We start from the raw sequence: 60,948 nt of genomic DNA on the forward strand, positions 1-60,948 counted from the left end.
ACAACGCTATGCCTCCATTGGCTGCTTCCCGGGGTTAGCCCCGCCGTAGATGATTGTGATTGGTTTAAAGAAATAAAAACAGGCCAGCCCAGTTTCCCCCCCGAATAGACGGCTCTAAACGGAGTGCTTCCAGACCATACTACTTGCTGTAGTTTGGTCTGGCTTTGCGAGACTAGGTGTCCGGTGACCTTTGTATACTTATAAATGAAAGGAAAGGAAAAGCCAGAATGCCAATGTATTTGCTGATGACATTGTATTTACATGTGGTTACTAGTAAGCTCTGGCACACCTGCATTTCAGAAACATCTACCTGATCTATACTTTGTTTAAGCGCTGCTTTAGTTTCTGCCTTTAAAAATAGAGGAACTGATGTATGATTGTGACACATTTGAATTTTTCATTGTAGAACACATTCTACCGTGATTAAAAAACAACTTGTTTTCTTGCATTCCTGTCTATGTTATGCTGAGTTAGTTTGCTATTTTTTAAACCGCTCACTCTCATAGGCTATGTGTAATGTTGCTGGACTGTCATGGATATTGACATTTTCTGTAGAACCACATACCTTATTTTGTTACACATTATACAGTTTTCATATGTTGTATATGATTGTATTTGTCGGTCACTTTGTGTGAATAAACCTGTAAAAAAAAGTGCATTTTCTTGATCAGACTAAAACATAGAGGAAAAAACATATTGAGCCAATGTGATAATGAAACATTAGGACCAGACTGCAAAACAAATCTTTTTGGGTCTGCATATATCACCAGTACACTCTGACTGAATATATTAAGCTACTTAATATCAAGTCATTACTTTTTGCACTGACAAGTAGCCTAGTGGACATATAAACCAAATAGCATACTTGATATCTGATACTGATACTGTCTTTGTATGTTATGTCAACTGTGTGCAATCAACCATACCTCAACCTTTTCGATATTTTCTTGATAATCTAGATACTATCACATTGTGACTCATTATGTGGTTGTAGGTCTAGAATCAAACTACTGTATCTGCTTTACGGCGTTGAATAGGTTAGCTTTACATAGCCTATGCTTGTTTTTAATCACTCAACTTCTAGCTAGTTGGTTCTCCACTTTGGTCCACTCTCCAAAAATGATATTGACAACAATCCTCTCAATATTGCCATGACATTTGGAACAGGCAAGTGTGTCCTCAGATGATAAACTCCAGTAACTTTTGTGATCCCCAGACATTTAAGCTAGCACCACCATCTGGGCAAAATTAGTTTTTCTTTCATTTATTTTTACCATTTTAAAATCGGCATCAGCAATACTTTTTTTGTTGGTACAAATGAGCAAATGTTAGCATGATCACACGCTAAACTAAGATGGCGAGATTTGCAAGCGGTGTAGGCCTACCTGTTAAACATTAGCAAGTTAACATGGTCATTGAGAGCAGGCAGGAGTTAGCAATGTAGCTCAAAGTTCCATTGTGACTAAATACAGCCTCACAGAGCTGTGTGCGTGGCTGTAGACTCTTGTTCCCAGATGAACCAGGTGGGAACAGTTGCTGAGCCAGAGTTACATTGTTGGATGCTAAACTATAGGCTACTGACGGGAGCGTGTCTATGTTCCCACAGCCCCATGGTCCAACATTTACAAGTAATCTGTCTGTCTGTGTGTGTGTGTTACTCCTATTCTAACCTCTCCCTGTCCCTTCACCCTAACCCTAACCACCCAGCTGTGATGCCTGAACCTAATCGCCAATTTCAGGACCATCGGGCTGTGGGAACAGACCCCCTACTGACCAAAAAGAGATTTTTCTTAACAGTGTCTTTGTTCAGCTTGATAGTCCAACTCTTCCTTCCAATGTAGGCTATACTCTTAAGCAATCTGCAAATTCCTCCAGTCCTCAATTGGAAACACAACTGGCTCCCCTGCAAAGCCCCCTGCTTCTGAGACCACAAACTTGAGACGTTTTTCTGTTCTCTGGAACAGTGTTCTTTGTGGGGCATGACACAGTTTTTGGAAATGCATTGCCCTGTGCCCATGTGTTTCACGCTTGTTTCCTGTCTTAGGTCCGGGGTAGATGACACATGTCACCAGAGGGGTAAAAGCTTCAGGGATTTTTGTTAACAGACGCAGACAAATTGAAACAGTGGGGATTCCCTTACCTTATGAGGTACGGACAGATAGAATAGAAAAACCAACTAGATCCTAATACAGTGTTACAAAGTTAAAATCATCAATAGCATGAGAGTCATTAGTGGTGCCCATCTTTGCATCTAGTGTGATGCAAATAATGGTGTGTTTTCTGTTTATTTTTTAAGTTAAGGGATTTTTTTTTCCTCAAACATATTCCCTACAGAATCCAATGGTTGCTATTGTCCTTTAAGTGCATGAGATGATAGCATTGCACAAGCATGCAGCATCACACCTCGTGGTTACCTTAGAACATGTTCAGGAAGACTGTGGTCTACACAGCAAAAACCACAAGGGGAACCAATCGCGTCAGCGAAGATTTAAACCAATCAAACCATACACGGCCCTTAGCAGATTGACCACAACTCTGTGTTTTCTCATCAAGGGTCACTGTCCTGTGTTGGTTTAGAATTGTGATGCATCTCGGGTCTTTCCATGCTGCAGTGGAGAGGTAGTGAGTGGTGTGAAGTCGAGTGAGTGCGACTGAGAGAATGGTATACCAGCATTGCTCACAACTGTCCTGAAATAAAACAGTAACAAAAATGCAGTTAAAATAAAAAGGCATAGCATTCCTTTTTTCTCTAATGATCATCTTGCTTTTTCCACTCCCTCATTACTGGTGTCTGTGGCCCATTGCTGTGTGGAAAGAGAGCCAGGTATAGGCTGAATGCCAGCCAATCCAAACCATGCTGGTACAGCCCAGCTAGTTCCATCAAAAACCTTGCTTGTGAGCCCCCTGGCCTGGGGCTTTTGGCGGCAAAATACATGTCGTTTTGAGATTCTGGGCTACAAAAATGTAATTGGTATGAAAAAAATGTGTTAGAGGCATAGCAAATACTGACAAAAAAAAGCTGAAGACATTAGCATTTTTACAGGCCATCTGTGATTTATAGAAATGATGTCTGAGAGACATATTTTGTGAGGAGTCTTTCCATTTCTGTGACAAACCTTTTTGTTCAAGCATATAGTTTAAGACTGGACTCCATATAAACAAACAAACTCACTTTCCTCCCATTCTAGAAACAACTGCCTTTCTGTAATCCTTTGCATCAAGTTGAGCAGGCTGGCATCTCATGAAAAACAATGATGTGATCCCAAGGCACTGTGGCACAATACATCCCTGTGACATCATGAGTAGGTTATTGGTGATTTAATCCTTGGGAGAAGAAGTACACTATGATTATCCGCTGTTGCGTCATTTGAAGCAGTTGAACAGCAGCACCATTCCTCCACTTTCGTCCACTGGATGTCCTCAGTAAGCTAGGTTTAGTTTCAGCTTGATGGAGGCCCTTTCCATTCTCCGCTTGGTCCATATCATTTACTGTATGTAAAGTCAGTTGCTAGTTGCAACTGTGTTGTTCACATCTCTTAGCGTGACATGACACCACTCAGTTTGCCTTCTTGTTCTGCTGCGTACAAATTGCTCAAACCTGTAACATATGCGCTGGGGCTTCTCTGTCTTCCCCTACATGTGTCACACACTCACAGCTGTAGAGATACACAGCCGTATGTCTTGTACATATCACATGATTAGCTGGGGTTTGGTCGGGCCTAAGTTTCCTTGAGCCTTTTTTGAATCTTTGGCTTCGCTTTTGCATCAGGTGGTCACACGAGTTAACTGTACGGAATTCTAGAACAGACATTACGTGTTTCTAAGCCGCTCAATCAAGTTGATATTTCACTCGAGACCCATTTTTGGACACATTTGCCCGCCAGATGTGAACTGCAGTTCAATTCAGCTGGATCCAGGCACATAACAGTGTGGACACATCTGGACACAAGAAAACACGTGTGGACACGGCCAGAGGAGTGTGATTGGATGGGGAAGGATCCACCACATGTTGCAATCCAAAGGCTGACTTAATGGTCTGACTGCCCCATTGCGATTGTTAGAACTACTTTGACATTTTCTTAGAAACAGGATTTCCCTGTACTGTTTTAACAAGTCTGTTGATACCACACCTGGCCACAAGGGGGCGTGGCGAGTCTCTACACACCGACCGACATCTCTTATGAGCCACAACTTGCATGCACGGCTGTTTCTTATTTGTTTGTTGTTTCATTAGTGATTGATATAGACAAACGTACACAATCAGAACCATAGCACAAGCCTAACAGATGTGGTGAAAAAGTGCAGGACTTTCTCATTGGTTTTTCATAGGAGGAAGAGCACAGGTGTAATGCCTCGTTTCCACTGAGTAGAGCGGGTCGGGTCGGAGCGGGTCGGGTCGGAGCGGCTCGGTCCGAGTATTTTGGCTTTTCATTTGCCCAAAGTTGGGTAGGGTACGGATATAAGCGCACCTAACCGCTCTAAGCCGCAGCCAGCGCTGTTCGCTCACTGTCTCTATCAGTTGCACCGAGCGGTCTCTGTGCATTTAAGCTCACAACAACACAGGGGGAATAAATAAAGAAGCGGCTGGTTTGACCACAGTTGACCCATATTCTGGCGGCGGCTATCGCAGTCCAGCCTAAACCCCGCCCTACCAGTAAGGGTAAAAAAATAAAAAAAAATAAACACCACCGAAATTCTTAAAAGTGAGCTGTCCCGCTCTGAGCCGCTCCGACCCGACCCGCTCTACTCGGTGGAAAAGAGTAGTAAGTGATCAGATTAATGCTGGTCTGTTCCATTTAGGTGTGCAAGTGCTAAATGGCAATGATAGCCAGCATGCATAAGCAGAGCCCTGGCAAACATATGAAATGCATATTATTAGGCTAGTCAAGCTTTTAGTTATACTTGAGTTTGACAGAAACAAATGTATTATGAGGAAATTGTTCTGCAGTATTCTATTCTATTCTATTATTTAACCCAAAAAAAGGAATTTTTTAAGACCGACATTTTGACATGCTATAGCACATGGTGAATTTAATATTTTTAATGATGACCATTTCCATGTCCCTGGTATTGTGAAAGCTGGTTAACAAGAATCTTTTACTAGGCTAATAAAACTAAGCCATCTTTAATAATTACGCCGGTGCTTCTCTGCTATGTCAAATTCCATATGGTTGATATTTCTGTATGTTTAAATGATTTAATGTTATTGTGGAACTCATTTCATGTCATCTGACAGACCAATAGACTATCTTATTAGCTCTGCTTCGGTCATCATTCAAAACATGTGGCTCCTCAGCTGCTAAATGCTCCACTAAGTTCACTAGCTGTGACTGTCTAATGTTTGGTGCTGGGCAGGTAGATTGTAACAATTAGAGTTTTTTATAGAGGGTATGATTTACTGGCATAGTAGCGGCTGCTCTGTTGATTTGAACCATTAACCTTTAGTCCAGATGATGGCATCAGGTGATGAATGAGCATCCATTCATCTTCAGAGGAACGACTCCTTGTTAAAGGAGCCTGTGTTGATTTAAAGGTCCTTTGGCCTCAGGCTAATTCCAGCCAATACTTTGTCAGTTTCACTTCCTTAGGACATGCTTAACAAAGCAGCTAGTGGGGTTTCTGAAAGATGACATTTATATATAAATATAATGAATGAAATGTTTGTTTGTTCATCTCTCTATGTGCATCCATTGTGAGTGACTTTGTTTGTAGATAACAAGGCATTAATGTTAGGGAACAATGGCTTCTATATAGTCTAATGTGGCTCCCTACCTCCGTTCAGAGCAATGCTCATAATCATGCTAGACTTTAGGCCATTACTTATTTGGTCTTGGCCAGCCGACTTATGTCGGTTAAGTTTGTGTGGAAATGCTACAAGTACAAACTTTGTCAGATACAAGAGTGAGGAAGAGATTTGAGAACATTGTCATATGAGTAAGTCCTTTTGGTGATGTCTCCCTATTGACTGTTATGTGAACGCCAATAGAATAGGGACTACAGTAGTGTGGTCTGAGTGGCTGTGTTAAACTTAATAATGATTTTTAACAGTTTGATCTGAAATTTGACTAAACGAGCAATAACCCATGAAACCTAATTGGACTTCATTCATCCATTAAACATGTTGTATGGGTTTTCCTAGTTGACACAGTGTGACCATCCAAGCCTTGTAGAGTTTTGGATGGAAGAAAACCAAGTAAGGTATAACATGCTCTGTGAATTGACTCATACTGTATCTGTCCAGTGGTATGACACTCAGTCTGTACTTTAAGTCACAGCAAACTGCACGTATTTGTATTTTCCACAACATCTTCACAGCAGGAGCTGACTGCAATATTACGCCCATGGCTGCCTTTCAAACCACTAATTAAGAGGGATCATATTTTGTCTCTCCACACAGCCTAGCATCCTCATAAAAATGTGTTTATGGCCCTGAGGTTATGCAGGAGCAAAGTTCTTATCCACCAGTGCACAGACATGGGTTTCCATTTCCCACTAGCGCTAAACCAAGTTTGTGCAAATGTGGCTGAGCTTGGCAAGTGGGATATCTTGTTTTTGGTGTAGTTGCTGTTTGAGCCCCTGGGTTTAATGACATGCCTATGTGTTGACAGGATGGTGCTTACATGTATACATTTACAACAGAAGCACACAGCAATCATCAAATATTGTATGTTTCATGTTGAATATTAAAATAGAAAAGGAGTTCCCCTTTGTTTTGTGCCTGATATTAATTTGATACTGTTGACAGCTATCTCCTTCCAGCTGGAATTCTGGCTTGTCCCTCCTCAGATACTGTTTGTGACTTATTAGGTGAATTTCCCCAATATGAACCTTTGTGTCACATTAAGCTGTGTAACCAAACCATGGAATTCTCTCTTCATGGTTTTAATAGTTTAATGCACTTGACTAAAACCTCTGGGAAGAAAAACACCAGCCAAGTTCATTTATATTGTCAAGGATATCTTTTTTACTTTGGAAGACAGCAGTGTTTTGCAAACAGCAGTGTGTGTGTGTGTGTGTGTGTGTGTGTGTGTGTGCTTGTATGCGTGTGAACATACATTCCTTCAGTGTGAGGTTGGCTTCCCACTTAAACTAGACTGTTTGAGGTCTAGAAAAGAGCTGATTAGGGCTCCTGGCCGAGGGGATTATCACACTGGGTCAGACTGTACTCTGTAGGTGTCCACTGAGGAATGCAGGCTAATCAAAGCAGCCAGCCATCCATCCCCGTCTGCCACTCAGTCATCTCTCAGCTGCTCCTACCACCAGATCAGCTCCACTTTCTCTCAGTAACATTTACTCTGTAGCAGGCACATGCACAGATAGACCTCAGGGGGGGAGGGGGGGCATAGGGCCTATCCCCAGTCCAAAAGTGCCCTAAATAATTTTTTTTTTTATAAATAAAGATATATTATATTTTAAATATATTCAATATAACAACAGGAATGTATAGTAGTGTCCACAAAATTATGACAATGTAAGTGTCCTTTTTTCTTTGCTTGAGCTCCTGCCCCCTTACATGTCTGTTCACAGCCCTGCTTTGTAAGATGTGCATATTCTCCTCGACTCTCTCCCCACTTCTCCCACACATTAGTCATGATTAGATGGATGCTGTTTGACACTGCGGAGAGCTTACCTCCACTTATCTGTTGACTGGGTTTTGTCTATATTTCAGTGACAGGATTCGTTCTGTTTTGGCAATTACAGATAATAGACCTGGGAAGGGAGTCTGGTATTTTCATATGGGGGAGAGCGTCCCCCCAGGGGGAGAGGCGGTTGAATAGCACTGTATTTTGCGCTGAGTTACAGCCGTACATCGAATTAGCCAAACTTAAAAGTGGGGAGTTGGACACAACAAAAACTGAGAACCACGTTAGGGAATGAAGAGGAAAGAGGAAACGCAGGCGTGGAAGTCTAGCAAGTGCTGACTTACAGACTGATAAATTCAGACACAGTCACACAATAACTGCAGGCTACTATACATACACTTCTATACCCTTATTGGCATAGCCATGAGAAGATACTTTAGCTTTATGTTAATCTACGTCTATGAGAAAGGAACATCTGCCAGTCAAAGCAAGGTGCCAATGTTAGTAACTCCCTTATGAGGAAAGTCCATAACCTTGTTAACAACTCCTCAAGGTTCCATCCAATAATACGAAAGCATTGGTATAAAAACAACATGGGGCGACCGTGGCTCAGGTGGTAGAGCGGGTTGGCAATGATCCAAGGGTTGGCGGTTCGATCCCCGCTCTGCCACCTGTGTCATGGTTCTTGTGTCCTTGGGCAAGACACTTCACCCACCTTGCCTGGTGTGAAATTGTATGACTGCTGTGTGTTTGAGGTGGTGGTCGGAGGGGCCGTAGGCGCTGAATGGCAGCCACGCTTCCGTGAGTCTGCCACAGGGCAGCTGTGGCTACTATCGTAGTTTACCACCACCGGTATGAATGGAACCTGGAACCCTGTAAAGCGTCTTTGAGTGCCTTGAAAAGCGATATATGAATCCAATCCATCATCATTATCATTATGGACCCAATGTACAATGTTCACTCTAAGCACTAAACCCTCACAAGCTTTGACATCAATATCAATGAGTGACATCATCAATGACTGAGTGCAAAAGTCAATGGAGATTTTCAATCTCTATACAGAGTCTTGCAATAGAATTATTGAATTGCTTAAATCTAATATCCAGAACTGCTTTATGTTCCCCTCTATCATCTCCCCTGAGGCAGTAGGTACAGTACCACCACACATTGCATAGGCACCCTGTAACAAAGAAATCATAGCGTGATATTGTTGGTACCGTCAGACATTGATACTGTGCATTCATTTAAATGTGTCTCTATCGGAAATGAGTAAACGGATTAAATTAAATTATTGTTAAAAACGCCACTTTCATCAAAAAAAAACAGAAATGACCACCAGAGGCAAATGGTCGCTGCTCAGGACAGGCTAAAGCTCAAATGTGGAAAGGGTTTTGTAGATAAGTAAAGAGGGAATTTAAAGAGAGAATAGAGCAGACTGTTTTGGGGGTACAGAACACGAAGGCTATCTTGAATAGTCTGACTAAGTGACTGTACCATGAGAGAGAGGCCTCCTGAGGGGGTTCTCACGGTGAAATAAGCCAACAAGTGCTTTGCCAGGTTTGATGAGCACCACTTTCCACAACTCCTGTCTGTTGTATGGCACCAAAGATGCTGCCAAAAGTACTGTTGGAATAGTCAATAATAAATGGATAGAGAGGAAACCCTACTACAATACATGGTGCATAGACCATACGTGCATAACTTACCAGTCTGTTCTCATTTTTTCAATAGTTATATTCATATTTTTAATAGTAATAATAGCAGTATTCCTTATCAGTTCAGTAGCCTACAGGCAAACGGGTACAGATTGACTCAGCAGGTAAACAGGCAGGTATAAAGTCAAAGATATATGGACAAGGATATGAGCCCTGAACGGACAATGAATCATATATTTTATTTCCTCTGTTTTACCATGATAACAAGATAACTGGTTACAAGGTGCCGATAGAGATCACAAGTCAATCCACTAGTTACAATGAGAAAACAAGCTTTGTATTTACCAAATAATGAACTCCTTGTTGTGAAGGGAAATCAGACTTTGTTCGTGTTATAATATGATGATATGATAACTAACAAGATGAAAGAAGCATAGAAATCTCATGATCACGAGATAACTAAAATGAACTCCTATTCACAGGAAAAGAGAGAGGAAAGCAGAGGAAAGTAAATGTATAATTCCATGTCCAGCAGCCAAGATTTAATTTACCTATTCCAACATTTGTTCCCGTCCAGTGCAATGACATGTAGCCTAATGTGGCAACACTGGTACCCAGGGGCCAATGTTTAAAAGGTTGGATAAGGTAGTGGATCAAACCACTGTGAGGCATAAGTGGCAGCAAAATGTTATTTTGCATCTAGTTATGTTTACAATAATATATTGATGGGGACAACTTAGGTTTAAACGTTTACTTTAGGCCCCGCTATTTCTATAACATAAATACACATAGTAAAGACATACGGTAGACTAATTAAAAATGGATTGGCAGTGATTCAAAGCAGGTAAGACAGTCACCTTCTCAAGTGGCTTTACACAACCTGCAGCACAATCCCAGTGTGCTTTTGTATCAGAGCCAAAAAACACTAGCGGGAAGCCATCTCATGACATGTCCCACCTACTGTGGGTGTCAAGCCGTCGCTGCAGTCCTTTGTGCCCGGAGATGCTAAACCCATTTCCCCCCAGTGGGACTCCACTTCTCTCCCTTTCATCCGACTCAGTCTGGAAATGAGAGTGACGTTCCATTAGCGAGGGGAAAGAATTCCCCACCCTGGCCAGTGAGAGGTGCAACACGGAGAGCCAATTGCCTAAATGAAATTCCAGTATGTGATGAGTGGGAAGTGAGCGTCTTGCTTCTTGCTGGGTAAGCCAGGCTTGTGCAGCTGCAGGCTTGTATCCTCTCCAAAGCCTGGAAGCCACAGCCCCTATGCCTCTTCTCTGTCGTCTGCTTCACCATCTCAGAAGTATAGGATGGAGATTCTGATCTTGAAACAGTAAAGTGGCTGGTTTGCCAACATCTATCTCCTATCCGCCTACAGCCCGTCCTTACACTGCATTACATCACATGTCATTAAGCAGACACTTGTATCCAAAGTGACGCAGGCTACAACTGGATGGTGGCAGTTACATTAAGGGTCTTGCATAAGGACCTTCCCTGGACTTGACCCGGCCTGACCGTTAATTGAACCCTGTTTTTCCCTCCGTACCACGTCAGTTGTGTTACTTACTGAGATATCCAGCTGCTACTTACAAACTTACAAAATCAGATTGTTCGTCTCTCTCTGCAGTCAACAGCAGAGATCTCATTTCTAACAACACCCTGGGCCTTTGGCAGTTGTCGTTTCAAAGAGGAAGGGAAACTCTGTAACAGATATGGGAACAAGCCAGAGGAAATGCATATGGATGTATCTCCCAGGAATAGACCCAGTACCTATTAGTAAGGCAGGTCCCTTGTTGTCAGGGTGATAATGTCTTTTCCTGCATACTACAAGATGAAAGTGCTTTTATCTTTGCAGTGACTGGAAAGCTCATTTCCTGGTCCGGTTTTCTTTCCAGAGCCTCGGTGCTCTGGCCAGCCGGCCTGCCAGTGGCCGGTCTACAGGGAGAAGTATAGAGGAGCGAGGGAGGGACGTGGATGGAGGACAGAAAGGAAGGGGATGGAGATGACTGGAAGAGGCTTGTAATGTGTGGAGAGTCCAGGGCAACACAAATCCACTTGTGCTAAAGTATTTATCTGAGAGAAACACATTCCAGAGCAGACACAGTTTGCCATCAGGCACACTTGAAAACAGAATTTGGGCCGGTTTGCCAGACAACACATGTGACCACCAGTCTGAGGCAGGCGTTACTTAACACGGTTAAGATTCTCAGGCCTCTATAGCGGATTATATGACTCCCCTCACAAACATCTTTCCCAAACCCTTCCCAGCTGCTTTCTGTTTGAGTGCAGTTGCTCTAGATAGCGTTGTGTCTCACGTCAAAAGTTGGCAAACAGAGAACCATACAGAGGGGGAAATAGTCGACAGCAGGCCTTCTAAGGCTCAACATGCTAACAATGACAATGCTAATGTGCCAATGTTTTGCAGGTACACCCTACTGTTTACCAGTTACCATTTACCCTTTCCCATTAAAATTAGAGGGTCGATCCAGATTTTTTATTGCGGGTCGGCTCGCTAAAAATAGAATATTGTCCACTTTCCCACCACCAGTAGACTGATTTACAGCATTGCATTGAAGTGTAGACACAGAGAGACTCTGGATGCAATGCTGACTCCAAGTGAACCGAAGTCAGACCATCTCCAGAGGAGGTCTGAGTTGGGTTCACTTCAGAGGAGTGTTCACATATGACTAAGTCCTGACCAAGAGGACAGAGTTCTTTTGTGTGAAAGACCCTTAAGGTATAGCTCTATGGTTTGGACTTCATGAGATGATAAGCAGAGAAAGTCAACTTAAGAGCCAACCTACAGGGTTTTAAGATGGATTTGACAATTCAAAAAGTATTGTGGTATTACACAAATTAAAATCCCCAAATGTCTGAGCATTGTATTTTAGTTTCATCTCATCTGTTGTCACACAGCAGCTGAGAAAGAACAAGCACCAACATGCATGACTTGAATTCAAATGTGGCTTATTTATTTATTATTACTGTTGAGAGGCATACAATACAGTGCAAACCATTCTTTGGCAAACGTACAATACAAATGTCATGATAGGTACTATTATATCCACATTGACCACTGGTTAAGGGACAGTGTAGGTAAAGCATGTTCAGTCTTGCAGAGCAGTGCATTCCATTGACACTTGGAAGTTTTCTTAATTGGGAATAAAAAGAGAGGGAACTATAATGAAAATAGAAAAGAATAATGAACTAATGCAACAGATATTTGAATATGAAGACTGGTAACAAAGAGAGCTCACAGTGCTTTGACAACCAAACTTTGGGAAACTTGCCAAATGGATTTAGTCTGTTAAAGAGACAGAGACAGAGAGACACACACATTCTGAAAGTATAGCATTCAGATCAACACGCACACATTGAAGCACATGAATAGGTACATATTGGTGTTGTTGGAGAAGGCACAATTAGAAAGTAATGAAGAGAAAAATACACAACTGTAAACACACAGTTTGATGTACAAACCTGTCCAGTATATTTAAACATATGATATGAAACCAATTCACCAGTGCAACTGCCAGCCCCGTAATCCATCTGGAATCCTGAATGGAACATTCCGCAGAGTATTATTTCTGTTTAGTGACAGATGCTTGCTCAGGACGTTACCACGTAAAGAAAACAATGGAAAGGAACACTGCAGCTGCAGCTGCTTTACCATAATGAAGAGCAAAGCAAAACAGGAAAACACAACGGGAGTTATGTTACACTAAGCAAGCAAGTGCATGGGGTAGAATGAGTGACATTTGTCTATGTACAGTAACATGTGTAAGGCCAGCGGCCAGGAGTCAGTGGAATAAGTCTGTCTCACAATAGCAAGTTAATGGAGGCCTGTTTTGATTGACATTGTATCCCAATCATCAGCGTCCCTCCCCCACCATTCCCCATGCTTCCCCTCTCATATGGCTTCCATTAGAGTGGAATGAGGGTCAGAGGGCTGGAGCAGTCTGCACTCACACATGCTCTGCTCTAAGACGTCACCCTGCTCTCTAAATCTTTAACACGGCAAAGAAACATGAGTAGGAGAGCATTCCTAACCCATCTATACACTGACTGTTATCACAAAGGAAAAGATTCAATCATTGTACACACACGATGAGCAAAATATAAAGGGAAGGTGGAATCAAAGTAATGCATGCAAGCGTGTCCTTGTCTTAACTGGAGCTATAGAGCTTCAGGTCCACCACAGCAGAGAAGAGTCAACAGTTACGCTAACAGTCCTCCTAATGTGTGTTGTCTGTGGACTAAAGACTATACATGAATACAAATCAGGCCAGAAGGAGAATACTGCTGTGGTAAAGCTAGCAGTAACAAAGGATACATCCTGACCTCTTTACAACATTCATACATAGTTTCATAGATAGACACATGCTATTTATGTCACTTTAGAAAATAAGTCATACATTTGGCTTTACAAGACTGAAGAAAATACTGGGACAAAGTTCACAACATTACAGTGGTAAAATGGTTAGTCTTTCTCTGCTTTCTGAAAGCAAAATGAAACTTGGAAAGGAGCACAACAGTGCAAGAGCTGGTTTGAGTGTCCTGCAATGGGGAGCACGACACGGCTCCACCTCACTCAAGTTCAGGACAGGCCAGCAGAGACGAGAAGTACATCAACTAACAAGTTGTCCATGGATAGAGGAGCAGTAATCAGTAGACATCTATTTTGCATTACAAACATTTCATAGGGTTCACATTATCTTCATATGTAAGCATTTTTATACAGAAAGGGAGAAGGAAGTACATATTCATAACATGATATAAAGCACCTTGGATTAAAAGATGAAGTAAATCTATTCATAAAAAAGTATTTAGTTCAAGGAAAACCATCCTCTCAATTGTGATGTATCATAAAAAGGCATATACTGAGTGTGTATAGGTTGCTTTGCATATAAAAAGACAATACTTTGAAGGTTTGCATGATGTGATTAATGAATAAAAAAGGGGAAAGATAGCACCAGTTTTCGGCATCTCTAACCTGAGAAACATTTTTGAGACAACAAAATGGCTTCCGCCTTTCAATCTACTTCCCTTTCCTGCTTATCGACGGCAAGTGGCCCTGCGTTTTGTCACTAAGTGTTAGTCGCAGGAGAGCAAACACAGTGGCTGTTTGTTAGCCTTTAGAAGCCTCTATGGACTCCATGCAAAGAGAAGAGGCTTGTCCCTCTTGTTTACAATCCACCCATTCATCCATCCATCCAGCCATTGCTTCAGGAATAAATCCATTTAGTGATTGCTGGCTGGTTGCCAGAGGATTTCAAAGCGAGCCTCAGGCTGCTGGCCCTGGAGGGGGCAACAATCCAAAGAGAAAATAAAAGCTGGCCTCCGCCCCTGATCAACGCAAGAGAATACAAAATGAAACAAACACAAACTGAGGCTATCGGGTCTATTGAGGCTATTGGTGGCTGTGGATGAGCACACCTTCATGAGTCTCATCCTCTGTCTGGATGTCTGTGTGTGAGTGTGTTACTGTCAGCCAGTGTTGGTCGGGGTCCTGAGGGTTATTCATGGCGGCTTTCTGCTTTCTGGACCTTCTCTACATCTGCCTGCTCCAGACACAGAGGGCAGCAGGCTCCTTTTAGCTTGACGGGACTTTTGCATTCAGCTGGTGGACAAGACTCAACAAAGCACGTCACCTGGGCATCCTGTAGGGGGCAGACAGAGGCATCAGGTCACTTACTTTATTATACCAGGTTTCCACTGAGCAGGGCAGTTTGGTTTGGTACGGTACGGATTGCTACGGCCCGGTAACCCTAGATCTGGCTTAAGCTTCTGCAGACAGTACAATCACCTGGTAGGTGGGGTTTATGTCGGACGGTCAGAGTAAATACAGTCTATGGGTCAAAGCTGTTGAACGGCGCTGGCCATAGCAGCTACTTAACTACGGTGACATCATAGCAGCAGGACACAGTGTAGCCCACTTTAATTCATTGAAGAGGAAAAACACCAACACATAAACTAAGAGATGCACGCTGACATTATTATCAAATCAACTAGACTCTTCACTCTTGCCGAGGTGATTGCACACGGTTTATCTCTCGCATGGAAATACAATAGACCAAACTGTTCTGACCTTAGTCTTATGTAAGATAAAGTCAGTTATAACAAAGATAGTATGTACTGGAGACTAGGTCGTGCCAACGTATGTTTGTTATGTCTCACTATTGCAACCCTGAAAATCTATTACGTAGGCTGATGTTCGTGCGTTAATAGATTTTGCTATATCTTCTGGAGATTGACTGCATTCTCCAGTCATTTCATGACAATCCCATTGCTGTATTGTTGTCTTGACTCATGTTTGCAAACATTAAAGATCTGTTATAGATGATTGTCTCATCTGGTATTTCATTTCCTAAATCTCATCTTTTAAGACGTTGATATTTCAATATCACGACAGTTTCCCAACGAAAGGGTGACAAAAATAGGCGCAGCACGGTTCACTTACTTTAGTACCTAGTGGAAACACAAATCAAATGTGTGCCAAATCGCACCAAACCGCACCGCTCAGTGGAAACAAGGATTTAGATTAGAATGGATGAAATGTTTAGGGTCACTGTGGAAGAGACTGGCCATCTGCAGTACAGATAGAAAAAGTAACTGGAAAATACAGTATCATCAGAGCTAAGTGGGAGGGAAAGAAAGAACACCAGGAGATCAGATGAGGCCAGGGTTGGCATAGAGCCGTCATTACTTTTACCAGCAGTTGGCATTGAAAAAGGGTCAAAGATAAAGAATGAAAGCCACACAAACACTGTGGAGAGACACTGGTGCCGAGGTGGTGAAACAGTGACTAGAGTGGCAGACAGAGAGAGAGACTGGGGAAGACGGCTCACATAGAAATGTCTCAGATGAACAGCCTGTCCTCAATAAGAAACATGGAGATGTTAGAACATGATCAGCTTCTCAGAGTGTATGCAATGTGTTTGAGTGGTGAGTGAAGCGTCTGTGCTGCATATGGAATGATATATTGAACATACTCTGCATTCACATATGGAACAGGAGTCCTTTTTCCAGCGGTCTCCGTCCCTCCGCTCACGTCCCTCACTGTCAGTGCAGTCGGTCTTACTCAGACGGGCCTCAAGTCTTTTAATCTGCAAAGGGGAAAGGACATTCACATTTACTCAGAGAAGGGTTGTTTCTGGATAGAGCATCACTGCCACGTCTCTCCTCTGACAAAACATGAGCCACATAGGAATGTGTATTCAGTACAATGTGAACTCAAATACATGTCACATTCTTAGAACCATACAAAATCCCCGTCTAAAACTGATTTGCTTTTCTAAACACAGCAATCCAGTACCCTCTAAACACAGACTTTGACCATATATGATCTATTTGTCACCAGCTCTGCTTTTTAAAGGCTTCAGCTGACCGGAGGACAGGGTCAGGGCGATGCTGGGCCCCATCCTGAGGAATTAACTGTGCCAAAGACATGCTAATGGAAAACATGTTTGCATACTGTACGGAGCTTTGAATGTGTCAATGTGTTAGCCTACAGCATGGTTTCTCTACAAAGACACTACAGTCATGCAGCAAGTTAAAGAGTATATCTGGGAGAGCAAATTATGTTTACACTCATGGAACTGGTTTAAATGTACAGGGCAGGGGGGAGCTGCTCAAAGCGGCCATGATTTTTTTCTTTTTATCGCCCATCTTCCTTAACATTAAAACCATTTTACAGTGACCCTATTTGAGTGGGGAAATGTGTGCTCTGCTTCATAAGGATCACAGTTGCATTGACTCCCATATAGACAAGGATTTCTTAAGCCAATCATGAGCAAATAAATTATCAGGATCCAAGCAATGCAGACATCATGCCCCGTTGTGAAAAGTCTGTCAAGTTTGTAGTGGAGCTACACGTTTCCACTGCAAAGTACTTAGTAAGAAAAATGTGCCCAGTCCTACTGCATTTCTCTTTCATTAAAAACAAAAAAGAAACTGACGATATAGTTTCAAAACCACGTTGAGATTCATTAGATTTCTCTTTTTGGCATAAAGTGCATCTCTGCTCAACCTCAAATCGACGCCAGTGGACTGTCAGGTTGCGATGCTTGCTGCTGCCAGACACTCCTGGTTGTGAGCGTGCATTGAAAATGAATGACTGATGGCAGCCACTGACACTTATGGAGCTGTTGGTGTGAATGCAGGTCAGGGTTGCAGTAGGATAACTGTACCCTAACTGGCCAAATGGAGGAGTTATTGGCACCATGCTTCAATGGACATGCATGGGCCCCCCAAGGGGCACCTGTTTACTGAGTTGTATTACTTTAATATGTTAAGTATAGTATTTGCATGACTTATACAGCCTGGTGTCTAAATGTGCTCTGAGGAACTTTCAGTTTTTGTTCATTCTTGCACCCCCTTTGGACAAAAGCAATAGTGTTTTTACAATGCCAGCTGTTGTTCCTGGGTACGCATAAGAATGACAAAGGCATAAAGAAAAACTATATAAAGATAGCATTCTTTGCACTGATGGTCTCATTTGTTGTTACATGTCATTTATGATCATCAGAGGAAAAATTAAACTGTTTCAGAAATATTTCAAAGTTCCTCGTAGCACCTTTAAATTACCATCAGAGACGGTCTCTGTGTTTTGCCACCTAATCCCTAAAACATTAAGATAACCAACAAAAATATCAACCAGGGAATTAAAGGTATAGTGCATCAATCTTTCATATAAATGAATGTCGGATACATTCAAGCCATTGCCAGATGAGTTGACACAAAGTTTATTAAACCAATCAACTCGAACATAACTCTCTAAGTATTTCTCAGTATGGCAGCGTTTACAAACTGGTGTCGCCCCAAGACACTGGTTCAGGAGCTCAGAAAAATCCCAAGAAGCGCCCTAGAAATGTTTCAGGTATTGATTCTACTGTTAAGAAAAAACCTGGACGTACAGCAGAATGAATAACATCCGTTCGCAATCACCGGATGGTTATCTCATGTATATGCAGACAGTGTTATTGTCATTACTCAGAATTCCTAATGGGGGCGACAGAAGGTACGCACTGCAGCTTGAACGCAAGGCAACCAAGGACCGAGCTGAATCTCTATGTGTGGCCTAGATACACAGACTTGCCTGCTTTCGTAAACCTGTGATGGTTTTCTGCATGTCGGAGACAAAGTCCTGAAAGTCAGTTGTTGAGGGCTCAGTGCTTTTTTTGGCCGTCATGGTTACATTTACTTGACTTTCTGTCCGGTCCTCCGCTGGGCTGCAAAGACAAATGAACAAACAAAACAAAATGAGGTTTTACTTTGGACTATAATCACCCTACTGCTCTGTATACAGTGCCTTTCTTCAAACTCGCATTTATTAATGTCAGTGCTGAATCAATGTCACAAAAAACAACCACACATCAGAAACAAAATAGTCACATAGCAACACCACACTGTTCTTCAAAACATTTGGAGTTTAACATTGGTTTTTGACGTGTGTCATGCTGTGTTTACCTGTTCTCCTGGTCAGTGTTGGCAGGACTCTCCTCTTTGTAACTGTGCTCAGCTGATCTGCGTCCTCTAAAGTGGTATGACAGGGCGTTGAACTGGCCCTTAGTTCTGCAGTCTGTCCAACACAATACAACACACTGCTGTTCACCAAAACAATCAATACCACACTGACACAACAAAGACAAACTTGAGTTTAATGGCCACACATAATGAAGGGAAGCACTTGTGCAGTGATATAAGGTCAACCGTTTCTATTGACGCCCACACCTGAATACAGCCCACCACCTGTACACGCATACACACAAGATACAGGAAACTATGACTGCTGATGCTGAAAATAATGCTACACACACACACACACACACACACACACACACACACACACACACACACACACACACACACACACACACACACACACACACACACACACACACACACACACACACACACACAGGTCATGTCCCCGTAAACACCTTGCATCAAGAGACAGGCCATAATAACCCTGAGAAAGGACAAATGAATGGGATCAGACCCTGTACTTAAGAAGGCTTCACCATTATCTGCACAAGTTTAGAGGCGGCTGTTTAGAGGTGCCTTTGATTTGCCAGACTGTCTGTAAAAGACTAGATCTATACACACCATGACTTCCTATCTCATGCTGACAGACAGGCATGAACACATGCACACACACAGACACATGTACACACACACACACACACACAGACACACATATCCACTCACACACATTACAGTAAAGTTCTCAGCAGTGTCCTCTCTTAATTGAGCCATACAAAATTGTAAATCTGGCTACAGCCATACTGACAGATGGACTGAAAACAAGCACCCTAACTATTTCTTCTTCCTCTTTGTTTCTGGCAGGATATTCTCAGTTTGTTAGTTTAGCTCTTTCCTTGTACATTTAGTCAAGGAAGGGTGAGCGCCAAGGTCACAATCTGGGATCAAAGGAGAATAATTAAGAGACACTGTGTGCCGCTTATCCAAATGCTTTTTGTATAAGCCTGTGCACTGTGGTTTGTTCTCCAAAAGACAATAACTTGATGAGCCTATTATAAAACACAAGGACCTTAATATAAAGTGTTACCAAATGTCCTTTTCATTATGAGGTGCTGAGGCCTGAAACAATGTTTATTTTTCCAGTCTATCCCATTTCATCCTGTTCTCCAAGGTTCAAACACAGTCAAGCAACGTTCACACTGAGTGACTGGTGTATTTCACATGAGCCTCACAGAAAAGTTGTTTTAAGTAAATTGCAGTCAACCAACAACCTTGACACTTTCAGAGGGGCATGTAGGTGGCACAATATACAGTAACAAACAGAAGCAATGGTTGAATATATTATGTGGCTTTAATTGACAACCCCTTAATGAAGGAAAAAGGCATATGCTTCTAAAGAATAGAAATACGTGACTGTGAGAGCTAATGGTTCTGTATGTATCTATGTTTTCAGAGTACATCGTCACACTAACCCTGGATATGGAAAACAGCCTGCAGATATTTGTATAGCCCTTGGGATTGACGTTTGCTGGTAATGTGTGTAAATTGATACTGCCGTCCATTACTCTTGATACTGAAGTCACTATAAATTCCCTTGTTTTATTGTGTACTCCTCTACTGTCTAATGTAACCCAATCCAATACATCTCCATCAAGCTTGTCACTTTCATTTTCTGACTGTTAAACACAAGTTGACTCATGATAATTTTTCAGGATATTCGTGGTGTTGTATTCCACTGCTTTCTAGTGAGAGGTGTTTCTAGTTTTATCTTTTCCCATGTATAGAAATAGGGCAGACAAAATATTGACATTTAAGAAGCACATAAAGCAACACGATGAAAGCAATATTATGAGAAGGTCCAAAGTGCTCTTACCTTCACAGCAGTCCTGCCACATGCGCAGGTCTATCTGCGGGATGTCGTCACAGCTGCCGTAGCCATGGGGCAGCTCGGCCACCCTGAACACATCGGGCTGGACGCGTGTGATGTTGTCCCCGTTGTCACACAGCACGCGCGTCAGAGAGGCCTGCTTCAACTGAGTCAGCTGGGCAGGAGTGAACACGCCTGGGTTCTCATACCAGAACCTGAACGATAGAAAAATCTATATGAAATGTCTTTGTTTTAATGTTTTGATTATTTAATACCTTTGTTTTACTGTCTCACTTATCTAAACAATCAGATGATTACAATGTAACAGATATCATACAGCTTACTAACTGAATGGGTAAACTGGTGGCATATTTTGTTATTTTTCTAAGCAATTCGGTTTGTGAATGTTGAGGTGAGACGTGCAGTGACCATACAGTACCTGTCTCCATCTCTCAAGCGCCTGAACTGAGCTGCCAACAAACACATGAGGGTGGGACCCATCCTACTGCCAGGGACCAGGTCTTCAGCCATCAGCGCGGGGAATAGGTCAATGTTCAGAGGACTACCATACAGCCTGTTATAAAGGAAAAACAGACAAGATATTGTCATACAGACATATTATGTACCACACGCTACGATTCTTTGTCTCAAAATGATGGCAAGAATCTTGACTACACTTTTTTAAGAACTGTTCACAGACTAACTGTAGTCCACAGAACGTGTTGTTCCGTTAGTTGTGTTCTGGTCTTAAGCCGAGTCCAACATATGAATAATCATCTTGAGAGTTTATACCTTTGCAGTTTTTCTCTGACATTAGAATTCTTAATTTCATTCTTCAAGTCATCAAAGGTCTGAGCCGAGGACAGGTTACAGAAGGTCCTGTAGTCATTGTATGGTGGTATGCCGTGATCCCTTCCTCTCTGTATGTTCATAGCAGCCAGGTCCAGAGCCACAGCATGGACCATGGAGAACAGCCTCTCTGTCAGCTCTGTGTTCAGGAGCTGTGAAGAAACTCTCATTTTACCAGCAACGCCAAAGAGTCCACGAAGGAGTGGGTCAATGCCTCCCTCATTCACGATGCGGAATGGGGAGAAGAAGGCCCGGTGCAGGGAGATGTGTCCCTGGGGGATAGGCTGGAAGTCCTCGTCTAACCTGTAGAGGATTGGGTTGATGAGGGTGTGCCCGAAACGGAAAGCAGCGGTGGCAAAAGCACTGAGGATGCCTGCGTTCATATTGGGGTTGTAACCAGTGTATGACCCCATTATCTTCATGCCTGCATCGCCCAGAATCTAGGAGATGACAAAGGGAGGGCCACAGTCTCTTTATTATGATTGCTACATAGTATCATATTAATAATGTTATAATCAACAGAGGTTAAAAAGAGAAGTATCATTAAACTAAGCAATATCTGACTTGAGCTGACTTGTGTTACCTTAGGTAGCCAGTGACTGTAGGTGATGTGCTGCATCTGGGCCCCCACTATCTTCCTGGCTTCGTGGTAGATGGTGTCCCCGTCCCAGTGGGGGTTGAGTCTCAGTAGCTCTGTAGCTATGCGGTTGTGTTCCCTAAACCATACTGTGTGCATGGCAGTCAGACCCAGCTGCTCGTTGGCACGGTGATCTCCAGCTAAGAAACATGGAATTGGACTTTCATTCTCATCCCTCATACACTCGGTGGGCGGTCCAGTAGCAAACGGCAGAAGAGGCTTCCCTGTTCGCTGGATGATGCCTTGCCGGAGCAGACCTCTCTGGCTGGCCAGATCGCGGACTTCCTCCGATTCGTGTCGTGAGCTGCCGTATACATTAGAAGCATCGATGTAAGAGGTCAGCTGGTTGATTTGCTCTCTTGGATAGACGCTGTTCATGAGGAGAGAGGTCATCCCACTGCCGCACACAGGTGTGGAGCGGACAAAGAACATGCAGCGGGCTCCACTGCGCAGCTGTCGTGGGTCATTGGGTGGGAACTGGATGGGGAAGCATGGCGGGTCATTGGTGCAGCCTTGAGTGCACAGCTGGCCGTCAGAGAAGCGTGACTGGCTGAGGGCAGCCACTGTGGAGTCCATGTCGTGGTCTAGGAACTGACCCCACTGCATCAGCATGTGACTGTAGCGGTCATCAGGAGTGATGGTCTCTGTTCCTATCATGGTGGTGGACACCAGCCTGGGAAGAGGCAAATTGTATCCATTGTGAAGGCGCTCAGTAGCACCTCTAGGCAGGTTAAAGCCATTATCATACACTGACTTCAGGAGCCGTTCAAAGGCAGTGAGTGAGGCGCCCCACATCGGGTGCTGCAGGTTGTTGCAGGTGCCGTCGTGGCTACGGTACTTCTGGTGGAAGCAGATGTCAGAGCAGTTGTTAAAGCGCCGGTGGGCCGTGCAGCCGGACAGGTTGGCTATCACCTCCAGGAAGTGAGGGGACACCAGGTCATTGTAGCGGAATGCTGTGGAAAGGAAACAGTAGTTCAGCACATGAAAAGTCTGGATACGTGTTAAAAGGCTTCGGCTCTTTAAACTGTTTTAATTTAAGATTTGTAAATATTTCTTGTTAAGTACAACTTCACCCAAGCCATCACTTTGGAGATAAAGTAATATATTGTCTGTTAAAGGTCACCTATTATTTAGTCTGGCATGACCACTTCCGCCAGCGTCTATTCGCTTGCGTCGAAAAGCAACGCAGCCCTGACGCAGCCCCCTCCTTTTCCGGTTGCTGGCTTTCCCCTATTGTGATCCCCCTCAAATTCGGAAACAATTCGCTCACAGTCAACCCGTGTGCTTATGTGCAGCGCTCTCTCTCACTCACACACACACACACACACACACACACACACACACACACACACACACACACAGGGTGTGAGAAGTCACATTACTGTAGACAGAAATAAAGTGTGGCTATACTTCGGGATAATAATATTGGCGGCGGCGGTCCGGGACGCAGCCTAGCTTAGCCTAGCCTAGCTGTCCAACTTTCTACAACTACCCCCGGGCAGAAATACCCTCATAAACTCTGGAAAATGAAGCGTGGGGGTTTGAATTGAGCACCGGACCTTATAACCAGCTAGATTAAGATCCGCCGTTCCCTTTCTTTGGTGAGGGACTAAGCAGCGGTGTTTTAGCGACGGGGAAAGATTCCAACGGCTTCCACTATACCTAGCAACTCTTACGGCTACTTGCTGCAGTTGGTGTAGCGCTCACAACGTCAAAACCCTGTTCTGCCTGTAAACAGACGGACTACGGCTCTGACTACAGCGATAGGAGGTGGTGACATAAGTTCTCGAATGCTAAAAATTCTACTCGACCGCCGTAGCCGTCCTCTCAACCGCCGATGATAATGTTACCAGAGATAACACTACGTGGCTAGTTAACTCCGGTTAAGTTATCCCGTGAGCTCCTCGGGGGCTAAAGTGTATGGTGTCTTGACATGCTGGTTAGAAAGCAACACACTATGTATATTCCTTTTGTCTTTAATAGTTTTTGTGTGGCGTTTGCGGGTTTAGCCATTTCTCTGACAGTCTCTGGACGTGAAGACGTTCCATCAAAATAAGTCCCCCCCCGGCACTATTTTGCAGGACACCGCTGCTGCTTCCCGGGGTTAGCCCCGCCCTAGATGATTGTGATTGGTTTAAACAAATACAAACAGGCTAGTCCAGTTTCCCCCGGTTTCCCCACCCGAATAGACGGCTCTAAACAGAGTGCTTCCAGACCATACTACGTGCTGTAGTTTGGTCTGGCTTTGCGAGACTACCTATTATTTAACATGTACTTTTTCATATTCTTTCAACATTAATATGGGTCCTCTTGTGACATCAGAAGGGGACTTAGCGCTACCTCCACCTGTGATAAGCATACCCCTAGATACCCCTGAATCTAGGGCCAATCAGAAGAGACTGGAAGGCGCCGGGGCAAAAACGGACCATTTCAGACAGAGCCTTAAAAGAGGAGATTCATCAATGGCACTGTGAGAAATATAAAGGATGTTTTGGAGTGGAAATAACCTTGTCCTTAGGGCACAGATAGCAGTATTTCATTCACCTGCCCTGACTGACTTTTACATGAGAGTTCCTATGTAAAAGCTCCAATGTGCAGTACAACATTGTCTATGTGTGTATGTGTTTTATGTTAACAATGCGGTCTTATGTATGAGAACAAGTGTTAAGTGTGTGTGGCCAACCTCAATGAGGGTTAGGCGAGACTTCCTGTTTAAATGGCATCACCTGCTACCAGCTTCCCACAATCTCTCACTGTACCCACATTGGCCGCGTTTCCCAGAATCGTTAAGAGCCTCTTTGGGCTAAGTACTACTTTGGAGCGCTCTTAAGAACGCTGTGAAAGAAGAATGCGTTTCCCAGATTCGTTCTTAGCGAAAGTAGTACTTTCACTAAGATGGAACTGAAAGACGGAGCTGACCCACTCTTTCAACCTTCTTAGCGACCAAATCGTCAGTGATCATGCTGCGTCAGGGAAATTTATTTCCTCCACTTTTCGAAATAATAAAACAATGTTCAATGCGGACCTGGCGCAATAAACATAAACTAATAGTAGAGAAAAAAATGTTTTAATGAATTACACGTTTACGTTTTCCACACACATGTGAGTTTATAGTACTACACATAAAAAACATCCACAACCCTTCAACAACAGCATTTCACAGATATCAAAGAAACAGATTTAATTGAACTCAGCTGAACCTCATCCAGAGCGGCTCCACCTGCTATAAAGGCGTTGCCAAAGTCCGCGCGTGTGAGAAACCATGGCTGCATTACAACAGCCTCGCCGTGCGCGAAGCCAGACGGTTTACATAAATGCATACGTGCGTCGGCACTTCTCCCCACTGGACGTGCTATCAGACCGGGCCGTCCAGGCAAAGTACCGACTGCCCCGGCCGTGCGGAGATCCAACGGCTGATCACTCTGGTGTCTCCACACACATGCAATTTTTCCTTCAGCCCCCCGGAGATGCAGCTTCTGACTGCGCTGCGTTTTTAAGAACATATCAACCTCTTCTGAGGTCCAACAACCCCCAGCCCCTACCCCTTTACCACCAGTCACCAAGCACTGATCACTAAACCATAAACCCACAACCACCACATCACCCATATCAACTCTCAGGCCTGAAGGCTGAAATAAATAAACAGAACCAGCAGGTGTAGGCTACATGTAACGTCCTGCACACTATGAGTATTGCTGCAGTGTCCGAGTGCTTTACCTGAAAGTCTGGCACTGGAATGCTGTTGAAAGGGCACACTATACGCACACGTCATTAACCTACGCTTAGATAAATTACAAATTGCCTGGGACTTTTTGTTGCTATAGGTTTGACACTCTCATTTCAATGCAAAATGATACACACAATACATGGTTGAAAAGGAAACCAAAGTAGTTTATTGAAACCATATGGGGGAGGGGTTACTCTGCGCTGTCTTTACTGGGCGTCTGCATCACCTGCAACGAAGGGAGATTGATTAGTGAAACCTTCGCACTCTTCCTTTTTGTTTGGTTCTGGAACTCCTGCCACTTCTTCCTCACAGCACGCCAGTCACGCAGGCCACATGGGATGGAGGGGGACATATTTTCGGCTATGGCCTGCCTAACACGGTTCTTCACCGTGATGTTCTTTTTGCCCCTTGTTCCCCCGAATAAAACTGCCCGGTGCTGCCAGACCTCGTCCACTAACGCCCATCTCCTCCGCGGTAAACGACGGTGCCCGCTTGTTTCTTTTTCTGCCGTTTTCTTCCACTCTCACATGTGTGTGCCTATCCACGGGGTATATATGCGCTAATGGGCTTGATTACTACTTGGATACACTTTAGGGCCACTGCAACAATGAACACTTGGTTGTTAGCATAAGTAATGAAAACACTGTCTCTTGCTCTGTCTTTGTTCATATTTCACAGAGCTTGTTTATTTTCCTTACCTCTCATTCTTCTCCAATCAAAAGTCTGCCCTTTGACAACCAATGCAACTCATTTTCTAATTTTAAATTTCGAAATCATATTTGAATGCACAACGGCAGGTGCTTATACATATAAAAATACAAAGCAACCCATGCTCTCCCAATGTCCCCCCACACACACACAAACACACACACACACACACACACACACACACACACACACACACACACACACACACACACACACACACACACACACACACACACACACACACACACACACACACACACACACACACACACACACACACACACATGCCTAATTGAGAGAATCTGTACCAACACAAAACCCACTGTCAAATGTGTCCTGTGCTCAAACGTTATTGTAGGTTAAGTGTTGTGTGGTGTGACATAGGGCTAATACAATTGTTTATGGGCTCCTCGTCAACTCCATGATTACGTCTCTTCGACTTGGGTCATACTTCAGAGAAAATGGCAAACAGATGGAGTGCCTATCCAGTGCCAAATGTTGCTCACAATAACATGGTAATGCATAAAGTGGTTGAGAATTGAATTACTGGCTGCATGGGACTTTGCTTAGGAAACTTGATGGGAGTTTCTTACTCAATCCACAGCAAGTCTTTAGCAGGATGTTATGTTTATTGTAGAAAGGAATTTGTTATCCATCCATTAGCCATACCAGCTTATCATCAAGGGTCACAGGGGATAATTATATTTGTTAAAACTGATACTACTAAGAGAATCAATAAACATCCAGAGTATATGCATATACAGTATAGCTGTAGTCTGATGACAGCTTAGACAAGCAAAAGACTGAATGGATGAATGAATGGAAGACAATGTGCCATATGAACAATGACATTTTCACTTTCTGTTGTATTTAATGAAGTGCATTTTAACTGTAACACAACCAGGTTTGAATCAGTAAATTGATTTGTGATGTCCGTACCACTATTGTCAGGAACAAGTTGACTCCACAGAAAACAAGATGAAAACCATTTCTTAATGACATCAGAATCTGTCTAGAGCAACACCTTTGAATCATTTCCTCTAAGCATGAGGTGGTTCCAGTGGTTATTCCCCTTGCTATGAATACAGTATAATGAACAGTAATATTGGGCCAATGGCTCCACCCTGCAACAACAGTAAACCAAAGCAAACTCCCATAGGCCCCCTGAGCTTGTTCACACCCTGACAGCGAGCAGCAGTACTTGGCTTTATTCAGCTACAGAGCCTTCAGATGTGATGCAATATCAATATAACTACAGTATATAGTAGTACAGTTCCATCATTGACAAAGCTTCAGGTATATTGAACATAATGATGGGATTGGGTTTATAGTAAAATGACCAACTAGAACATGTGTTGACTTGACACATTGTGGGGGTGCCCTAACAGATGAATGGCAAGGCCCATTTTGCTTTCCTAATCTTTAATGACCTGCTTCATTTAAACAGTTTCTATTCTTCAGTGTGCACATACAGTACACACATTTTACACAGCAGGTCTGGTGTCTCTCATTGAAATCATATACAGTAAGTTACATCCCTTCTCATAAACCTGCAGACATTGCACTGAGAGAGATGTGATCCAGTAACAGGTAAAGGTTGAATGATGAGCCTCACCTGTGCCGTTGGTGTCCACAGTTAGACCCTGGTTGACGTGGTTCTGGATGAGCAGAAGAGTCTGTTCAAAGATCTCCCCGGCCCGAGCCTGCTCCACTGTGTAGGGGTCTCGTGGATACCGGAACAGAGCTAGCAGCTCTGAAGGGGTACGAGGCTCACTGGAGACATGACGGATAGAGAGATAGAGTGTAAGGAAGGTGGACAGTGAACGTCATGTCATGTGTGGAGTGAGAAACATTAGAACATGTGTGTGAGTAAGGAGCAATGACATATTTAAAAAAGAATTTCAAATGTATGTTCTTCCAATACACCACATTAATATATTATTCTATAATCGCCTGATGTGACACATCATCGTTACAAACCAACAGATTGTGTGGCATTTAAGTGTGGTGAACCATTAAGCTATGTGTCAGATCCACAGTTCTATGAAAAACAAGATTCAAAGGTGTGCTTTCACTTTGCTTTTATCACTTTTAGTTTTGATAATATGAAAAGCCGTCAACACAGATACACTTTGTTTAAATAATGAACAGCTGCTGTCAACAGCAAACAACTCTCATGGTTTTACTGTCTGACACAACAATGATCTTTAAGATGAGATAAACTGTGCCCCTAACTTCTCTCATGTTTCTCTTATTCTCATTCTGTATTCTGTAATTCTGTTTTTTGTATTATTTCCAAACCAAGTTCATAGACACTGGTATCATCAGTCAAGCTTCCTCTTAACATGTGATAGTCATTAAAGAGAAGTGGAAATCCCTTAATCTCAATGTAGGTTACCATTATGTGTTCATGTGTGTTTCTCTTCTTCATACTTGTCTATGTGTGTGTGTGCACTGTATTTGTGGGCAGAGCGTATGTTTGTGAATGCCAAGAAAAACACAACTGCTAACCACATCATCCAACAGGATGGAGACACTGGAACATTGGTACACCACCTACATCTGACAGTGACACAGTGCAGTGCAAACGTCACTGGATCAACAAATACATAACCATGTATTTTATTATCCTGAAAAGGGATAAAATGTTGAAAAATGTTGATGCGCCATTGAAAGAGAGAAAGATGTAATAAAAGGCTGCTAACAAGCGGTCCCAAATATTGAATGCAGCTGTCAGAATAACTGTCATTCTAAAAGCTCTGAGCTGAACAGCTCCTCTTAAGGCACCATTTGTAATTGGAGTATTTTGATCTAAAACATTAAAACTGTAAACCCTGTGAACTGAATCAATATAAGCAGCCCTTCTGCAGGGCCACTCTCTTTTCCAGAAGGCGCTGACTCACACTAAGAAAATTCAAGTCATGCGCCAAGATGATGTCAAGCTATTTGTACTCTGACTGAGGCCTGTAGGTCTGAATGTGTGCAGGGCTAAACATTCAATAAGTCCAAATGCAGAGGGAGTAATAACATAACATTGATGCACAGGGGATTTCATTTCAATCAGAACTTATTTCAATTTAAATAGTGTATACAAACGCAATGAATGCCTAATCAAAAGCACAGAGTATACAACCTTTAGATGATTTCCAACACTCTAACGACATGACTGCAAAGAGTCACTGTGTGTGTGTGTGTGTGTGTGTGTGTGTCAAGGTCAAGGTCAAGGTCACTTTTATTTATATAGCACCTTATAAGAACCTAAATTCACCAAAGTGTGTGTGTGTGTGTGTGTGTGTGTGTGTGTGTGTGTGTGTGTGTGTGTGTGTTGGTGGTGTGAATTCCTTATTATCTTACCCATCAAAGAGACGTCTCCTTGTTGACTCAATAGCACTGTCCACATTGCGGATGGCCTGCTCTATGGACGTGCTCACAAACGTGTCCCCCTCTCTGCTGACTGCAGGAACTGTTGTCACATGGATAGACAGACAGACAGGCTCATTAGAACCAGGTTACACCAGGTTAAAACAACATCTAATATGTTTGGACCTACAACTTAATTAGGTTGTGAAGATGCATTCCCACATTTCCACTACATCCACTTTGACATATATAAGGTTAACAGTGGCTGGAGCTTTGGTTCAAAGTTGTTCTTTTATTTCCAGCTGCATACTGTACTTTGTGCTTTAGCTTCCCGTCTAGAGTGAACACATTTCTGGCAAACTGGCTGGTCTTTGAGTGCCATTGAAAACAGTGTGATTGTGACGTGAGGAGTAAGAGTCCAACAACAACTGAACAAATTGATACAGTTCATGGTTCACCAACAGAGTGCTGTAGTCGGAGCTGAGAACTCTCAGCAGGAAATGCAAACACACACAGGGAAGAGCTCACAGGAATCTGAATGCATTGCAGCAGACTGTGACTAAATGACTGACTGACTTGGACAAAGGAGATCAACAAAGGACTTCTCACTGTCTGGACTGTACACTACTGTGACAGAAAACACAATGAATAACCCATTTTGCATGATGTACACCCCCTTTTCCAACTTCCATGCTTCTCTTCCTCGTGAGTTGCAAATATTTAAATGAGAAAATATAAGCTGTGTCTCACCTGTGACAGTTAGCACCATGCTAACGACCTGGTAGCCGATGGGATTACGTGCGACACACTCGTAGCGTCCACCGTCAGCAGTGCCCACATCTTTCACCTCAAGATAACCATCTGGGCTGATGTGGAACTTACCACTCTCTGTCACCTGTACACCGTCCTGGGAGAAAGAGGGTGGGGGTGTGACAAAGGGCAAAGGTCATGACCGTGAGGGCTAACATGAGGAGGTGGGTATCAAATTACTAGAAAGTGATTTAGAGCCAGAAGTCTGAGCCGTTTGCGTGACGTGATTTTGACAAGAACTTGAATGAGCTTAAAGTAAATATGAAGAAATGTCTCTTTGTTGATCATAGTGGCACCTTTGGAGGAAGCGGTGGGGTTTCTATGACACCAGAGCCCAATCGCTTGCCAAGGCATGGGCATTTGTTTAGGAAGCAAGTGAAAAAGACCGCAGGATGCACAGTGATGAGGTGATGTATTTATATGTCAGATTGTCACATGGCGGATGTGAAACAAAGTAAACTTTGATTTAGTACCTTTCATGAACACAGGCTTATCCAGTCTGCCTGCTGAAAAACTCTGACCCGTTCAAAAGCATTAAGAATAACTAAATAAAAGTGATGTTCACGTTTGCTGTAACAAGTCATTACTGATAACACTGGCCCCCCTGAGCTCTTTCTTAACCCCATGGTCATTCAGTAAGCACCTTACTCAGCCAACGGGAGCTTTATCATCTAACCTTGTTCCAGGTGAGGACAGGTTGTGGCTGGCCCTGTGCGCTGCAGGGAATCTGGACATCTTGGCCAGACTCCACCGTCCGGTCCCTTGGAGCATTTGTGAAAACAGGCGTTACTGAATGAGTTAAAACATACACACACATGCGCATGTGTTAATGATTATACACCAGTGCTGAAAATACTGTACATGTAAAATGCATTTCACAATCAATCACAACAACACAACACATTGACTTTACTGTGGACCTTCCATTGTGTCCTGAATAAAGTCATTATTATATTATTATTAAAGCATTATACTGTTCTGCATATTGCTCACAGAGCATAGACACACCCAGTGTTAAGAGTTACTGCAGTTGCTATTCCCCCCCCCCCCCTCTATTACAGGACTGCAACACATTAAACAGCTTAAAGTCAATGTGGAGCAGTATAAAGGAATACTGTTTTTTGAAAGGAAAAGAAAACCCTTGCTGCATGTGGTAACAAATACTACAGTGATCAATTGCTCATTGTGGAACGAATTTGTGCAGTAATTCCTAAACTGGTTTTCACTCCCCCCCCATATTTACATGTTGTGCCAGCAGTGTCTATCACTTTTCAATTTGAAACTATGAACAGTAACTAACAGATGATACACACACACACACACACTCTTACGCACTTTTTCCGATCGAGTGAAAAGAGCCCCTCCCACACACACACACACACACACACACACACACACACACACACACACACACACACACACACACACACACACACACACACACACACACACACACACACACACACACACACACACACACACACACACACACACACACACACAAAATCAAATTCCTTCATGATTCCCATGTAGCAGCCAGTGGTGAGCCACCTGGCCTTGGGAAAATCCCACACATTTTAGAAGACAAAGTTGAGTGGGAGGCAGTTTCATAGTAGTCTGACACTAATTAACTGCCTTTAAATCAAAGTTGAACTTTCTAAAAGACTGGCTTCACTGTGGTGTACGGCACACAGCATCAAAGCAGCAGGAAATGTGTTGCCAGTACCACTTGATGACACCACAGCAACATAAAACAGTGAACTATATTACAGGGATAATGAGACATGCTACACATGCAAACAAGAAGAATCACATCCTGGTAATCCCTGCTCTCACTTTCTTCTAATGTTCTGTCTGTTCCTCTCTCTGAGCCTAATGCAGCCATAACACACTGCCAGCACGGTTATGGGCTTGTAACAGCGTGGGGCCATTATGCAACGTGTACTTTGAGCCATGTTAACAGCCATTACTACATGGAAAGACATGGTGTCATCATGGGATTACAGGCTGCAATGCTTTCCTGTGATACACCAAGCCTATCATCTCCGCCACACATACAAACAGCCCAAATGCATACGAGAAAGAAGCAGTGATACACACCAACTTATGTATGCCTTCTTCTGAATAAGAACACATGCAAACACATAAGGACATAATGGACGAATTACAGCATAGTACAGTCAAATACAGTATATTACATGTACATCGCACTTACTTATGTATCTGCTAAGAAAAGATGAAGAGATGCACACACAGATACACCACACACATCTCTGTCTTTCAGTAGTAGAGTGCAAAGTAACAATTTAATACCAGATTTGTATGTTAGGCATATGACCAATTAGCTATGCATGGATCACACTCCTGCTTAACATTTTACCGCTGAGCATTCCTCTCCTTATATAAGCTCATGCAAGCTTCAGCCAACATACACCCTTACCTCTCTGCTGGATGCTGAGCTGCACAGCAGTGCGTACAGTGCCCACGGGGCTGACTGCCTGGCACTCATACTGGCCCTCGTCGTGGGCTGCCACCCTGGTGATGCGCAGAGTCCCTGAAGACAGGACCACATGCCGGCGGTCCTGGGGTAAGGGACTGCCTCCACGCGTCCAGGCTATCACGGGCTGGGGGTAACCAGTGGCCTCACAGGGGAAGTCCACCGTGTGCCCCTCCAGCACAGACTGGTCCTGGGGCGTGACTGTTAGCTGGGGGATCGCTGGGTCACAAGGGGAACAAACCTTTTCATTTGGGTTGAAAATGAAATCTTGCTGCATAGGAGCCTTCACGTTGAAAGCTAAGGGTACAATTACAGCTACAGAAATAGTATGTCTAGCAGATACTGTAGGTCTGTTAGAGAAACTGGTAATATGACCGAATATTATTTGAATAAAATCCCAAAATGAGACACGCTACTAGATAACACATTAATAGTCAAAGATGTTGAGACTGGCAAGATCTGGAACAGGTGCTCTTAAGAGTTGTGGAAGAAATGGATTAGTTTAGTGTGGAGTAGAGCAGATGAATGTCATTGAGACACATCCTTAGAGTCAGATAAGACAGTGCAAGCTGTTTAAGAAAGTATTTTTTTGTTTAGTTGGAAGTAGGATACTAACATTATATATCACTACATCTATTACCTTGTCTACTGTGAGTAGGTTTTTCTAATACATGAAATGCACTCATATTAATAAAGACTTTGAGATGAGTCTCAAGTTGCAGTTTTGCCAAAGCATTGGAAGGACAGAAAAGAGATCATGCTGTAGAAACATAAGTTGCAAGAACAAAATGCAGGAAGCCATTACAAGCAAAGACAAGATTCAAGTGCTTTCAAGGAATGCAAACATGTTTTAAGTGCAGGAAATCCATCTCAATGATGAATAAATACTACTTCTACTACTTCTATTATTATTGAGAATGAAAATAAATAAATACATCTAAAAAAAAGTCCATTCAATTCTGGCTCTTACCTTGTACAATGATATACGCTGCTGCGTGTATGGTATCAACATTATTGGAGGCAAAACAAGTATACTGTCCTCCATCAGCCTGGACCACGTTCTGGATGAAAAGCCCTCCAGAGGGAGTGATGGTAATGCGGGCGTCGCTGGGCAGCGCTGTGCGATCGCCCTTTGTCCAGGAGACCCGGGGCTGTGGTTGGCCTGTGGCACTGCACTCCAGAGTCACACTCTCTCCCACCAGAACCTCAGTGTTCTGGGGCTGGATCACAAAGCTAGGCCGGGCTGGAGGAGCGGAGGGGGAGGGGAGAAGGTAACAAGTGGGATAGATTAATTAGATGAATTAGTAGAGCTGATTACATTTTTAAACCGGGTGTCCGGTTTGAATAGCCCCAGGGAAATTAGGGAAGACCTAGATAAATGTTGGTCACATGTAAAAAGAAATATATTGGAAAAGGTGTGCATTTGAAATGTCATTTTTTTGCACCAAGATGGTCTTTGTATATTTCTGTTAATACGACTACTTAGACTACTGCTAAAACAACATCCTATGTTTGTCCTATGAGTCATGTCCATATATGGCCAGTGATAACAGTAGAGGAAATATGTACACAGTGAGGGGCCTTGGGTTTACAATCACACGGAGACAGGAAACGCACAACATCTGCTCACAGAAAGTGTTCCTTAACAAGAGGTCATCGCTAGGGCCATTCCTCACCCCAAGATCATTCATGGGTCAGACAGCGACAGCTATGGCACTACGGCTGATTGATGGGCTGTTTAAGTGTTTATGTATGCCAATCAGAAGATGGAGCAAAACAGCAAGAGAGACAGAGGACTGACAGTACTTAATTTAGTGCAGACAGCTTGTTCTATTCCGATTACAGAAAGAGATGATGAACCAGAAGAACTTACTTAGGAAGCCGCTTTGTGTTCAAAAGTGATATTGTCAATAAATATTTTCCAATCGCGACAAATGTGTAATGAGGTCAATGAATGCCTTACACTTAAGTTGTATTGCACACATTCTGTCTGAGTAGAGCAATACGGAGAGAGACTCAAAGAGATGTTTTAACAAGAGGTTCACCTTCCTGAGTCTAGGTTAATTAGCCTGAACATTGATGATCTAGATTCCTACTTAAGACATTGCATGATTCAGCATTAGTAGTTGTCTGTGATGAGCAGAGGAGGAGACAGACAGCAGCCACTTACAGGGGGCTCCAAAGTAGCGCAGTGTGACCTGTGAGGTCTTGACCTCTCCAGCCACATTCTTGGCCATGCACTGGTAGACTCCCTGGTCCGTCTCCCTGGTGTCCTGGATCATCAGAGTCCCGTCTTCCAGCAGGTTCAGACGGCTGTCATCACGCATGTTCAGAGCATTGCTGTCAGGAAGGCACAGAGACACACGATACATCTGATTAGACACAAATCTATACACATATAGTCTTTTCATACATTGTTTTTTTCTAAAACTCCACATGACCATCAAGAGAACTGTGTATTACTGGCTTAATCCTCCTAATCTACTTTAAATGTCCACAATTGGGACCTAAATAGATTGTATTCAATCTGAGCTGGAACAGGCCAAAACAGTCAGTGAAGTCAATTCTTTAGTATTGCCTTACTTGTTCCTGAGCCAGATGATCTGTGGTTTGGGGTTGCCTTCGGCCCTACAGGTGAAGTACACAGTGTTCCCTGATGTGACATCAACATCCTGGGGCTGTGAGGTGATCCTGGGGACCTCTGGTGGAAAAGGCCAGACAGGAGGATGGAATGATATTATTGCAGGTATACAGTATGCATTTCCATGCATTTGTAAGCGCCGATCCTAGTGAATCTGTCAAGTGTTTCCAAGAACACTGTCTGGGTGATTCAAACCGCCTCAAGTGTAGGACACTGACCTGAGTGATTGTGTGGTTAAAGGGTCATACAACCTACTCCCCTTTAATCTTTTGTTGGCCACATAATGTTCTTACACATTTTTTTACATGCAAGTCTGTGTTAACACAGATGCTGGGGCAAATCATATGAACCAAAGTTGCCAGCTCCTAAAACACAATACACATTGAGTGAACATCTGCTCTCTTAGAAAGTCAAGCTGCCACACTCACCCGTCAACATACGCTACACACTCTCTGTGGCCCCTGCCCCACACACTTGTTGTACAGGACATATGGTGGACACATTTCACAACTGCTAGAAATGTGTCCACACAAGATAGAGAACAATCTATTATATGGGAGAAAAGTCTGTTTACCAGCCGGTAAAGCAAATGTAAACTCCTAAAAAGCTGAGAAAGTCAACACATCTCCCCTCCTACCATGAGGTGCCTTTACATTTACACCAGCAATTGTAAATGCATGGAGTTGTAAACCTTGTTTGTGGTAACCCAGACTACATCATGATCTAATGAGGACGTAACCTGGCTCATCAGATATCACTAATGCAGAGAGGAGGGACTTTATCTCAGAGGATGGCTGTTTTGACAGCTGTTCAACCCGCTGTGTATTGTTCTCCCCCGTTTACTGGGAGGAAAGCAGGAGCACAAGAAGGGTGGGAAGAAGAAGGGAGGTGTGGAATGGCTCCACCATGTTTCAAAGCAGACATTCTTTCGCTGCTTCCTTGCTATGCAGACAGATGAGGTGGATGGGGTTACATTAAGCAAGAATGGGCAAGTTGGGGCCATCAAATTAGCTGCTGAGGTTTAAATGTGGTTGACTTACAGTCAGCTGCCAAAAGGCCCGTCTGCCTGGCTTTGACTACAGCATTCAGCGGAAGCAGGAGGAAACACTGGGCTAAGACAGTTGGATTTACTGCCACAGGAGCTAACAGCCTGTTAGCAGAAACCACAATCGCCATAGAGACGTACACCAGACTTTACTTTCTACCTGCAGTGTTAAAAAGTATTGATACACTCCAACCTGTGCTTAAGCACCACTTCCCTCACCGTTTAAATACATCAAACCTTAACTGTCTCAATGCTTGAAAAAATGGCAATTAAAAGTTCTATACATAAAAACTGGTGAACTTAAATGAATAATAGCTACAAGGTAGAAGAAACGTAGCTGCTAAAATATTACTAGAAATACCTAAAAGCATTTCAACTGACTTCACTCTTCCAGTGAAGAAAGAATGAACTAACTCTTATTGCCACATGTCTACAAGGGATTTGACTGTTTAAAAGGAACGATTTTGGGCATTGACTGAAAAAATTAGATGGTGAAATCAAGCCGGCCAAAATGAGTTTCCTTTGTAAGGTGGCTGGGCTCCCCATTATAACTATGACTCAGGGAAGAGCGGCAGGCCTTCTTCACATTCAAATGAGCATCTAAGTTGGGCTCATCTCATCTGGCTTGGCACCACCTCGGGATACCCCTGGAGGAGATGGAAAAGGTTCCTGGGGAGAGGGAGCTATGCACTAGTGTTCTGTGCCTGCTGCCACCGTGCTTTTCAAAATGTGGAATATTAGAATGATTAGAAACTACGTTTCCACTCTAATCCATCTGGATAAAGTAGGCTTTATACCAGGGTGGATTGTGCCCAATAATATGATGAGGCTTCTGCATATAAAACAATGGCCAGCTTTCTCCAGCATCCAGTGGTTGAAATATCCCAGGATGCTGGGAAAGCATTTGAGCAAATAGAATGGCCCACAGTGTTTTCCACTCTTTCCTCTTTTGGTCCAAAGTGCTCACAGTGGATTGAAGCACTGTGTCATGAACCTGTTTAATAATATAAGAGCAACATCCTCATCTCAACTGTATTGTTCTACCAGACCAGAATATCACTTGTTTCCATTGCTGTTTATCTTCAGAATTACTGTAGATCCATTCAATTGCACCATCCAAAGAGATTAGGATATTTCAGTTTTTTTAGGGGATCATGATAACAAACAAGCATGCATGCAAATTCAATGTTGATGACCTAGGGCAGTGCATCAAATACAGTCATCTAGCAGTTAGCAAGTTCTAAAATAAATTGGATCAAAAGTGAAGTAAAACAATTGAATGGTTGTATTACAGACATTGGACCAGCTTCTTTCATCCATAAACTGGAAATGATGAAATATTTAGGTGTAACGATTTAAAACATCGATTACTAAAATACTTGATTTGAATGCTCAATTTCTACTCCGAGTAAAGGAGGTGGTCAGGTCCTACGTTGGCAGAGATGAACATTGTGCCAAGATTACCATTTTTATTTTCTTCTGCTCCTTTGTATATTTAAAAGTCTTGGTTTGATAACATGAATAAGGGGTTTGTCAACTTTTTGTGGAACGACAAGAAGCCAATCACAAAAAATGTCACTGGGTATGTATAAAGGGGTCTGGGAGACCCAGGATGCTATGCCATATACAGTATCTTCTGATTTGGGGCAATAATAATGTAGTACAATGTAGATACAAGTTCAGGATTGGCCAAAGGAGTGTAAGGGACAGTAACAAACTGATTTTCCTATCATCAAGGTGGTATCACTTATCCCTCCCACAGAGCTACATTATGGCATTAAGTTGTGATAGCAAACAAGTTCATAAAAACATCACACGAACTGCCTCATCCTCCTTCTGGATATGGAACGTTACAGCCTTCAAGTTACAGGAAACCTTCTGTACAGATATCTCACAAATCACAATGGGGAGTTTTTGTCTCACATCTGTAAAGGTTGTTGAATCAATCCTCCTGTAAATTCAACATTCTCATCCAGTTCAGTAAGATTCAGAGCTTAACAATGGAATAAATTACAAATTTAGAAACTTGATTCCCCCCTTACATGATCCATACAGATGATTAACTGAATGATATGTTTAATTATGTGGCACTGTACAGTAGTTATGGGGTACACACACTCAGACAAAGAGCGTCCTCATCTCATAGGCTGCTGCTGGTCTGATACTGGAGGGCCAGAGGCCAAAGTGAGGGGGTTTTTACCCAGACCAGACACAGCTGTTGGGCTATGAAGAGTCAAACAGCTGGGTGCAGGCATACCTCAGACACAAAGAGAGGATACACCTGTGTGTGTGTGTGTGTGTGTGTGTGTGTGTGTGTGTGTGTGTGTGTGTGTGTGTGTGTGTGTGTGTGTGTGTGTGTGTGTGTGTGTGTGACTAACGCTGACTAAGTGTACCTGCTGTTTGCTGACAGTAAGGCTGGGTTTGTATGTAGAATGATTTGTGGTTTAAGTTAGATGTAGTGTTTATATGGAACACACATGCAAGCTGCTATGCAGCCATGTGTGCTTCTTGTATATGCCTGTCCGGAGGTGTTTTCCGTCATAAGTTGTCCCAATGTACAACAAAGTCAGTGTTTTCTTACATGTTCTGTCTGGTCTATGTTTTTAAAAGGTGTAGTCTGCGATTCTGTTTGTTGTCAAAATATGTGTATTAACATCATCATTTTTTTCAGCGCCCACACAGTACAGACAGGTAGAGAATTTTGACGATGTATTCATTCTTTTTTTCTGAAGATAATTTTTTGGCATTTTTGTGCTTTATTATACAGCTTTGGATAGCCAGAGAGGAAATGGGGCAGAGAGGGGAATGACAAGGAGATAAAGAGCACAAGCTGGATTCGAATCCTTCGTCTGCTGTGAAGAGGACTGAGCCTCTATAGGGAGGCGCTGTAACCACTACACCACCAGCGGCCCCTCATATTCATTTATTTTAAAGAAAAAAGTATTTTGACAACAAGCGTTCTCACTGACTGCACCTTCTATGTTGCACCACATTGAACTAGGCATGATGTGACTGAATAGAATAACTAGTATTACTCCGTAAACTGATCTACATGTAAATAAATACATGAAGATTTTGAAAAGTACCAACACATATTCAATGATATTCCAGCCCCCCCCCCCCACCCCAAAAAAAGAAAAAAACATACAGTAGTTGTAAAAAAAAAATGCTGTTGTACAAAAAAGAAGGGCAAAAAAAAGTGTGCCCCCTAAGACTGTATTCCACACATGTCACTGTGCATGTAAAAGTCTGCTTTATCTGTCCTTACCACAGTTGAGTTCCTGAGCGGTGAGCGTTGCCACTGATCGTCCCTGTAAACGGCTGGGATAGTCGCAGGTGGCAGCAGCCTGAGCGTTGCCCGACTCAGCGTATTGCTTCAGCAGGTCAGCCAGCCACAGCAGCTCACAGTCACAGTTTAATGAATTGGAATCCAGTCGCCTGATCACACAGACACATGGCGGGTGAGTAATAGTTCCTACAGTGTATGACACGTAACTGTGGAGCAGCAGTGAAGTGGAATCAGTCCAAACAGTGGGGCTCAGCAGACACAAACTATCTCCCTGCTTGGTACCTGATCCAGCTTTCACTGCCACCACGTGTCCATTATCCATGACATGCTTTTAAGAAAGTAACTTAACTGGCAACAGATACATTGTCGAGGCTATTTGTGAAACCTTTTTTAAATTGTATTTATTCATAAAATACTTTAGAAAAAAGTGTTTTTGTAGCCTAAGTATGTTACATTTCAAGTCACATACAATTTCGAGACACTTTCAAGGTATTTCTTTTTAAGCACACTAGTGTGGATTCAAACAAATACCAGGCAAGAGGAGGATGGAGTTTGCTTGTACTAGAGATGGCTGGCTTCATGTTTTAACCCCAACATCTCAGAGAAAACATAAGCATCTTCTGTGCACGATGGATGCTCTCTGAATTCTCATCATACCCCACCCTACACAACCCCTTCCAATCCCCCCTGCAGCTGACTCAAAGACAGAACAGCAAAGTCATAGGGACCAAGCTGTGATCCTTGACACCATCTTGAAACCATCTTGCAGCCAAATAAGTGGGAGAACACTAAAGTGGTTAAATGGCATTTAACTGACAAACAGACTGGGTGTGGTGGGAGATTACTACAGAAATTGACAGAGAAAATAAATCTCAAAAGATAGTTGAATGGTAGGGACTTTTCCACTTACAATCGCTTCATGGCCTGAAGATGAGTGAAGGTTCCTGGGACTAGCTGGGTTATTCTGTTGTTGTGCAAAAACCTGAGTGAGAGAGAATAATTAGATCATTGAAATAACACATGTTCGCTGGAGATGGCTTTGTATGCCTTTAAACTAACTATAGTGGATACCTTTAAATTCATGTTGAGGACGTGCCTTTGTTAACAGTTTTGATAATTATCAATATATAAGCAGTTATTCATCTTCTGTAGGAAACCAATCTACAGATATGCTCTCTGGCCACTTTGAATGTGATCATTGAGAAATTCCTCAACAAGCCAATCAGAGTATACGTCTGGGAATTTTCTTTCTCCCCCATTCCCCATGTTTGCAGGTGTCTCTCCTTCTATTCACCCCCTCCAGAGAGCTGAAAGTACGGCTATACTGGGCAGCCACTGGCCCATAAACAGGAAGAATGAAAGGGAATTTAATAGGACTTTCTTCAGACCATAGACATCTGGTAGAGAGTTTAAAAGCAGAGGCAAGATCATAACTGCCTGTTAGCAGGAAGGATCTTATCAACATTGTTCGCAGGCAGTGCTACACAGTCTCAGGCTATATATAAAACAGCTTGAAAACATTTACTAACATACAGTAGATGATTGATTGTTTTTGAGAATATTATCAGTGATTTGTGTTAACACTTCGTTCAAAGTGGCATTTCTATCTGTGAAGGCTATATGTGTTCTCAAGACTCAAATCACATCCAGGGGGCAGTTCTCCTGATTTCTCTGATTGGACTGAATAAGATTAATTCCGGAAGCAGTATAATTAGAAAATAAATGCAATAACTTATAGCAAAGCATTTCTTGACAGGGTTGAACTTGAGTAGTTCAACATATGAACTATTGTGGAAGGAATACACCATCTTGCAACTCCAACAGGTTAAACAAAATGAGCCAGATGGGGAATATGTCAATGTCAGGGATCAACTCCCAGATTCCTCTTCATTGCTGTATTATTGTTTGAAGCATCGGCAAACCAATCTCTTTGCTAAACTGGGAGCACCTGAGGCTTTTCCTCCTAATGTCACGCTATGCCTGAGTGGATTCTTTACTCCTTACCAAGTAATTGTGCTTTCCCATTTGTATCAAGCGTCCTACTGAATACAGTTGTGCTAGTGGATCTTTTAATACATTTATCGTGTGGGAACGTTTCAATTGGGAAATGCTTGATCTTTTTAGGAGATGTTTTAGGATGGAGACTGAACTGCATAGGAATGTTGGGTGAAAGGTCATACGGGATGCACTCACAGTCGTTCCAGCTTTGGTAGGTGAGTGAAGGATTCAGGTTCCAAAGACTCAATGTTGTTGAAGTGAAGATACCTGGAGAAGAACAAAGAGTACGGTAAAAGGCACAGTAAAACGGGATTAAGGGCTCCCTGTCTGACAACATGTAATTTCATCGTCCTCGTAGGGCCTAAGAGCTGGCTAAATGAGAACACTGAAGTAGCCCCCTGTCATTCCTGTTCACTTGTCCATAACTGGCACTTCAAATGACTGAGATAACACTTTCAGAAAATAGTGCTATACTATCTAGCTCCAGGTGAATGCAATCAGACTAAAGGAATTTGCACATCGGGCATTCATCTTGGACAGCTGATGTACAGGGTCTGAAAATCTAGGGGCTGAAGTCTTGAGTTTGAAAGGAGATCGCCAACAGGTGAAAAGCAAGTACGACGATTATCTTGTGGAATGCAAACATAATTTATGCCGCCAGAAGCCTTTGAGCTGAGAAAACATAAATCAAACCACATGGTAATAAATAAAGGGTTAGGAAAGTGAAATTCAACTTATGGTTGAATGGTGACTGTGAGTTCAGTTCAGAGTAAAGCAACAGTCAAAGCATCAGCAGCAGAAAACAGACTGAGAAAGAGTAAAGCAGCAGAGAATGTCAAATCAAATACTATATCAATCTAATATACAGTAGTTCACATGACACAATACTTCTTAGTTTTGTCTGCATGTACATCTCTAATGGTGATTCTTAGCTGTGTATGTAGAGGCTGTAATGCACATCCAACATGTTCTGTGTGGGAAAATATGTGTTTGAAAAATGCAATGCAGTTCAGACAAGTGACAGCCAAAAAGGTTGAATACAGCCAACCCTAAATGAATTTTAGAATCACGTAATCAACCACTGAATCAGCAACCTGCTTTAGTTTCAAACTATTTGTGTAACAGTATAGCTCTTACAAGTTTAACTGGCAATAGATGGAACTTTAAGAGTGTCAAGATGTATAGAAGAACGTGGCATTCAAATGTCTCACAATAACTTTGCTGTAAAGCTGTGATCCTGTGTGATCCTCCGTTTCTCCCGGGCAAACCCACATGCATGCTGGCAAGACGTGTATTTATTAATTGCCTCCAAAGAAACATGTGACTTACTATTAAACTATCCTAAGTACAAAAGTAACAATGTTTGAAACCAGTGGTGGGCACTGAGTGTGATGTTAGAATTGGCTTTACTTGTTGAATAAGCCATTTGTTCTCTGTTGATGCAGGTAGAGAGGTACAATAGGTCACAGTCTCCTCAAGACTACAGAAAGCCTTATTTACAAAAGAAAGGGTGCATATCAGCCAAATTGGTTGTGGTCATGACACACTTATTGACATGATCATTTCTGCTAACAGTGGAAAAAACTCCTTCTAACACAATCTGCATGTATAACAATAAACATATAACAAATGCTGGCCTTAACCAGTCACTAGTTTCTGACTGTCAAGACTCACAGAAAGCAGTTGTATCACAGATATTGAAACATAATGCACTGGGCGTTTCTCACAAATACACACACAGCACATTGGAGGAGCAGAGTGGTTTAGACACAATGCAAGTCAAGCTTTGGTCTAAAGCAGACACTCCAACTCAAGCAAAACACTGCTAGCACTACTAGCAGCACAAGGCTTAATCTCATGCTTCAGGCGTTGCATGGGGTTGGCGCATATGCATGACATGCGACTCATGCAAAAGGGTCAAAGGGGGTCAGCGTGGCATACAAGGGTGGGTGCACACATGGCATGCATGGTGGGGGAAAATGGACAGGGGGGGCACACGTATAGGGGTGGTGGTGGCGGAGGGTGTCACTTTGATGAAAACTAACTGAACAGAGCTGTTAGGATACTTGTGTAAGGCCTACACAGTCATAGCACAACGCATTCTTAACAGCTCAAACACATCCATGACATGCCTGCCATCATATCATTTAGCCTAGAAATCACTAATGCAGACTTCTTTCAGGAGGGGAGGGGAGACTTTACAGACGGAGAGACATATAGGTGGGAGGAGGAGGAGGGCGGCGAGCAGAAGGAGCGAGCGTGTTGGTGGACGAGGACGTTGGTCACTTACAGTTGCTCAAGAGAGACAAGCCCCTTAAATGCTTGTCTGTCAATTGATTGGATTTCATTCTTGTACAAATAGCTGAAAGGAGAGATAATCAGTAGCATTAGAAATACACACACACATTCACACAGGTTCATCTGAATTATGTCTGGTTATTCATTAACATAGCCAGTTGTAGCTCATTTCCTGTAAGCTCGCAAATAGTTGGAACAGTTTTACAGAAATCAGACCCGTTGCGTAATTAAAACTTTAATGTGAGAATACATCTCTAAACTAAATGTGCAGCACTGACTGTTACATGTGAGTGTCATGTTCACTACTGCAGTGTGTTTTCTGATCAGCCACACACGTTTACCAAGTAGAGAGTTTTAGCACACTCAAAGACAAAGAGCCTTTACCTGTGCATTACCTACAGCACACACGTTGAAGACATTTGATACTAGAAAAGTAATGGCTTACAGTTGTCTACTCTTCCATGTCCCATATCTCTGTTTCACTTTCCACTCTTGCATTCAAGATGAGACACGATGAGAGATACTGAACTCCCCACAGCTCAAGTGATGCACTTTATGGATAAATAAACATCCTCTTTTTTTTCATGGCATGCACTTCTCAGTGCTACAACCTGTCTGTGTCAAAGCTATCCTACCGTAGCAGGTCAACGCTTTATACAGAAATACATTTTCCATTTGTTAACGGTGACATTCATAGAATCATGACACTGCCTTCATTCATGTTCCAGATGATGATTGACAACAAACCAAAATTATTATTAAATTTTCATGAAAATAACTTTTGTAGAAATAATGATAAATCAACCTCTGTCATTAGTGACAGCAGAGTAACCAGGTCTGTTGTTGCTATACCTATACTAACCTGTAACAACTAGGGCTGTCAAATTAACGCGTTAATTTCGATTAATTAATCACAGAAAAATTAACGCGATTAAAAAAATTAACGCAGATTAATCGCACTTCTATAATGCCTTTTGACCCGGTGCAAAAGTGGTGCGGAGCTGCACTTGTAGCTTTGGGTGTGGGTTAAAGGGAGAAAGGTAAAGAGAGAAGCAAGGGAAAGGGGCCGACTCGAGGGCTCTATGGACGGTTTATGGGATGCATGAAGGTAGGAAGACATCTTACTTAATTCTCCGCAGTGTCCGTGCATTATTTATTTAGTGGGTGCAACAATGTAGGCTAGGTTCAAAACAGTAGTAGGCCATATCTCTCAATCTTCCTCCAATTTTGTTTGCTAGCTGTGTAGCACCCGCCCCGTGTGTGTGTGTGTGTGTGTGTGTGTGTGTGTGTGTGTGTGTGTGTGTGTGTGTGTGTCAATATTTTTGCCTATGAGTAGGCTACGAAATGGTGGCAGTGCAGCGCTGTCTGTTGTGGGAGATGGAAAGTCGTAATTTTGTCTGCTTGTTTTTTTGAGAAAATTCGGCGCTAGTTCATGTATAAAGCTGGCTGAGGGGAGGAGACAGAAGTTACGAGAGACGGAGAGCGAGCGAGCGCGCGCGAGAGAGAGAGAGAGAGAGAGAGAGAGAGAGAGAGAGAGAGAGAGGGAGAGAGACAGAGAGAGAGAGAGACAGAGAGAGAGAGAGACAGAGAGAGACAGAGAAACAAACTGTAGCAGGCTATACAGCTGTTTACAAACAGGTATAAAAGTGTCACATAAGTATGCGATTAATTTAGATTAATTAATCACAGAGCCTGTAATTAATTAGATTAATTTTTCTAATCGCTTGACAGCCCTAGTAACAACATATTTGCTTTTAACTTCTTAGCAGGAGCCCAAATTGGTCCATGACTGTATAAAATGGCTGACTGCTTGTGCACACATTTTGCACGAAACAACATTTTTTAAGATTGAGGGTTCAAATCTCAACGGGCTTCACTTAAATGACAACAAATCCTTTCATTAGTAACTGAAGTTACTGCAGTATGCACTTAAACCATCAAATCATCTACACTTTAAAAAAACATGGTAAGTATGTTATAAAGAAAACTTTAAGGTCAACCATTATGCAAAATTCACTTTTTCATCTCTTGTAAACATTCATATGGGTCCCTGGTTGAGAGAGATGCTCTTAAACGGAACATTTCAGACAGAGGCTGAAAAGAGGCGATTCATCAATGGCACTGTGAGGAATATAAAGGCTTTTTTGGACACTAAACCATGAAAACAGTTTCTAGTAGAAACCCAAATTATGGGGGCGCCCTTAGCTCAGTTGGTAGGGTGTCCCTCCCATGGGCCTCAGCCAGCAGAGGACCCGGGTTCGATTCCAGCCCACGGTCGTTCTCTGCATGTCACTCCCCTCTCTGCCCCATTTCAACTCTGTCTCTACACTATCAATAAAGCATATATATAATATATATATATAATATATATATATATATATATATATATATATAAACCCAAATTACAATTTTGAATCTGAAAATAATATGTGACCTTTAAATGACTGTATGTGCTTTGATGCATGTGTGAAACACACTAAGTGATAATTACAGATGGATCAAATGCTGCTGAATATGAGTGAAGAGGCCTGTTGACCTCTGTTTGACTTGTTTATGGAGGTGGAGGCATAGACATCCACTCAGCCATTAGTTGGGTTTACATGAAAGAGTGGGCAGGGAGTGGACTTTACTGGGGTCCAAAGGAAGTGATGAGGTGAGAAACAATCTAGCCCCCAGCTACAGAGAAGAGAATGGGCAGGAAGGGAGACCCTCACCCTAATCACAGAGGTTAGTGGCTCTAGGTCAGCTCTGCTTTAAAGTAAAGAGTGGCTCTGTCATTACCATAGTGACTAAATAGCTATAGGATTTCATTCCGACATAAAGAGCGGGAATATGGGCTGGGAATGTGCCTGTTTGTGTTTGTTGTGTCTAAAGAGAGAGAAGCCTGCACATCCCTTCCCGTCCCTATCTCTTCAGCTAGGGACAGAAACATGTATGATCTTGAATCAGCTGTGCCGTGCTGGTGGTGATCTTTTCCAGACACACATGCCTCCATCTTTAGATCCTTTGAATATATTTGACCTTTATCAGACATCAGGCCTAACCATGCAGACAACTCGTTTTGCTTAATTAGATACAGGCTGTATCTAATTAAGCAAAACGAGTTGTCTGTATCATACAGCATTAAACATGATGTCATATTTAGTCTCTCTCTCTCTATGGACAAAACATCCCACCAAACACAAACAAACACCATATAAAGCAAATGAAATGTGCACGCAGTCAGGATTTTCCTGTTAGCACTGTAGGTCCATATCTAGCTGTGAGAACAAACAGTGCTTTCACCACTACTGAGGTCAGAGGGATGAAATGTCAGTGACTAATAAAGTGAGAAAAATAGCAATCCCACAGAAACCTTGAGGCTACACACTCCTCACATATCTCTTCTCAGCTGTCAACACTTCCACACACACACACACACACACATTCTGAGGATGAGACCAGTGGAGACGTTTAATACATGAATTTGTGTGTACACAAAACTTTAGTGACTAAGTATTGTGATGCAGGACACATTTCCATGCACACAGACAATAAAATGTTATCTAATCTTATCTTATCCTAATTTATTTTCACTGATTGATAATTCACTTTTACAGTGATTATACAATGAGTTTTTTGGGCAATACAATGTAAACCATGTTCTACTATGCTTGCTATTCTACAGAGGAAACTTCTTCAACAGTGACTGTTTGCCTATTAAGTCTGACAGAACAGAGACACACTGTTTAAAGATCTATTGCTTTATCTCAGCAGCTAAATCAAATTGGCATGAAGGTAACTTACAGATATTTGAGGTTTTCCAGGTCTTCGAATGCCCCCCTGGGGACTCTTCGTATATGATTATTGTTGAGGAGACTAGGAAGAAAAAAATACAGGTTATTTTGAGATGATAAAATGGTCATTTTAAGAGGATAATACCATGTATATAACAAGTCAAAACGCAGTTCAGTGTGCATCACAGCTCTTTGCATCAGCAGATACCTGACTTGTTGCTGCGTAACAATATGTTCTTGGAGTTCTTGGTCAGTTTGCTCACATACTTGACTTTGTTCATCGGTTTAAAATCACGGGGGATGTGATTTAAAAATTGAGTGGTATAAATATATATATATTTTTAAATGTTTTGTTATTGCTTGTTCACTCTTTTTGTGTCGTACGTCCAAAAACATACCATTAACAAAACAATATTATATGCATTTTATAACCAAACTAAAGTAGATAAAAAATAAAAAATACAAGATCTACAGATCTACAGAGAGTGATTGTCATAGAAAAGGCTTTCCTCTTCAATGGACATGACATACATATGTCAACAGTTATACTGACTAATGTGACTGAAGACCGATAGATGTCAGAAAACTGTTCAGGGTATGAAGCCTTCAGCAGTCAGAGTGGCTGCCTGCACTGCTCTCCTGCCTTAAGGGACGTTGCTTCACTGTCAAACTAAATCCAAGCCACTACGGCCAAGCCCTTCAGATATTCTCATGTTTATTAACTCTTATGGATACATGTCTCAATCTACACATCTAACCTTTAGATGTTATTGCTCAAGGCCTTTGCAAATATTTGAATGAGGTGAGGTTTGATTTATCATAACAGTCAGCTGAACAGTCTAAATTGTGGTCTGTCAAGATACCAATATGGGTACACATAAGCTCAAGTATGCACACATTTCTTCAACATTTCAAGAATGTTGCAAAACTAATGTCTTACCAATGAAAAAAAAAGAAAAAAAACTTGGAACATTTCTGCTTTGTTAGCTTAGCAATGCACCATGTAGCAGGCTGGACATAGGATAAATAGCCCTGTGGGTGGAAGTGGAAAAATAAATTCCTTAGAGATTACGAGCCTGACCTACATGTGTGAAACCATGGCAGAACGGAGCAAGAATTTTCCTGTGTGTGCGTGTGTAATGCAAACAGGACTTTCCAGGGAAGTGACAATCATTTAACAGAGTGCTGTTTTAAGGAAATGGGCTTAATTCATATATAATAAAATGTCTTCTCGAGTCATTTCCTTTTTCTTACAGGACGTCCATATTGTTCAATACTGTAAGGAAACATAAAGAGCTTATACTATATTTCAACAAAAGCTGACAAGCATACATGCAGAGCAGAGACTTACAGTGTGTTGAGGTGCTTCAATCGTCTGAAGGAACCTGGTTGTAAATCCTTGATTTTGTTGAACCTCAGATCTCTGTGGAGCAGAACAGGAAGGGATATAATTAGAGAAAAGCTGTACATAAATGTAATATTACATTTGTACACGTCTGCACAAGCTGTAGTCCACAGCAGAGCATTCACGTAATAATCCTGAAGGATAATTGGACACATTACTCATCTCACAAACACACCTTTGTCAAGCTTTAATCATGAGGACAGATACTATAAGATTTGCCCCAAAGATAACAAATCACAAGGCTAGTCGCAGCAGTCAGCAGGTTTCACTACCTTTCTGCTAATATAAAGAGGCTGTGTAAAGGGTATAGAACATTTTGACGTGACACTAATCACTGATTCTCACATGAAATGACTTTCTGAACCAGGGAAGTGACACGCTAAAGACCCTGATACTGCATGACGCCCTGTGAGGGTGAAGTCACTTCTAAACCCCATGTGGCATTACCAAACACTGTGTGTGAAATTGGAACATTTCATCTGAATGGTGATGTTATGTTTGTGGAACTTAGGCTCTAAGCCATCTGACCTTCAACTGAGCCAGTTGCTTAATGTATTTTTACAAGATGAATTCCATAAGTAGAACCAGCCATTACTATGAGAAGCATATTCACTCACTCTACCAACTGTATGGTATTTACTGGTGCTTTAAACACAACAGCCATGTTAGACAGCAGTGCATTAGTTGACCCAGCATGTCATCTGAAAACGCCTCCAGCCAAAGACATGAAGACAGCATTTGGGTGGAACCATAAAGTGGATTTATCACTGCACAGAGGAAAGAGAGAATAACTACATGAACCTTTCTCTCTTAGAAAGATCAACTCCCCCAGAAACAGCTTGGACTGTCTACCAACATTCTTGTTAGCCAATGACCTAACAAAGTAAATACTGGGTCAAGCAGACATAACATACTTCACTTATTATGCAAAACTCTCGAGATGCCAGGGTGATGGGAATCTTGAGATAAGTTCCTTTATTTTAGCTTGGAAGAAAATAAATAGCTTTACTTTGCTCTTCTTCTGTTAAATAATGTCTGACAGCCTACGGTATCCATCCCAAGTATGCTAATGTAATTTAGAAGCTGTATTTATCCATTAACTTAGTATTCATCTTTGCCATTCCCCTTAATGCACAACAGGCAAAGCATCATAGAGCTTTACATTGACTAGAGTTTTCTTATATTTCTGTGAAAATGTAGGCCAAATTTAAAAAATCAACTGATTTCATAGCAAGTGAAATGTGTATGGGTCATTCCCTCTGTAAAAGCCCTTACATATGGATCCAATCACCGTGAGTCCAACATTTTCATATGCTCACTTCCTTTCATATAGACTGCGAGCTAGTGCAAGAATTCAATCAAAGAGCATTTCTGTAACTGAGTGCTTTGTGCAACTAGTGATAGTTCTGTTTCTGGGACCACTGTTACACGGTTGGTGAGAAACTTCATTAGGTTCTTACTGTCAAGATAATACAAAATAAAACTGCAGCATTGCTGATACAGCAGCTTCTGAAACATGGCTAGCTTTGACCAAACCATAAAACTTTTTCATCGGAAAGTTGAGTTAGAATCAACAGGTTTGATGCATTTGGAGCACTAAGAAAATGAGCAGTTATACATTTTGGACGGAGAGAGTGGTGAAGGTCTTCTATAGAAAGAAGAGGGATTACTGCTAGGTGAAGAGGCATGGTGCATGCACTGTCCTGACATGCTCAAACAGGGGCTGTTCTACTCAACTGCCTCCAGCTGGGAGGGGAGGGGGGGCTAGGCTACATGCTGGTTCAGGCAGCACACATCTCAGGTGCATACATGAAATGAATGTTTATGATTTCTGCTGAGAGAATTGTAAAGTCAAATGAATGGTCATGCTTACCTCACAGGATTTGTTGGAACCTTTAATGTTGGTTCAAACAGTATCCTTTGTATAATGGTCTACATGGCACTAGGTTTAAAAAACCTAACCAACTCATCTTTTCACACATGCATTATATATTCAACCCCCATAAGAGCTATGGAGTGGTTAAACTTTAGAGGTAGATTTAATCGGGCAGTTAATGGCATTATGAGATAATGGGCATCGACAGATATCTGCACTCACAAGGTCGATTAATAAAATTAATAAATCATGTCTGCTGACACTGAAGGCCGCCTCGCCAGTGTGGCTGGTGTGAAGCAAGTTACTTTATTTGTGTTTGTTTACCTAAACATTTACCTTGTATTTGTTTCAATTTTAATATGTCCAGGGAAGGCCAAATGCAATATACATTACAATTTTTTTATTTTCAATCTTTCTTTAAGAAAGATGCAAATGCAAAACAACAACAATGCTATCAGCATTATATAAGCGGCCATCAGCCGCCTGGCTATCTGAATATGGGTATTTGCATAGGCCATTGAAAACCCCTATCAGTTGACCACTATTACACTCATAACTGATTGCTGTGGGTGAATGAGGTTTGTTAATGGAACCATTTGTCCTGCTTGCTGTCTTTGTTTTTTTTGGGTGTGTGCGTTCCTTTGTGGAGAAGGTTAAATAAGGTGTGAAAAAATCAGCTGTAGATGGAAGGAGAGCATAGGCTCTGCTGCCCTGACAGTCCTGGAAATGTTGGAGCTGGTGACATCAGCACTGATTTAGGCTTCAGTGAGTGAGACTGAAACATGCCTTTAGATCACGGAATGGCAGCACTGTAATCTGAACTGTACTGTGTGTTTGAGTGATTGTTTTGGATGCAGATCTGTTCATAACAATCTTATGTATGTACGTGTGTGTGACGTGTGTGTGTGTGTGTGTGCATGGACTTATTTACACTGATACCGTCACCTCTTACTCAGATCAACACTTTTAAATGTTTTTAAGTGTAATTTTTAATGCTTTATTAGATAGAGACGGAGATAGGTTGGAAACAGGAAAGAGAGGGGAAAGACATGCAGCCAAGGGCCATAGGCTGGAATGGGACTTGGCCTTAAAAGTGTAGTATACTGTGTTCAGAGAATGTGTGAATTTGAATTTGAACTAACTGCGGCGTTATTGACGCTCAGAGTGAATGTTCCAGCTGTCCAGACCCGAGCGCATTGGCAACGGTTGCTGGGCCCATGACCAAGTAGCGTGAGATAGGGTGGCTCGCACCAAGCCACTGGGTTTCTATAGCCATTTTTCAGAGCTTCTGTGGTGTATTAAAACTGTACTTTTTTCAGTGCACACACAATACGGACAGATAGCGGATGCTTAGTAGATATTCGCTGATTTTGACAAAATAAATGGATTTCAATGACTGAGTATTCCTTTAATGGTACGCACTACCAGTTGAGCTGCTGGGAGCCAAAGCAACACAGCTGTTCTAAAACATTACATACTAAATAAGATCTACACTAATACCAATGCTTCTCTTCCAGGCTTTAAAGAAAGACATTCACACTTGTTTCATTACAATTGAACAGGAAGCAATGACTATAGTTTGTCAGAGGAAGAAGATGCTTTTGTTGCTTTGTGATGGTCTATTGTCAGGCAACAAGGAAAAAGCACTGGAGGAGAATGAGTCAGTCCACAAAGGGAAAAAATACAGGAAGAAGTTTGGAGGACATTTAGTAAACAAGGCACTGTGAGACATTCTTCAGCAAATAGTTCATTGGGCCACTACTGTAGGATGTTGTCACAAAACAAGATCGCTGAACTTCTTATTATAATATTTTTGCAACTTCTAAGATGAGTCTGTTAACTCCCATTAATGTGTTTTGATGGCACTGTGCCATAGGGTATAATAAAGCAGCAAGGCTAACAACCTTGCAGAGGAGCAGACAGACTTTTTTGGTTTTGCCTAAACAAAAAGCCAGAAAGTGAACAGCTTATCTGATACAGTAATGAAGACGGCATGGGAATGTGACTCCAATAATGTGGGTAAACCAATGATCATTTGAGTTTTTGATAGAAAAAAGTTATTAGTCATTTACCCACAGGATGGTCGGCCAACGATTTAACACGCCGCCATGCTGATAAGAACAGAGCCAACAGAGAAATGAAAACAGATTTTTGAATGAAAATGCAAAAAGCCAGATATTTTCTCCTGCAGAGCTTGTAGGCCTTCTGTACTTTCCAAGTAACTGAATGCATGATTTTACCATTAAGTTCCTTTGTTTGCATTGCAGCTTTTTGGCATACACTACACTCAAGACTTATATTTCTCAAAAGATAATTAGAATGACCTATGTATAGTAGACTAGACTATGCTGACAATCTGCCTCCAGTGTTTTAGCACACTGTATCTGTGTCTACTGTAGGTCCAGTGAGTGCACTGAGGTGATTTAGGGACAGAGTAACTCTTGCTCCACACAGGAGAATTACAGTAATTATTGGTCAACATATTATAAGACACATTTAACATGACCGTACATCTACTCAGGCTATGTCTGCACTAAGCCATCTACATTTTGAACGGCTATATTTGTGTGAAAATGATTTGTGCAACATTAGCATTTTCAGGTCTTTTTTGGAGAGACCTCCACTGTAAAAATCCAAGATCTCTCTTGATTTTCACTTGGCAGTCAATTGAAGCATCCCTCACAGCCAGCATCAGTTTAGGAGTGGGCCAGGCAGCCCAGATGGACAAATCATCATGTCATGATCAGGACGGAAACTCTTTACCAATCTGTATAGGCTACGGACACATCTGGCTACTCTGCCCAGTGACAGCCCGAATAGACTTTACTCTTCCCCTGCTCTCACTTTTCACCTCTACTGTCATTGTAATGCATTCCACTGTTCTGTTTCTGTATTCACACTGTTGAACCAATATGAAGTACTTCCTTGACCACGGCCCATAAACATTGCATGTTAATGTCCAAGCAGCCTTACGGTGGTGATCAAATTTATTTTATTCTTTTATCATTATTATTTTTAAGTATATGCAATGTTGTCTAACAAAATCCCCACAGTACATTTCAATCATATCAATAAGTGATCAAATGAAGTAAATGATCATGTCTGTCTTTGCTTGGACAACAGTGACACTGACAAGTAACCATGTACCTTATAGCCAGGCATGTCAGAGGTTTGACACACTCTGTTATCACAACAGTGAGACTTATGCTGGATTGTTCTGTGTCTGGCTGACACTCACATAGGAAATGCTCAGTTTGGATTCTATTACAATTAAATCCACTGGCTTCCTTTCCAAACTTTCCAGGTATTATCTGAGCCTGACAAACTAACAGTATAACAGATTTGACTCAATTCACCATTTTAGAAGCCTAGATCAAAACTTGCATTAAAGCTGCTTGTAGCAAATGTGTTAAATGTTGAATATCTTAATAGTTTCCCATTCAATATAACATTCAAACAAAGGATAATACATCCTCTAATAATCAAATGAAAGTGGAGCTAAGAGCCATAGAACAGTGTAGTGTATGGCACTGCCAGGATTTTACCTGTGTGTTCTATAAAATTATTTGCTCTACATTAACATTTAGTAAATTAGCAGTCCAATCCAGGTACACTATGCTGCTCACGTATGGGAACACAGCAAGTGATTGGAACTCTTTGTTCTCTAAAAATGAAGAAGACAGCTCTGCTGTAGAACGGTGAACTGGTGAGGTGGTGGAACTATTTCAACAATATACGTATGTCCACCAAAAGCTGCACATACTGGAGTCAATTAGACTAATATCAACATCTAAAACAGTGCCAATAAACATACAACATTCAATGTGTGCACTGGAGCTGGCAAAGGTCTGGAGACTACTGCTGCATCCATGTGTTGTGTCGTCTGTAGCTGATTTGTCAGACTTTTGCTATGACGTTGTGTTATTGCTCAGAAATGACGACAACATGTGTGAAAATAAGTGGAGCAAGCTGGAGTGAACTTGTTAAATAATAAACTACTTTGATAGTAGCATCAGAACATATCTGGCACTGCCACTATGTTCATATCTGCCTCCATGACATTGACCATACATTTCTATTTATTCCCAAAGCAAGCAGAAATGTTATGCAGAAGTGTACAAACAGGGACTATAGCTGCAAGCTTTCTGTACGTTCTGAGGTCTGAACCAGGATGAGTGAACCTGGCTGCTGCCTAACTCAAGCAGCATCTGAATGCCATGTGTGGACCTCTCCCTCTCTATTCAGGGAGGTCATTTGGCTCTGTGACACATGCCCAACTGGGTTTGCTAAGGACTCTCAGGGCTGCGTGAGTCATTCTAGTTAAACAAGAACATGGCTGGCTCCTAGATTGGTTGGAGGTGCAGTGAACCAGGACTTTCAAAGATGGTTGCAATGCTTCTCTGCATAACACATCCTGAGTTCAGAATGACAGAGGACCTCCTGTCTAGTCAAGGGAGTGCTGGTGCCCAACAAGAGCCCATCACATTTCTACAGAGCCAGAATAATTGCATTTACAACTAAAATGTGATTTACATTAAAATGAGTTAAATTAGATATGATTGTAATACACACTACACTGTCTTTTAGCTGTAGATACAGAGAGCAGTCACTACTGTAACAGAAAGCTGACCAGAGAGCCTGAAGGGGTAATGTTAGTGTACAGTCATTTGGGAACAATCAGCAGAACTAATGACCTTTGGCCTGGTATGGCCCTTCAAACTACACCATTAACCGTCTTGAGGCGTTTCCTTAATCATTGTCCCATCTAGGGATGTTCTTGTTCTAGCTTCTCTACCATAGCTCCATCAACATCAACTTTCACTCATTGTCATCCTGGGACTTCTTTCTTTGTTGTGGCTATTATAACAGTTCCATAAAGGATGTCACTCACTTTACATGATCCAGAAATGTACGCCATCTTAAAACCTATGACATAATATATGAGCAGTTAAATTAGATCCAAGCTTAAGATAACCAGAGTACAGCATTTAGTAAGGACACATTCAATCATTTAGAAGACAATGAACCAGTATCCCTAAATGAGGCAGCTGACTTGCATTGGATGGGCACAGGAAGGGGGCGGCAGAGTTCCTTTCAACAACTATCTTAGACCCAATCGCCCTGTGCAAATGAGCAAAGCTTTGGGGATTTCTGGCTTTACATTCCATAATGCTGCAGAGACGGAGCGCCTCACAAAGCCTGACTGCAGCAAATTCCACACAATGGAACTCAACGTTCCCTCCCTGACCCACCAACACTGTCACTCAGTCAGGCCGGGCGATGAGCAGGGTGAGGGGGAAAGACATTAAGACATTTAGGCTGTCTGCTGCTGACCACCAGGTAGTCCTCCATGCACAGCTAAACAGAGGCTCTTCTTATCTCAGTCACTAAGGGCGCACTCACACTAGGGCCGCTGTTCCCAAGCTTATTTGCATACTAAAGTCTAGAATGTTTGGCTAGTGTGACCACGCCATCCGTATTCCAGCACGGAACACCCCCTTGGCCACGGCACACTTTGGAGAGGTGTGCCAGAGAGAACGGCACAGATGCTAATGAGATGACTCGCTGGATCAGTCCATGCGCGACCCTTCTTCCCCACAAAAATTGTAAACAATGGCGGCAATAGGTTCATGAGTGGGGAGTTTGCTAGAAAGTGGAGAGTTTGCTAGAAATTTGGGCCAGCGACAGTATTCAGTCGCAGCCATGGTCGCAGCTGTAGTAAGACCCACAAAAATTCGGAGGTGTTTGGGGCAATCCGCGACTACTGTGGTTCTCCATTGTTGTTCTACTAACTCTGGAAGTGAGTACGCTTGGTGATGACGTATGTATCGTATTACGATGTGATGACGTATGTATGAAGGAGCAATCGTGCCCGGGCCACAGCCTTTGGGAGCAGTGTGATCACTGGTTGTGCTTAAGAACTTCAATCATGAGTCATGACAGTATTCAAGAAAGTCTTACCAGTCACCAGGATTTATTTTTATCGTGAAAGCCTACGACACAACCTTTGACCTGTCATTTCTCATCCAGCCAAATAAAGGGACGTTGTGGATCCGATATATTGCGACAAAGTCTAGCTACTAGCTAATGAACTAAAGTAAAAAAAGGCACTTTTGTGAGACTTAATAACGGGATAATGTATGGGTAATGGGTTCAGGGAATGTGGATGGGTGCGGGTTTGTACAATTGGAGGTACTTGGAAGTACCTTATTTCAGTCGCAGTAGGCCTACTAAGTTAGTTACCAAATCCTAGCCAATATAACCAAATAGGGAACATGCGGCTGCTAACTTGACATAAATATCCTCTGTTCAGTGACAAGCTTACATAGTTGTAAGACTTGTTGAGCCTTTTTCTGGAGCTGCTGTTGTACTACCATCAAAACAAGCAGTTTGTCTTTGATGTTGGCATCAAGGGCTAATGTTAAATGAATCATTTTTCCAACTGCAGCAAATCCCTGAGAAGATATGCAGCAGTGTCATTACAGAGAAAAAATATAATTTACTATCATGGCTCAAACAGAAATTCCTTAGAGAAAACAGCTGAAAAACAAATGTAGGCTAGAAAAAAAATAAAAAAAATCTTAGGAAAAAAACATCCATGTTTCTGGGTCCAAGTGTCCTGTAAGCGTTTGGCACAAGGCCCATGCAGTAGTACGTTTGAGCCAAGACCTTTTATTCTCTGGCCCAGAGGAAACAGGAAGACATGTTTTGCTTTCAAGAAGTTTAACACACACTGAAGACAGAACATTAATTGTTTGAAACTACTTAAGAAAAACTGTGATTTTTTTTTCTTCATACAAGGGATTATAATTATCTGTAATATAAATTTGTCATCAGGTTACGCTACCTTTTTGCTAACAGCCTACATGATGGATCATCTCACACACTTTCTTTTACATACTTTCATTTTAAATTCCGTGCCTATAACCAAAGGAGACATTACTGCAGGCCATGTGTCGATACAACACAAACTATTATTAATCCTGCCAAGCTCTCACTGGAGGACTATGGCTGCTAGATTATATTATCACTTGAAAGCTAATCACAAAATGGAAATACAAGCTGTACACTCCTCCATAAACAACCTCTGTTGAAATACTCTCTTGTTAATAATGCCCTGTGACTACCATGATATGAGGCTTCATTTAATCAGCCACAGCAAGCTAACCACAAACTGCAAGGACACTACTCTTCCTCACATTTAGACATTGCCTAGTGAGCTCAAGTTGGGTGTAAAGGAGTTTTCCCACTGCAGACCAGTGATGTGTTGAACACTTTATAGAGCAGAATGAGGAGAAGGCCTGGCCGGGTAGGAACTGCATTCATGTCCTGACATGACAACGCAGCAATAGCGACAAGTGGCTGCAGCTTCAAAGCTCACCAGCATGAAAGCTTGTGTGAAGCCACAGCCTGCTTTCCTGCTCTGTTCAACCCTACAACACATGTACACACATCCTTCACCAGACCTAAACAATCCTTCCATTGCTGCTGTGGTGAAGGGTGGACTGGTATCTGGGCAGGGTTACACCATGGCCTCCTTCAAGGTTGTGGGCTGACCCCATATGGTAGCGGACAAGGCTAATTCTCAGTATGCTGCTGCGGTACAGGCTGGCTGAGATGCCCCTTTGTCCCCCTGCTTTCAGGCTGAATGAAGCTATTTAAAGGCCAATACATTATGGAGCAAAATGCACAACAAGATTGCAGCTCGGGCCATGACAGACAAAGGGTGCCACATATTTGGAAGATTGGACAGATCTCCGCTGTTACCTCTGATAGTGGCTCTGGGAAACTGCAGCAAGCTTTGTCAGAAAGGAAATTGTTTGGCTGGGTGGCTAAGCAGAATGCTCTAGACAACCAGAACACACTCACAAGTGCCTGTCAAGTAGGAAATATTCCCTTCCTTTGAGCAAGGAGGGAAAGTCAAACATGGAGTTTAACCTGTGTGCAACAAAAGCCCTTCCAAGCACAGAGGCAGCTTGTCTGACTACAGAGAAGGAAGCCAGCTTTAGACAATTGTGTCTCTATCACAATGTGGTGCGAAAATCCAAAGCAAAGCCAGTCCCTAAACTATCACCTTAAGTAGGCTACATATTTCCCCAGAACATGAAATTGAGACAATAGTCTTGGCCAGCGGGCTCCACTGAGTGTGATACCATCTACTTTGAATATGTATCACTTACTGTATGTGTGTTTCATTATAAGTCTTTAAAGTTTGTGTCCAAGCTATGTTAACACTAGACGTGCAGTTTCATACAAACATACAAACTCTGTGGGACAGTTCCCTCTATTAAAGAGGCTAACCCTCCACATTGCTTGCTGCTGACATCACCAGCTGTGTGACCCTAAAAAGCCTTTTCATTAACCTCTAAAGCCAACAGCTGAACTCACTGGCAGGTGTCAGAACCTTGAGGAAAAACGTCCCGACAGTGTAATAACCTCTGCACAGTCCCCAACAAAATATATGATTTTCATGAGCTTTCTTTGATTTAATCTTAATTGATTGATTCAAGAGTTTTCCTTTTCAAATAAAAGTTTTTACTCTGTCATGAAGTAATGCAAACAATTTCTAACTTTACTAAAGTCTTCAAATGTGGAGAGAGAAAAAATGCACAGGCTTTAGGCATTCATTGCATTCCCTGTCCAGTGTGCCTGGAGGCTTGGTTCCGTTAGATTTAGGGAGAGAGAGAGAGAGAGAGAGAGAAAAAAAAGAAAGAAGCTACTTACAGAATGGTGGTCTGAGGATTCACTGCTGGTACGGTTTCCAAGTTTAGATGCATACATCTCACGGTGGTTCGGAAACACAAGCAGCGACTCGGACAACTAAACACGAGCTGCGGTCCGCTGGCGAGCAACAACAAAGCGGCTGCGGCGAGGAGACACGGAGAGGAGAGGTGGCCGGCCCGCAGCAGCGCCATTGCTAGCAGTGAGCTGAGAGCACACAGAGCGCCAGCTGCCCCTCTTTCTGTCTCTCTCTCTCACACACACACACACACACACACACACCAACGAGTCAGCGAGCACTGGAGAGAGAGAGAGAGAGAGAGAGAGAGAGAGAACACTGTGCGTTATAGTCCCAAACAATGGAAGTCCAACACATAGGCTTGAACACTGATGGAGATAACAGTAAAAAAAAAAAAAACTTACACAGGAGAGTCCTCCATTGAACAGGCTCCCTTTCTTTAATTACAGCTCAAAAGTAACAATATGTCCTCCATAAGTCCATAAGTAGCTAAATGTGTATCAAAAGTCAAACTAGCCTGCTTATTTGTCAGGCCTCTGTGGGCGGCTTAGTAGGTTGGCCTAGTGTTGTCTATGTTGTAGCTGGTCAAATACCGAGGGCAGTGAAGCCTACCTTTAAAAATGGCAAAAAGTGAATATGAAAAATAAACCAAAGGAGAAAGCTCATTGTTTTGTTGCAAGTTTGGAGTGGCCGCTTAGTTTGAC

At 42.4% G+C, this 60,948-nt stretch overlaps 1 protein-coding gene across 1 annotated transcript; it reads right to left on the reverse strand.

Annotated features, from left to right (window-relative positions):
* Positions 1-12,188: 12,188 nt before the first annotated feature.
* On the reverse strand, positions 12,189-60,419 carry pxdn (peroxidasin; the record flags this gene model as incomplete). The annotated part of the gene is made up of 23 exons (XM_080042523.1): positions 12,189-14,898; positions 16,231-16,344; positions 18,336-18,468; positions 18,707-18,818; positions 20,595-20,803; positions 21,028-21,162; positions 21,381-21,877; positions 22,021-23,027; positions 28,125-28,282; positions 29,864-29,972; positions 30,620-30,776; positions 31,356-31,468; positions 33,120-33,395; positions 34,147-34,419; positions 35,347-35,516; positions 35,760-35,877; positions 40,131-40,300; positions 41,062-41,133; positions 42,345-42,416; positions 44,440-44,511; positions 48,234-48,305; positions 49,575-49,646; positions 60,229-60,419. The coding sequence occupies 23 exons, from the start codon at positions 60,417-60,419 to the stop codon at positions 14,755-14,757; spliced, it is 4,446 nt and encodes a 1,481-aa protein (XP_079898649.1). The 3' UTR covers positions 12,189-14,754.
* Between the last annotated feature and the right edge of the window lie 529 nt (positions 60,420-60,948).

Source organism: Ammodytes marinus, assembly GCF_949987685.1.
Source record: "Ammodytes marinus genome assembly, chromosome: 15".
Taxonomy (NCBI): Eukaryota; Metazoa; Chordata; class Actinopteri; order Uranoscopiformes; family Ammodytidae; genus Ammodytes; species Ammodytes marinus.